This window comes from Malania oleifera, chromosome 9 (assembly GCF_029873635.1).
Source record: "Malania oleifera isolate guangnan ecotype guangnan chromosome 9, ASM2987363v1, whole genome shotgun sequence".
Classification (NCBI taxonomy): domain Eukaryota; kingdom Viridiplantae; phylum Streptophyta; class Magnoliopsida; order Santalales; family Ximeniaceae; genus Malania; species Malania oleifera.
The window spans coordinates 33,810,866-33,871,813 of record NC_080425.1 but is presented as its reverse complement, the minus strand read 5'-3'; the positions used below and the strand labels follow the sequence as shown (position 1 = coordinate 33,871,813).

General features: G+C 33.9%; 1 protein-coding gene across 1 annotated transcript; it reads right to left on the bottom strand.

Annotated features, from left to right (window-relative positions):
* Positions 1-4,581: 4,581 nt before the first annotated feature.
* On the bottom strand, positions 4,582-9,430 carry LOC131164525 (geraniol 8-hydroxylase-like). Its single transcript, XM_058121789.1, has 2 exons — positions 8,457-9,430; positions 4,582-5,422 (listed from the first exon to the last, which is right to left on the bottom strand). Exons 1-2 carry the CDS (start codon positions 9,363-9,365, stop codon positions 4,802-4,804), a joined length of 1,530 nt encoding a protein of 509 aa, XP_057977772.1. The 5' UTR covers positions 9,366-9,430; the 3' UTR covers positions 4,582-4,801.
* Positions 9,431-60,948: the final 51,518 nt, after the last annotated feature.

Sequence of the window (60,948 nt, the reverse complement as noted above, 5' to 3'; positions counted from 1 at the left end):
ATCACTGATACAAACGAAACATGAAGGAAATTTTTCTGCTACGAACATCTTTTATTGTTTTAACCATAACGTTTTCTATATGACTCCAAATTTAACGTTCTTGATATCAACAGAAAGCTAAGAGAAAATCCCAAAACTTTCATGTTGAACAATTTTTAAGATAAGAAGTTATGGATAGAGAAAAATGCTCATTTCTACTATCCGATCAGCTGGTTGGTTGATCGACCCCTTTGTAAAAATTAGTTTTTACTTTATTTTAACTTCAAAACAATTTTAAAACCTTTGCATAAGTTAGAAATTTTATGAAAAAGATTTTTCATGTTATTTGGAGGTTCTATGGTCAATCCAAGGTATTTGTTGAGCTTCAATTTAGATCATATGATATGCATGCACACATTAAACCTAAATAATTATTACAACTTAGAAAATAATAAATATTTGTGAATCTGCCACCTTAGCCTTCCCTTTAATTGATATTTTTACATATTTTTTTAGACTATAACCAATTTTCATTATTGAGAAAAGAATGTCAAACTCTTGTTGTTGCAACTCTTTATGTTTCACTAAGACCATGGATATTCTCTCTAGTGTGCTCTGGATTCAACTTTTCCATTGAATTCGGGTTTTCAAAATCAAATCCTAATTTTTTTGAGAAGTTTATAGGCTTTTGGGTCAAAACCTTCGTTTGTTCATTGGTTTGGAAGATGATCACATTTCAAAGAAATTTGAGATGAAGGAATAAAGCCTTATAAAAGTTTATTGACAATAGAACTAGACAACTTTGTCAAAGGTGTGACATATCCTTCTTTGAGTTTTTTAACATCCTCTAGGTTTAGTTTTTGAGGGGAAGTTTCCTTACTTGTTGTAGACTTAGAACACTTGGCAAATAGTGATTCTGTTTTCTTACACTGAGACAATGGAACGTAGCACAAAATTGGAGAGTAATTGGAAGATAGTAAAGATTTATTGTCGTCACTGCATTCATTATCTGTGGAACATTCTTAATCTCATTATAGTCAGGCAAGGAGGACTCAACCTGCTTTGCTCCCTATCTCACGCTGCTTGTAGAAGGAATATCAGAAAGAAGTGCTTCCTTTATTGCCTCACCTTCTTGATAAAACTTGGCATCAACAAAATGAGCCTCAGCTTCTAAGAAAGGCTTGCGATAAGCTTTTACTTTTCTTACTCCTCCTTGAAAATATTTAAAACATTAGTGAAGAGTCGAAGGTATAATGCTAATTTTCATTATTCCATGGTCTTCCTAACAACTTGTAAGTTGTTATGGCATCAATGACATGGAACATGACACTGGTTTGCAGGTCACTTGTAATAAGTTCCAAGTTAACCATACCAATTACACACTAACAGCCTTGATTAAATCCTTGAATTACTAGGTGACTTTATCACTCATCCATAGTAATTCCAAGTTCCTTCATTGTTACATTTGACATGATGTTAACTGTAGATCCACCATCAATAAGAATTTCGTTAACCTTCTGTTCTTGAATGTAACCGGAAACAAAAAATGATCGATTATGTGGTTTTGAATCCAATGTAAGATCTTTATTTGTAAAGGAGATTGTGGATCAAAAACTGGCACAAAGGGTGTCTTCTTCCCTCTCTTAAAGGTTTAAAGGTGTTTCACATTCAATGCCATCCACACCTTTAAGGATATGGATCGACTTTTCTTTCACACCCTTAGGAAGTTTAACAAGATCACCAACGCTAATGTGAGATGGCAAATTTTCGAGCAATTCAAGAGTTTGAAACTACATCATCAAATTCAATATCTATATTTCTGTCTCTATATAGTGAGTTTCATGAAAAGATCTTTGACTACAAAGAATTTTTTAAGAGGATGACCAAGAATCCAATGGTGCTTATAGTAATTCGGATCATCGGTCTTTCCCAATTTCTCAAATCTTTTTACAGTTCGAAAACTCAATTAATTTATTTTTTAGGAACTAGACAAATTTTTTTTGGAATATCTAAATGAGGGAATGAATACTGTTTCTTTCCTCTCTCCTTCAAACTAGGGCATCTCCTTTCACCATTTGGTCAATAGTTAGTTTTCTTTCTTCCTTCTTATTTTTTATAGTTGTCTTGATGGGGATAGTGTTCACAACCATTGAATCTTTGGTTGAACTTTTTGAAGGCTTAGTGTATTTCTTTATTTCCTTATCTTCGTTCCTATGATCAACCATGAGGGGATTTTGGTTACTATGCCTTGCAATACTTATCTCCATGTCATGTGCATGTTTAGCTAATTCTTCAAAGGTGTGTGGTTTGATCCCTTTGAGGATGTATAGAGATCCCTAATGCATGCCTTGGATACACATTTCTACAATAGAAATTTCTCAAATCTGCTCCTTGCAATTGAGACTTAAGGCACACCACCTTTTAATGTAATCCATGACAGTCTCATCTTTCCACTACTTGGTGTTTGTTAATTCCATCAAACTAACATTACGACAAGTGTTGTAGAAGCGATTTAATAATTCTTTCTCAAGTCGCTCCCAACTATCAATGGATTTAGATTCTAAATCTATGTACCAAGTAAATGCATTACCTTGCAAAGATATAACAAATTATTTGACAAGGAGATCACTACGAGTTTTGACATTCTCACAAGTTTTGATAAAATGAGCAACATGTTATTTTCAATTGTCTTTCCCATCAAACTGATTAAATTTTGGAGGTTGATATCTATATGGCATCCTCATGAGATAGATACGTTTGGTGTATGACTTTAAATAAATGAGAGAACTTTGGGATGGACCACCATATTGTGCCTGGACTGTATTTGTTGTCCTATCCTACAATTGTTGAACAAATAATGAAGCAACTGAGGTTGAGTGAGGAGAAAAACTAGCAATGTTAGGAGAAAAATTAGGAGGAAATTCTAGATAGATCTTGGCTAGATTCAACATTGTTTTGCACCTCCATCTTCTTCATACGCGAGACAATTTGAAGATCTTTGTCTTCAACTATTTTAGTGAGGAATAAGATCTTTTTCTCTATTTCTGCGATCTTTTCTTCCACAGTGGTAGTACCAGTCATCATAGTAGGCATGATGTTAACAAAAGAGGGGATATTTAGTTGTATAGGATAAATATCTTCCGCAAGATTTCCAAGAAATGATCTAGACTGTAAACTTTCAGAAGACTATTCTTTTGTCATATGGATCGATGTTTTGCTCCCACCCCTAGATTGTTTGGAGATCAAAGAAACCTCCAAGTTTGACATCTTTTCAACAAAGAGATCAAGAATCATTGTACATTTTGGCTTGATTTTCTTAGCTTGTTAAGAACCCTATAAGGCAAGGGCCCATGATCTGCTACAAGTGAGTGGTCCTGCAAAGGTAGAGTTGTTCGTGGTATTAGCATCATTAATTGTAGATCCAAATATGATGAAGGGTGTGGTAACATTCTTGTTGGCTTGATTCTTCATAGGCGTCATCATATTTGATGATGTGGAATTCAAAAGAGTAAGAAGTGTGAGGAAGAGTTTTCCCAACTAGCGTGCCAGAAATTTGTAACAACAAAATTCATGCCTTAAAAACTAAGACAAGAAAATTGGAACAAGTGTTAATTTTTATAATGAATAAAAACATAAGTACAATCTTTGTATATTTTACATTGAAGTAAATTGCGCTTTGATTCAATCTCCTTGAATGTGGGATCCACTAATTTGAGGTCTCTGTTTCCAAAGATAATGGTGTATTTGTCGAAAAATTAATTTTGATGATCTACAAATGATGGATTTGCTTAATATGAGATTAATTTGACCAAATCTATCATTTTGGATAGAATGGGTGATAAAACTTTCGAAGGATCAATTTAATGATTTATGAAAGGTGAATTGATTCAATCTTTGATATGTTTGGACGTGATTTGCTAATTTAAGAGTTTGAGATTACTGCCAAACAAGAAGATGGTAAATCTTCTTGTTTGGCAAAATATTACAACCTACGGAAGTTGGTTTTGCTTGATCTTGAATCAATTTACCAAGATATGTTGATTCGATGAAATTAACAATTTATTGGAGCATGGATATAAATGAATCTTCGTTAACGTAAGCTTAATCACGAGTCATAGATGTTTGAAAGAAAAATCGATCATCCAAAATCGTCCATAATTTGAGTATTCTTTAATTGTTAATTAAGGTTGCTGAAAAATGAAAATTATTTCTTGATTTTATACTTGTCTCTTCCTACTTTTTCAAGCCAAGTCTCTCTTTCTTCTTTTTATCTTTTCTTTCTCCCCTTTTTCATTCTTAGAACAGCCAATACAAGGCTTTTTATAGCACCAAGTAGGATTGGGTGAAATCCTCAAGCCCTTTATCACTTGACAAGTGCCCATATGCATATATGGGACATAAATTATAAGATACTAGTCGTACTTAATTGGATAAAAGAACCACCCAATCATCTTCATTTGGCCCCGTGAAAATAACTAGTTAAAAAGAAATATTATGCCTTTTTGAGCAATCAATTTATTTCTAAGCATTACAAATTTTAAATGCCTACAAACAACAGCACCACTGAATGCGTCCATTAAGATTCATCAAAGACATAGATAAGCATAAATTTTTTTTATTGGGTAAAAACAAGCATACGTACTTTTTTATTTGGTATACGACCATCTGCAACCCCCAAAAGATCAGCTGCTTTCAAAAACAACAGAAGAAAAGAAAAATGAAATGCATATCCAACATCTAGTGCCATAAATTAATATGATCATTGTAATTCCAAAAACAAAGATGACGTGTAACATATGCAGGGGTTAGATGAAGCAACTAATTAACAGTGGGATCCAACTCTGACAGAGGGAATAGCAGAGAGAGGAACAGCTTTCTTCAAGGTGATGCCAAACTGCTCCTGCATGTCCAAGCTCTCCGGCGTGGTTCCCTTGGGAAGTTCCCAATGGAAGGAGTGGATGAGCGAAGCCAACTCCAAGTTCACCATTCTTACACCCAGAGGGAGTCCAGGGCAGATCCTCCGCCCTGCCCCGAAGGGTATGTACTCGAAATCGTGACCCTTGTAATCCAGGCTGGAGTCCAAGAATCTCTCGGGGCAAAACGACGTCGGATCCTTCCAGCAGGAGGGGTCTCTGGCAATGGCCCACGCGTTCACCAGGACCTGGCTGCCCTTGGGAATGGTAAAGCCGCAGACTTCGACGTCGTTTCCGGCAATATAGGGCAGGAGAAGGGGGGCGGCGGGGTGGAGGCGCATCGTCTCCTTCACGACGGCTTGGAGATAGGGGAGGCGTTCGATGTCTGATTCCAGTACGGATCGGTCGGTGCCGATTGTGTCGATGAGTTCTTTCCGTGCATTTTGCAGCGTTTCCGGCTTGCGCAGGAGTTCGGCCATCGCCCACTCCGTGGTTATGGCAGATGTGTCGCTTCCGGCGATGAATAAATCCTACAACACAACAACAACAACATCATCATCATCATCATCATCATCATCACGGCGACAAATAAAGAGATGGACGGGAATTGAAGGGTTATTAGTGGGCTCAAAAATAAAATTTTTGAAAGTAATTTGTAAAGATGAGATCGACCCTACATCTCTCCATAGATGTTCCTTATATTTCATTCTCCCAAAAGATTAAAAATTTTTTTAAAGGTGCTAGTAATCAATTATTAAGTATTTGAAAAGATCTATCAATGAGTTAAGCGAAGACAATTTTTTATTTATTTATTAATTTTTAAAAGAACCAATTCATAAATCTAAAAATAAAATAAAACTATTTAGTTAAAGATTAGAAAAGTGAAAAAGAAAACAGATTATATAAATAAGTTTCTTTATATGGTCATTTTTCAGTTTTTATTTTCAATTTTTAACTATTTATGAAAAAAATTGAAATAGAATTCAAATTAAGATATATATATATATATATAAAATTATAAAAGCAATAATATAATATTTTCACAATTTTTCAATTGTTATGTAAAAAAAAGATTTTATTATAAAATAAATTTGAATAGTACAACAATTAATTAAAATAATTATAATAAATTATATTTTTATTTTTATAATATTTTTATTATATATTATTTGTAATTTTATTTTTTAATTATATATTTAAAATATCAATTGATTTAAAAATAATAAATAAATATTTTTTAATTAAAAATTTTAAGTTATATTAATTTTCATAAATATTAACCAAAACATATTGTGAAATTTTAATTTTTCAAATAGCCTTAAATTAACTGGAGAAAAGAAAAAAATAAAGTGAAGAGAAAAACTTAATGATGTGTTCAATATTTAGAAAATAATTCTCAATTTTCAGATTCTTCTTTTTGTAGATTATAAAAATATCACATTTTTTTTTTTTTAGTTCTTTAACATTAATATAAGAGTCAGAATTTTTTATTTTAAAATTTTCAACAAAATTATTAATAATCCAAAAAATAAGATAGTAATTTTAAATTTAAAATATTTTATTAAATATTTCAGATTTAGCTTCCATCCTAAACGTGGCTACACATGTAGATTTATTGTACTGGGGTTCATTTCTTGGATACCCTCTGCTTGATTAAAATATAACTTTCCGAGTTACAAGGTCAATCCATGTGCATGCAGGGGTGCCCTGCAATTGAGTCAGGCGCCTAGGGGCCCAATATTTTTGGGGCCCCTCAACTTTTTTAATATAATAATATTATTTTTGAATTTCAAAATTTTTTTAATTAAATAATATTAATATTATTTATTATGCTCTATTCCCATAAATAACTTCCCAACTAATTAATAAGTAATAAAATTATATTTTAAAATATAAAATAAATACAATTTAATTCTTTTTTTTCAAATCTTATATTTCTTAACTAATAATTTTATTGTATTTCAAATTATATCACTCCCATCTCTCTCTTTTAGTCTCTCTAAAAATTTTTTTTCATCTCACTCTCACGTTCTCGTCTCTTAATTTTTCTATAATTTTTGCTCAAACTATTGTATTCATCATCTTCGAGCCTTCGATTATATGTAATTTTCATCAATTCTAATTTTTATTTTAATATTTATATATTATTTTTTTATTATTTTCACTCTAATTTTTTTTTCTTAGATTTTAAAAGCTTTGAGATTATAACGTTGTATCTGACCAGAATCCAATATTTCTAAAGTCTTGCTCGCCATCGACTTACAATAATAATAATAATCAGACTATATTGTTTCAATCTACTATTTCTATAGATTTATTAAATTTATTTTTATTTATTTACATAATTTGTTAATTTATAGTTAGTGTTAATTTTAAAATTTAATTATATCAACGAGAAAATATAACTCCGAATATGAAAAACAAAGAAAGAAAAAAAAAAAAAATTAGTATCTCAAAAGGGAGCTCTTGATAAATTTATTTTTAATTCTAAGCAAAATATAAATAAACAAGATGAAAATCCTCCAAAAAACGAGCAATTCATTTCAGAGATGGAATTAGAATATAATAATAATAATAATAATAAAAATAACATTAATATACAGAAAATATTCACTAATGAAATTTCTTTTAAAAGACATTTTAATAATATAAAAAAAAATAATGATGATAATATTTATGATCCAAAATATTAGAAAAATATAGATACAAAATTAAGAAATTTACTAATTGAAAAAGTTTCTATTAGGAATAATGATTTGAAAAATATAGATACAAAATTAAGAAATTTACTAATTGAAAAAGTTTCTATTAGGAATAATGATTTAATTTTTCAAAAAAATAAAAATTTAAAATTTTTTTTAAATATATATTATATTCGAAAATTATCAAATAGAGAGAAAGATGATAGAAAATGACTTGTATATTCTAAAAATTTAGATAAAATATTTTTTTTTGTTGTAAGTTATTTGACCAAAAATTAAATAATCAATTACTAACTAATACTTAAAAATCCTAAATATAAAATTTTAATTAGTGATTTTGCATCTCAAAAAATTAAAATTTAATTTTAAATAAAAATAAAAATTAAACAAAATATTAAGGCTCCTTGAATAAATTATTGACTTAGGCCCATATTGTGAAAAGCAGACCCTTGTGCATGCACAGTCAAAGACGATAATACAATCCCTAAATATGATTATTTTACTTCTGTAATCTTTTGAAAAACTAGAAGAATAAAAAAGATCTTTTTAACAATCATCCATGCCCAATTTTTGTTTGTATTTATCAGTTTAATAAAAGTGGAGCGGCACGGAGAGGATTTAAAAAAAAAAAAGAAATCCCATTTATAGAAATATCTTTCATGAGCGCTTTGAAAAAATAGTTATCTTGAGTATTTTCATCCTTCTTGCACAAATATCTTTCTGTGCAAGTGTTTTCCCTACTCTATACTAATGAATAGCTGCTGCAAACAAAAAAAATATATATATACACATAAATATGAATGGAGGGATATTAATGCATATATATATATATATATATATATATGAAATTTTTGTGGCGTACCAGTATCAAAGGCTTGATGGTCCGAACGTTTAAATCAGAGCCCTGTTCTTGGCACTGATCCAGCAACACATCCAAGAAATCACCTTTCCTGTTCGCCCGATCGGCGTCTCTAGCCTTCACACGTTCCCCGATGATGCCATCAAAGATCTCATGCATCCGCCGGAAGGAAGGCTGTATCCTCTGCCTCATCCCCTGCACGTCCAACCACCGGAGCACCGGAAAATAGTCCGATAAGTTGGGCTGTCCCGATATCTCCATTATCCTCCACACCAACTCCTTGAACTCCCCCGCCGACTCGAACGCCGAGTCCACCACGTCTATCGAGAATATGGTTCTCGATATCAGGTTCAGGGACGTCGCGAACGCCAGCTGCCCCACGTCCACAGCCGCCCCCGCCGCCGCCGCCTTCCGGATGTGGGCCACCAGGTGCCCCACCTTCTCGTGGCGGAGGTGCTGCAGGAAGTCCAGTCGCTGGGGGCTGAACATCTGTGTGGTGCAGATGCGGCGGCGGTTGCGCCAGCGGTGGTCGCCAGGGACCCAGGCGAGGGTGCCCTCCACGTCGGGCTGGGAGGCAACGGCGTCGCGGACTGGGCGGTTGGAGAAGGCCTGGTCGTATTTGTGGAGGATTTGATGGGCAGTCTCGGGGGAGGAGGAGACGACGGTGGTGATGGAGCCAAGTTGGAGGGTGAAGAGATGGCCATGGAGCTTGGCCATCCTAGCTAGGGTTTGATGGGGTTGGGACCCCAGCTGGTGGAGGTTTCCGATTATGGGGAGGCCGGCGGGCCCCGGCGGCAGTTTTCCAGTACTGGCGGAGCAGGAGCGGCGGCGCTGGAGAAACGGCGCCTTTTTGAAGAACAGAAATAGAGACACGCAGAAGACAGAGATTTGGAGCAGTACTTGGAGATCCATTCTCTCGGTAGAGAGAGAGAGGAGGAGGAGGGAGCGTCGAGTTTGTAAAGGGCACGAGTTGAGGGAAGACTAGGGTATGAACTATATAGGCGAGAAGAAATTGAGGGGTGGGGGGCAAGGGTCACGTCAGCAGCCTGGCCTTCGTCCTGCGATACAGGTGAAATGTGGGACCCCCTCCTTGAAATGGCATTGGGGTCAGGGCGTCGCCATTATTTCATATCGGTCGAACTTTGAAAAATAATATGTCCTCACCCCCACGCACGCCAAGCCTCACACTCCCCCACCACCGCCACTTCTGCAGCGCCGACCGCCGTCGTTTGGGGAAATGAAGGCCTCTAAAGCTTTTTTAATTAATAAAATGAGATAACACGAATAAGAAAATATTAAGTGCACTAAAATATATACATTTAATTTAATATGATATTTTTACATATAAAATTTATTTAATTCAATAAAATATATTTAACAAAATTATGTTATGTCTCCTCTTGAGCCTATCTCATAATTTTATTTATACATCTTCTAAAGCTGTTTGGTTGTCTAAAAATGCGATTCTATGATACTGTTGCGATGCAATGTGTGTGTGTGTGTGTGTGTTTTTTTTCCCCTTTTAGTGGACTGCTAATTTTTTATTTTTTAATTTTGAACGTCAAACTTATCAAGTTCTCAATTTTAATTTTGATTTTGATCTTTTCTCCCGAGGGCCGATGTATTATTTGTTCTAATATGAGCAACTATATTCTTCGATTCATTTGTTTTAATTTAAACACCCTGAGTGATCCATATCATTAATTAGCTCATACTTGTTGCAAGTAAACTAGTGCCTGTAGTGAGCATTATGGATAGTATCGCAACTAGCTGTCGCAAAATTTCAGAGAAGGGTCCATAATAGCAAGAAATAGTAATGTTGAAATTCGATAGAGTTGTCACTAACTTATTATTTACCTAACTACGGTTAGATCAACTAGTTACTACTCATTAATTGGTTTTTAAACTAATCCAACCAAGGAATCAGTAGTCTCAATTTGTTTTTACCAGAGTTGAGATCGGGAGTTCAGTTATGCGAGGGGAAGGTACTAGTACCCCCTACACACCTGTTCTATAAACAGTGTCTAATTAATTATGCATTATCCTTAAATTGAAACTAATGGTCTTTAATTAACTCATTTAAAATAAATAAATAAATAAGAAAATATAATTTAAAAGAAAAATGAAAATTAAAGTACGATTTAAGAATATTTAATAAGACCTCCAAACGAGGGGATTTTTTTAGATAAACTCTCCCTCAAAACTAATATAGGCGAGTTCTGAAATAACTCTTTACTCTTTGTTAAATCATTGAGACGCCCACACACAAAAATAAAGTAAAATCATCAAATTTTAAGTAAAATAATCTTTAAAAAACATTCCCAAAATTTTGCAAAATTTTGTAGAAATTTTCTATAATTTTAAAGCATTTTTTCTGCAATTTTTAAAGACTTTTCCTTAATTTATTAATTTATTTTATTTATTTGAGCCAAAATATCTATTGTTCCTGATTTTTAAAATTTTTTTCCTAATTTTTTTCTAGTTTTATTATTATTATTATTATTATTATTATTATTAATTTCAATTTTAAAATTTTAAATTCAATTAAAAATTTTAACATAAAAAATTAAAATAAAATAATAATAAAAAAACAACAGTTCTGGAAAACGGACTAATTCAACCGGTTTGAACCGAATTCAGTGGGTCATGAATGTAGAGACCCGAAAAAAATAATAATAATAATAAAATAAGAAAAATAAAAAATTGGTTTGGTATAGGACCAAATTGTCGATGGTTTGAGGAGTTTCAAAAAAACCGTCGACGATTTTGAATTACTGAGGCTCAATAAAGGTAAAACGGTTGAAAAATGGTTTAGTTAAAAACCAAACCGTCGACGATTTTGGCTGGGCCTGCAGCCTATAAAAAGGGTTCTAGTTCACTTTTTTGTTAGAAAATTCTATCCTCTCACCTTCTCTCTCTCTCTCTCTCTCTCTCTCTCTCTCTCTCTCTCTCTCTCTCTCTCTCTCTCTCTCTCTCTCTCTTCAATTTCTCGTATGTTTTAAGCCCAAATCGATTGGTAAACACCATTTCAGGATCCCGACGTTGAATCTCTATAGTTTAACTGGAGCAAATTTGTAGTTTGGGGATCCTGGGCACCACTTCAAGGCTGAGGTAAGGAAAATAAATTATGTCAGTTGTTTTTAAAATTTAGCTGGTTAACGGGAGTGTGTGAGCTTAGGGATGTTAAAATAGCTATCATTCTGTGGTTGAGCCGATTAAACTAAAGTATTTGAATACAGGGTGTTGTGTGAACACTGCAGGCATCGTTTTAGGATCCCTACAGGCACATCTTCAGTAGACAGGTAAGAGGATAGATTATGTCAGGTATTTTTAAAAAATTTACCGATTAAATTATAGTATTTGATTATAGAAATTATATATATGATTTTATGGATATTTAGGCATATGAAAATGGTATTTATAAATTAAGGTATATTTTTGGGAAAACCAGGCATTTGAGTTGAGTAAACCTTAGAAAGTGATTTAATGTTATCTCTTAACAAAATATATTTTTCCTAGGTAGTTAGTATATTATAGAGGAATACTCAAATCGTGTGACATGAGTATAAACATTTTTACTGTATGTATATATATATAAGCATGTCAAATTATTTTATGATTGTACAACACAAGTAAGGTTTGATAATGACTTTTAGAAAAGTTATAAATATTACAGAAATTATGATATTGTTCAATATATTGTGACAATTTAGCCAGCATAATGCCGTGACAGTTCAACCGGCCGAGTGCCGTGATAGTTCAGGCGGCCTAGTGTTGTGACAGTTCAGCCGGCTTTATGCCGTGATCAATTTTGATATGACAGTTTATATAGAAATTATGAAATGACAGATTTTATGCAAGAATATGAAAATGAGATTATGATACAGTTATATTATATGAAATGTATCATATGGTAGCAAAACCCTAATTGATTAGTTTAGATTTAGAGTATGGTACCATAGCTATTATGTTAGATCAGTGTCATAGCTATTATGTTATATCAATGTCACCTCACTTCTCAGATAGAGTGTTGATGATTGGATAATCGATTATACTCAGAGAAAAGTAGAGTACCCCCCTGGCAGTCCGGACTAGGTTAGGTAGGCCAATCGTACTTATAGATGCGTTATGTTTGGCTTAACGTGGTAGGTTAGCCATTGCTAAGTCTCGCCTACGGGCTACACAATCCAATCATGTGGGGGTAATACATGATATCAGCTAACTATCCATTCAGGGGTAAACTTTCAGTATTATACAGTTATAACAGATGATTTACATGTATATTTATTATGATGAAGTAAGCTTATGTTGAAAAGTATGTATTTACCAGACTAATATAAGTATGAGTACAGAATTACATGATTTATTAGTTATAGTTAATTTTTTACAAGATATGTTTATGGTATACTAGAACTTATGTTGCCACACACTAATAATAATTTATCCTTTTTTACTGAGATGCGTCTCACCCAAGAATCTAAACATTTTAGGAAATACGAGGAATTAAAGATAGAGTGCTCTGGGGTGGGATCTAGATAATTTTGTTGAAAGCATGTGCCTGTGAGTACTGGTATATAGTGATGTTTGGTACACCCTGAGTAGTATTTATGTTTATGGGGAGATACTATGTGATGATTGATGATTTTAGATTTCTAGTATTGTATCTGAGATATTATGTGTTTTCGCTGTTTGGTTCATGGACTGGTTTATGGACAGATATTCTTGTTATCCCACTTCGGGTTCGGGTCAATACTGAAATTATGGTATCAGAGCATATTATTATAAATATAGCAGTATAAATTTTCGGGTCGTTACAACGTGTCCACCCATATTGGTGACATGTGGCAACTATTATTTATTATTTGTTTTATCTTTTTTTTAAAAAAAAAAAAATTCATTGTAACAGGCAAGGATTTTTATGGAAAATTAAAAGAAGCACCATGGAATCAACTAAGTAAGAAGTCAGTGAAAGAAAATAAAAGTCTTGAACCCAACAAAAAAGTTATGAACGATCGACCACTTAAAAGAGGATAGAAAAAAAATGGAGAATTGAGAATGTTAACACTCAACAACACTAAGCAACTAATGCATAATCAGTTAACAAAGCTTCAACAAGAATCAAGTGAAAGAAAATTCACAAAAAGATGTATAAAGCATTGATAAATACTTACACCCTGTAGTAGATGACAAAAGTAAACTTTCAATTCCAAAACTATGTGAATGAATATGAGGGAAGATACATGGTCATAAATTCATGGAATGTGATTAAATAAATACAAATAAAGGTAGCATTAGTTAACACCACATGCGAAAACAATGAAAGTGTAAAGAAAGGAATTAAACCCGGGAATGAGAAATAATAAAATATGCTAATATAAAGCCTAGGCCTAAACAATTCAATATTTTAATTCGTATATAATTATACAAACACAACCAAAAATACATGACACCATTGAAATAGGCAACAGAATTAAAACCCAAAAAATCACCTCTGCAAATTAACAGTAGAACAAACGTGACCCATTTTATTAACCAATCCCAAAACACTATTTCACATAACACCCATAAGCTAAAGGGAGACGAGCAAGGAGAGAAAGACACTTCAAGAGGAGTACGACACTTAAACACCCTTCCGGCGGCGACAACAACGGTGATGCTGCAGGTGGCACCTTTAATCTTCAAACTCCTTCAGCTTTTTTTTTTTCCTTTCTGTCATGTTTGAATTCCAAATTCTAACTTTTAGCAACCCTCAAGCTCTGGAATTCTCTCTATAGCTTCACAAATTCTTCAATTTCAACTTCTCAAGAACTCTTTGCTCTTCAATCTTAATTTCTCGTATGTTTGTCTCTCTATAAATGTATCCTTGTGTGAATTTTCACTGTGTGTCCTCCTTACTTCAGAAGCCTCTATTTATAGGCTTTGAGATTCAATCAACTTAATGCTGATTGAATCAATCATTTCCTAATTTCATCAATCAACATTAATCCTTTATTTTGCACATTTTTCACACACTTGTTTTGTTGATTTTTCTTTGCACGTTTAAATTGGAAGCTTGAAGATTGTTGGCCACACCTCTTTGTCTTTTTTTCTTTTGTTGTAAAATTTGTTTCCTTATATTTTTCAATTTTATGTATTTCCTATTTTTTGTATTTTTCATAAAATAATAAAATGTTATTTATTTTTTCTTGTATAAACTTGGACAATTTGGGGTGTCTACAACTGTCCTCTTTATAGATTTTTTACTTGAGATGACAAAAAACTAGTCATTTGTCATCTTTTAGTAACAAATTTATAAAGATACAAGACCCGAATTCTGGATTGGGTCTTATATAACAAAATTAAACTCCTACAAAAGAAAAATGTATAGATCTACAAAATATACAAAATTCTAGGTCAACTTAACAAACTTACAGAGTAAGGAGTAAATTGCCTAAGTTTATGAGAAGATTGCTCCCACATATGTGGAAATCATGCCATGAACCACAAGAGTAGCTCACAAATTTGAAAAAACACGATTGCTCAGATTTGGGAACTAATGCCACGTGCCTTTGAAACAATCAAAGTAACTTGGATGTGACTATCCATATTTGGGAACTAATGTTTTGTGCCTCCGAAATAGCCAGAACAACTTGAGACCACTTAGATTTGGGAACTATAAATGTCGAAAACCTCTAAGATAGCCAAAATAACTTGAATGTGACTAATCGAATTTGGGAACTCTAAATGCCCCAAACCTATGAGATGGCCAGAATAACTTGAATAGGACCACTCAGATTTGGGAACTATAAACACCGCAAACATCTAAGATAGCCAGAACAAATTGAATGTGACAACTCGAATTTGGGAACTTTAAACGTTGCAAACCTTTGAGATAGTCAAGATAACTTGAATGGGGCAACATAGATTTGGGAATTATAAATGCCGCAAACGTTTGAGATGGTCAGAACAACTTGAATAAGACCACTCATACATGGGAACTATAAACGCCACAAGCTTCTAAGATGGCCTGTGATGACCCAAATGGTCATTAAGTTAATATCAATATAGAAGTGTTTTTCTGTAGGATCCTTGATTCCATGTTTGATGCCTAAGAAAGACCTTGTCTTAGTGAGTGCTTAGAGACCATTGCGGCTCAGTCGCTCCCTGGAGGTCGATCTGGTCAAAATGGAATTTCATAAGATAAATAAGATAGACATTGTTTGTACACGTAAATAAGTACATATACATAAAATAGTGTTTTGACAGATATAATTTGTAGAAATACATAGTAAGATAATAATAATAATATAGGTATCATATGTGGGACCCACAAGACTATGTGGGGCCCACATGAGTCCCGGAGTTGTGTCAGGCTCATAAAACCGTATAAGGACTATTAGAGTTACATAAGACCCACTTGGGTCTTGAAGTTGTGTGGGGGAGCACAAGACTATGTGGGGCCCACATGAGTTTTTGAAATTCAAATTTAATTTTTTTTAAAAAATACTAAAATATAGCTTAAAAGTAATAATAATGATAATAATGATTTAAAAAAAATAAAAAAATAAAAAAATCAATTAACTAATTAATTAATTAATTAAGTAATTAAATTAAAAATTTATTTAATAGGAATGGTGGCAAATACTCCTACATAACCTCCATCCCCATCCCATACTCAACCTATACCAAGCCCATCCTATACCAATTCTTTAATTTAAAAAAAAATTATAATTTCACCCATCCCAACACTTTTACAAATTCAACTTCTTCTCCAAAATTTTCCTATAAATAGGAAGATCTCAACCTTCATTTTTCACAAAAAATTTTAAAGGAAGAAAAAGATTAGTGAGTGAAAGAATTAGTGGTGAAAAAAGAATTTTTGAGTAAGTTCTCACTCACCCACTTTTTCCGATCTCATTTTTTAGAGATAGTCATTGTGTTCGTAGTATAAGGTAAAAGAAGAGGTAAGTAAATTTGATTATGTTAGGATTTTTTATTTAAAATTTATACCCGAATTTATTTGTAAGTAAATTTCGATTATGTTAGTTAGTTTCATAAAATTCTTCTGAGTTTATTTTTATGCGTATTCAATTATACCAGTTTTGTTTTTAATATACTTGCATTTATTTTTGAGTTAAGAAATGTTCTAATTCACTCGGATAAATTTTCAGCATTTCTTTCTATTAAAAAAGAAAAAATTATATATATATATATATATATATATTTTTTAACACAAAAATTGTGTGGCATGAGTTTATTTTTACGTTACATTTTTTATGAGTAAAAGTGAGATTTTCATAAGATTATTTTAAATTGCATAAATTATAATAAGATGATTTTTAAAACTCCTTATGGTAAAGGAAGTTCAAAGTTACAAATGTTCGGTACCGCAGCTTAAAGTTTAAATGGATCAGAGTGCACCCACACTGTTTACAGAGTGGTTATTTATGTTAGTGAATTTCTCCTGAGTGCACACTTGGTTCTGGACCAGGACTTAACAAGGAAAATCTCACTTAATGTTTATATACGTTGATTTAGTTTGATCGGCCAGCCAACTAAATTCAGTCTTTGGACCGCACAACCCAGTCATTGGGGTAAATATGACTTACGACAAATAGGCCTAATGGTGATTTTTACAATATACGTTTATACATATTTAATTATGTGTACATAGTTATTAATGATTTGAAGGAAAAGTATAAGTTTATATGAAAATGATCATTCTTATGCCTAAATGACGATTTAAAGGAAACGTATAAGAAAAAGTATATGTATGTATATAATTAAATATTTTTTTATAGTTTTAAAGTTAAAAGTTTAATTTAACGGTCATAGTATATGGTTATTAAATTTTACTGTTATAGTTGATGGTAAAAGTTTTATGTAGAAATTTTTAAATTTACATTTATTTTAGAAGCAGTTTTAAAGTTATAGTATTAAATATTATTTTACGAAATTTTTAAAAACTCATTTTGGTCACACACTAATAATAATCTTATTTACTTACTGAGAGTTGTCTCATCCCAATCATATTTTTATATTTCAGATAACTCTGAAGGACATATCAGAAATCAGGCATAGCAAACATGCGGGTGGGAATAGAATAGAAAAAAATGAAGTTTGATTATAGATATTAGTATGATGCCAGATATTTTGGCTTATGTAATTTTTCTTCTTTTGAAATAAATGATTGTAATATGGATAATTAGCGCTTTGATTTAATAATAATTGAGTTTATTTACTTCTGCTGTAAATCAATGGTAAAAAGTAAATATCCTAGACTCTTCGAGGTTGGGGTATTACATTTGGTATTAGAGTAATAGATTATAGGTTCTGTAGACTTTAAGAAATAATTTTACCAGAGCATAGGATAAAGGTTCTGCATACTCTAATATATAGATTTTATCAGTGCTCAGACATAAAACATGATTTGGGTAGGATTGGGTAGTTTAGAATATTTATTTTAGTTTGTTATATTATTATACGTTAATAATAAATTTATGATTTTAAAATAACATTCGATCATTGTTTAAAAATGGATCGTAAAGATAATAGCATTGGAGGAAATGAGATTAACGTGAAGGCTCTCAAGGACAAGTAATAATCATAAATTCTCTAAGAAAAATGGTAGTATTATTGAAGACACATTAATTAATTTAAATATGTTATTTATGTTTATAGAAACACATACCCATATTGATGATTCATAATTAATTGTTAGATGCATTAATAATTTAAAATTAATATATATAATAATATAATAATATTTGAGATTTATGTATTTTTACTGTTATTATTTTCACTAAATATATAAGAAATAACACATTAGACCCTACTGAGTTTAGAAGTGCTACACATACAAATAGATATTAACAAACGGTCTATTATGAAATTTGAATTTATCCAAAATTTCTTTGCATGTATAAGTTTGATATGAATATGTATTTTTACATTACATATTCAGTTATCAACAAAACAGTCAAGCTTAATTTAGGAATATATATTTTAACAAAATCTTTAATTTTAATTTTGTATTAGTTTATAAGGAATTAAATATAATTTCAATATTACTTATTATATTTAAATTCAAAAAACTATATATATAATCGCTTAGCATGTGCAAATTAAATATGTATATCTATTTTTTTTTTCCATTGCATATTTAATTTCCATCAAATATCCAAGTTTGATTTAGGAGTACAAATTTTGACGAAATCTTTAATTTTGTATAAATTTATAAAAGTTAATACAACTTAAATTTTTCTATATTAAAAAAAAAGAACTCTATATAGTAAAAATTCTATTAATGAAAGTAATATAAAAATTAACTAATTTCCTTCAAATAACTAACCAATGTCAAATCATCAATTGGCCAAACATGCCCAACATATATTTGATCTAATAATAATAATAATAATAATGGAATATATATATATATATATATATATATATATATATATATATATATATATACATATATAAGGGGTACTCTTGCAGTTAAAAACAAAAAAAACAAAAGCCTTATGGGTGGAAATTATCGGCTATAGCACACTTACCCTCGAAGTAAGGTAAGGACATGAGACCACTTGGGTATAGTGGGGACTCGAACCCGCGATCACATGAATGCACAGCTGGTTCCTTACCACTAGGCCACCCACCCAAGTGGTGACCTAAGGATGAAATTAATTATAGTTAAAGCATTAATAAAGATAAAAAGAACCTTGAGTCTGCAAATTTTGCAATACGTGTCGCTCGCTCGATTTCCGCGACACATATCACTCTCTCTCGATTTTTGAAAAATGCTTCATTTGAGGCACGCGTCGCTCTCTCTCAATTTTTAAGACACACATCGCTCTCCCTCGATTTTTGCAAAATGCATTACTCGATATTCGTGACACGCGTCGCTCTCTCTCGATTTTCGCGACACATGTTGTTCTCACTCGATTTGTGCCAAACGCGTACTCGATATCCGTGAAACGCATCGCTCTCTCTTGATTCTTGTGGCACATGTCGCTCTCCCTCGATTAGTGCAAAAAGCGTGCTCGATATCCGTGACACGTGTCCCTCCCTCTCGATTCTCACGACATGTTGTTCTCCCTTGATTTGTGCAAAACACATTGCTCGATATCCGTAACATGTATCTCTCCCTTGATTCTCGCAGCACACGTCGCTCTCTCTCGATTTCCACAACACGCAGCCATTCCCTTAAAAAGGGTCTGCCCTTCTCGAACTCTAAGCATCATAGCTTTCTATCATCTTGAACAATCACATTTCGGTTTGCAGTGATTAGCTTTTCCCAACTTGTCTCTTAGTTGTCTCATTACTCGAAAATGTTGCCAAATCACCCAACTCCCCAAGTTGCTGAGAGCAATACTAGATCGTCGATCAAAAGATGGAAACCCAATAAGGCACAACTGGAGATTTTAGAGGAGGCCTTCCACAACAGTCAAGGGGAACTCCCTTCTATGGAGCGGACTATCTTGCTTGCAGCACAACTCCGACGGTATGGTCCAATCGAGTCGAGAAATATACACTTTTGGTTTGAGAACCGTAGGCGTAGGCGGGGATCGGTTGGAGAAGCCACTATCTCAACTACTGCCCCATTAATTCTCCATCTTACCTCCTCCGCCACTATCGCCCTGAGCAGTGCCCTTGCCATTCTTCCAACCACTTGTACCCTCATCCCTATCGATAATATTCCGTCTATGAAACTTACAACTAATATCACACTAATGAGCTATACCCCTTACAATGACAATATCGTAGTCACCACACTAAGGGTTTCAGATAATGTTGGCTTACTCCACCATTGCAAAGAGATCTAATACGCATTGAGACTCATATACGGGCCACCAATGACTTGTTATGATCATCCCCACCAAATGCAAAGGGAAGAGGGTAGCTCTTCCTCCCTCGCCGAATGAATTGGTGTTCTCTCCCTTTTTTCGACCTAAGCCGACGACATTACAAGAGGTCAACTCTACCAAGAAAGAATCTAGGCAGTTAGTAGTGACACCGCTAGCACTTCGATAGATGTTGACATTGATCTAAGGCTCTAAAGGTCAGATTTCGTTTCATTTTTATACATATATTTTAATTTATAGGACATGTATAATATATATATATATATATATATATATATAATTATCCTTTTCCACATCTTTTGAATTTCTTTTCCATTTCAACCCCTATTAGACCAACGATTCACACTTCAATTCTCAAAATAAAATACTTCACCAAATTGACCCTCAATCTATTCTAAGACTTAGTCAAATCGTTAATCAATTTACTCTTTCAAATAGAGCAACCAATTATACAATACTCATTTTAAATTAGCAAATTTCGAGGATAAAATTTTTATAAGGAGGGGAGAATGTGATGACCCAAAAATATATATACGATTAAAGCACAATAATAATAAAATAATAAAAATGATCATTAAGTTAATATCAATACAGAAGTGTTTTTCTATAGGATCCTTGATTCCATGTTTGATACCTAAGAAAGACCTTGTCTTAGCGAGTGTTCAGAGACCATTGCGGCTCAGTCGCTCCCTAGAGGTCGGCCTGGTCAAAATGGAATTTCATAGGATAAACAAGATAGACACTGTTTGTACACGTAAATAAGTACATATACATAAAATAGTGTTTTGACATACATAATTTGTAGAAATACATAGTAAGATAATAATAATATAGGTATCATATGTGGTCCCCACATGAGTCCCGAAGTCATGTGGGATTCACATGAGTCCCGGAGTTGTGTAGGGCTCATAAAACCGTATAAGAACTATTGGAGTTACATAGGACCCACTTGGGTCTCCAAGTTGTGTGAGGCCCACAAGACCATGTGGGGCCCACATGAGTTTTCAAAATTCAAATTTAATTCTTTTTAAAAAATAAAATAAATAAGTACTAAAACATAGCTTAAAAGTAATAATAATGATAATAATGATTTAAAAAAATAAAAAAATTGATTAATAATTAATTAAAAAATTATTTAATAGGAATGGTGGCAAGCACTCCCACATGGTCTCCATCCCCATCCTATACTCAACCCATGCCCATTCTTTAATTTTAAAAAAATTATAATTTCACCCCTCTCCCCACACTCTTACAAATTCCACTTCTTCCTTAAAATTTTCCTATAAATAGGAAGTTCTCAACCTTCATTTTTCACAAAAAATTTCAAACGAAGAGAAAAATTAGTGAGTGAAAGAATTAGTGGTGGAGAGCGAATTTTTAAGTAAGTTCTCACTCACCCACTCTTTCTGGTCTCATTTCCTAGAGACAGTCATTGTGTTCGTAGCGTAAGGTAAAAGAAGAGGTAAGTAAATTTGATTATATTAGGATTTTTATTTAAAATTTATATCCGAGTTTATTTGTAAGTAAATTTCGATTATGTTAGTTAGTTTCATAAAATTCTCTTGAGTTTATTTTTACGCGTATTAAATTATACCAGTTTTATTTTTAATATACTTGCATTTATTTTTGGGTTAAGAAATGTTCTAATCCACTCAGGTAAATTTTCAGTATTTCTTTTTATTAAAAAAAAATTGTATATATATATATTTTTTAACACAAAAATTGTGTGGCATGAGTTTATTTCTACATTACATTTTTTATGAGTAAAGATGAGATTTTCACGAGATTATTTTAAATTGCATAAATTATAATAAGATGGTTTTTAAAACCCCTTATGGCAAAGGAAGTTCAAAGTTATAGATGTTCGGTACCGCAACTCAAAGTATAAATGGATCAGAGTGCACCCATACTATTTACAGAGTGGTTATTTATGTTAGTGGATTTCTCCTGAGTGCACACCTGGTTCTGGACCGAGACTTAATAAGGAAAATCTTACTTAATGTTTACGTAAGTTGATTTAGTTTGGTCGGCCACCCAGCTAAGTCCAATCTTCGGACCGCACAACCCAGTCATGGGGGTAAACATGACTTACAACAAACATGCCTAAGGGTGGTTTTTACAATATACGTTTATACATATTTAATTACGTGTACATAGTTATTAATGATTTGAAGGAAAAGTATAAGTTTATATGAAAATGGCCATTCTTATGCCTAAATGACGATTTAAAGGAAACGTATAAGAAAAAATATATGTATGTATATAATTAAATATTCTTTTATAGTTTTAAAGTTAAAAGTTTAATTTAACGGTTATAGTATATGATTATTAAATTTTACTATTATAGTTGATGGGAAAAGTTTTATACAGAAATTTTTAGATTTACATTTATTTTGAAAGCAGTTTTAAAGTTACATATTAAATATTATTTTACGAAATTTTTAAAAGCTCATTTTTGCCACACACTAATAATAATTTTATTTACTTACTGAGTGTTGTCTCACCCTAATCATATTTTTACATTTTAGATAACTCTGAAGGACATATCGGAAATCAGGCATAGCAAGCATGCAGGTGGGAATAGAATAGAAAAAAATGAAGCTTGATTATAGATATTAGTATGATGCTAGATATTTAGGCTTATGTAATTTTTCTTCTGTTGAAATAAATGATTGTAATATAAATAATTAGCACTCTGGTTTAATAATAATTGAGTTCATTTACTTCCGCTGTAAATCAATGGTAAAAAGTAAATATCCCAGACCCTTCGGGGTTGGGGTATTACATGGCCAGAGCAACTTGATGAGACCACTCATATTTAGAAATTATAAAAGCTGCAAACATCTGAGATAACCAGAACTACTTGAATGTGACTACTCAAATTTGAAAACTCTAAACGCTGCAAACCTTCGAGATAGTCAAGATAACTGGAATGAAACCACTCAGATTTGGGAACTTTAAACGCTGCAAACCTCTGAGATGGCCAGAACAACTTGAATGAGACCACTTAGACTTGGGATCTATAAATGCTACAAGCTTTTGAGATGACCAGAGCAACTTGAATGCGACTACTCGAATTTGGGAACTCTAAATGCCGCAAACCTCCAAGATAGTCAAGATAACTTGAATGTGACTACTCAAATTAAGGAGACAATCAAAACAACTTGAGTGTGACTACTCAAATTAACGAGATAGTCAAGGCAACTTGAAAGTGATTACTTGGATTTGGGAACTAATGCCTCAAATATCAAAAGTAGACAAAATAACTTGGAAATGACTACTTGGATTCCTAGGAACTAATGCCTCATATGAAGTATACAAAAAAATTTAGAAGGAACTACCTGGATTTAGGGTGCCCCATGCCCTAAGTAGAACGCAAACCATTTCAATTTATGGAAAACAATGAATTGGATGGGTGAGAGTTAGAATGTACATGATGATGCATGATATGAGGACACATTCTAACACTACTTATGCTATGATTTTTACAAAATGCAAGTGAATGGCTCCCTATCACTTTTGATGTCATGCATGCAATGCATGAAGATGTTGAACCTCCTTCCTTCAGTACATTCGTGATTATTTAATCAACAAACTAGGTTCTGTCAACCAATCTTTGCCCTATCTCCGTTTCCAAAATCTGATGTGAGTGTCCCTGGACCTTGTCTCCCCGAAAATCAGCATGACATTTGCCCCAGGCTACTTGTGACTGGGCTTGTTTATCTTGAAATTGTTGAAATGCTTCACTAAATCCTTTCAGTAAGGATTCCTTAGGGATTGTACTCATGATGATTAAAATCATTTTAGAATTTAAATGAATAAATATGCAATCAGATAATATGTTGACCTTATAGGTCACACCTGATTTTGATAATGACAAATCCTCAAGTATTTGATGGCTATTTAGTTTATGTGCAGGTATATAATTAGCAAATCAAATTGATGGCATATGAAGTAGAGCTTGAAGACCCTAAAGACTATATTATATTGTATTTCAATTCATTTCTTATTTGGGTCTGTAATAGTACATAGGTAATGGTCTGTAATAATCAATGCATTACATGCATGATTAGATAGATAAGCTCAAAAAGACCTAGACTGACCTTAGGTCCCCCATGCATGCATAAAAGAGTGCCCTATTAAAATAAGTTAATCATCATGTGAATAAGGTCAGCATTTTAAAGAGAAAAGGACCGAAATGCCCAAATATGGCATGTTCGGTCGACTGAACTTAGTTACACTGAAATCTTCGGTCGACCGAAACCCCACTGGGTTAACAAGTTGACCCCTCAATCGATCGACCAGAAACCTATAGGCAATGCCCTGGTTGACCGAACCCCAACATGGGAAATTCCAATTGCCTGGTCGACTGAGCCTTTAAGTTCAAAATCTCTCGGTTAACCGAAGTTTGACCAGTTCGGTCAACCGAACTCACTTCGGTCGACCGAACCGCGGAGGCTTGGAAAATCGCCTTTGGACGGCCGACCATCTTCTCAGTTCAATTTTTTTCACGGTCGACTGAACTGAGACACTCGTTCAACCGAACCTTAAGTTCGATTGACCGATGCTCTCGGGTTGGCAAAATTTGCCAAGGTTAAAACACGGTTAAATTTTATTAACCTCACTTTAACCTTTTCTAAAATGACCAATATGTCCTAAACGGTTATAATCTTGGGGAATTCTATATATACCCTCTCATTTGCAAAAATTAGTAACTAATTAGCAATCTTAATTAGAAAAAGTCCTCTAAAACTCAAAAATTCCTACTCTTATTTTCAAGCATCCTACACTCATTCTTACTCACTCTTATTGCTAAAATCACTTTGTAAGTGTGCTTGAGTGTTCTTCTTATTAGGCTTATGCCCTCACTTGTTTGGTGTTGATTGAAGTTTATTTATCTTGAGAGTAAGCCCTAAGTGTTTCTAGGAGACTTTGTTAATAACTCTAAGGAATATTTCATTGAGCTTTTGGGTTTTGCATTATCATTGCAATACTCAAGGAGTTCACATTGTGTTTTGGTTGTGAAAAATATTCTACAAATCATTTTCAAAATATCTTTTGTGCTTATCTTTGAGAAATACATTTTGAAATATTTTCTTGAGTGCTAAAGATCTTTGTTGCTATATTTTTTATCGATATTATAATCTTGACACGAAGATCGAATAATTTTTTACAAACCATTTTTGAATATCTCTTGTGTTTTATCTTGAGAAAAAAAATATTTGTTGAGATATTTGAAGTGTGCTTGTGATCTTTGTTGTTGCATTGTGATTGAGACGATTATTTTTGACATAAAGATCCTATCATTTACACTCTCACGTACCGATTGCAATATTTGCATAAATCTTTGAGAGTAGACACTAAGATTACATTGAGCTTATCTTATCATATCATTCGGTAGTGTATTGATTAAATTGGTACATAATCTACTTAGATGAGAAGCATATTGATTATACGCAAATTTTATTATGATATCTGTTGTATTCTAGACATGACCTGAGGGGGCGGTAATCCAGTTTGGTAAGGATTGTATGTAAAGGTTGAAGTTAGCCCTGTGCTAATTGACCTAGTTGTTTAGGTACCACTCCACCCGTTAAGTGAGCTTATAATGGTAATCCTTGTGTTTGTTAACCAAGGCGAGGACGTAGGCAGTTTGTTGAACCTCGATAACATTTATGGGTGTCATCTCTATTTACTGCTTTATTGTGCATGTTTAGCTAAATTAATTGTGCAGTTTAATTTACGCTGTATATTGATATTGATTTACTTTGTCTGCACTAGATTGACCTTAGGCTTGCGTAATACTGCTGTTAGTGGATTGATTTAGGGGATAAAATTTGAAAATACCAATTCACCCCCTCTTGGGATTATGGTAAAGCTAACATAATATAATTTCATTAAGAATGCGAATGAAATGCTCAAACTTGTCCCTTTTTACCTGATTTTTGTGCTTATTTAACAGGAAATAACTTTACTAGTACTCTGACATTGGTATAACTTTGATACAAATTTAGAGAATCAAGTCAATGGGTTTTATTACTCCTAACTAACTTTTTATATCAACAAGCATAACCCATTTACTACACCCACTTCTGTACATTTTCACTGTAAATTTGATGCCAACCTCCAAAAGTATTATCTTGATTTGTGTTCCATAACCCATTCTAGTCCTTCCATCCTAAATTTTAATAAGTGTCTTACTGGGTATTTTAATAAATATTCCAATCTCAGGGTAGACTTTAAGACACAAGACGAAACGTAGGCTAAGGATATAAGTTTCTAGAAGAATAGGGAAACTAAGGCTCAAAAAGCCCTCCCCAAAATAACATTTATTCCCATAGTGGTGGAAAAGTTGACCAAACTTGTTCTTTGAACAAGCTGCATACATACCTTATTAGGATAAGTTCATAATGTAGTTCAAACTCTATTGAGTTTGAAAATTAATTTGAGGTATTAGCACATGCTAATTAGGCCAGGACTTTCATTTTAGACTATAATATAGGCTGGTGGTATGGGCTAAAGAAAGAAAAGATTTAATAAGGCTCAAAGGCATGAATTTCATTAGGGTAATCATTAGCCAAGTGTAGACTCCCCAATTTTAACCAGACAACTCCTAAGAAGACCCAGTATAATAGAAATTTACCTTAAGCCCTGAATAGAGACCCCGAGTTCCAAAATAAGCCCTTTGAGTCCTAAGTGTTTAATATAAGCTCCATTTCTAGAGTCCCGATTTATTTCAAAATAGTCCTTTATTTTTGAGTCTGAGTCCCTTTTTAATTTTCATCAAGTCTTGCAAAATAGAGTCCATGAAATCCTAAAAAACAAGTTGTTAGATTAGGTTTTTAATTTAGTTGCAAAATTAATCTCCTTTCTTAGTCTAGGGGTTATAAGGTAGACTGTGTATTTTCAAAAAACAAGTTCAGGTGTTGTTCATTTTTAGATTGAGTCCTTTCAATCTTAAAGTCAATTTCATTTTTAGAAAATAAGTCCCGTTGTTGGGATCTCCACTCAAGTCCTCGGCATGTCAAGAAAGAATTATGAGTTATCGCTAAACTTTTTAATTGAGATCCCGTAATTTCAAAATAAAAGTGGTGTTTTCCATTTTAATTTTTCATTTTAAAATTTGAATTCTTCTAACTTTTAGTTAAATTTCCTTTCACTATTGGAAATTGAGTTTTGATGAGAGTCCTAGATTTTAAATTAAGTCTTTAGAATTTGAGTCTTTTTAAAATTGAGTCTTTTAGAATCAGGTATTTGTGGAATTTTAAGGTCATTTTATTGCCAGGTATTTTTGGGAGAAAGACAAGTCAACTGTGATACAAAATTCTGGTGAAAACTGAAAATGAATATAAACTCATAATTTCATTCAGAAAAGGGTAGGCATGTGCCTAGGGACTATGAGGTGAATAACTGTGTTGCCAAAATACAAAAAACAAAATGTACAAAATACAAAAAACTAAAATATCAAAGAAAATATTTGTTGGAATTGGTGTGATCCCAAGAGGGGAGGTGAATTAGGTTTTAAAATATTTTGACTAATTTAAACATTTACACCGATTCACCACAGTTCATATCCCAATCAGTATAATAGCGTGTATGAAAAATGATGAAACTATACGTTCAAACATACACGTGTGACATATCTCATTTAACTCAAATGTGTGCATGCAAATAATTATAACAGTAAATAAACAAGCATACACATATGGAAATTAAGGTGCATAAAGTAAATGAGATAAAGAGAGAGAGAGAGACGATATTTGTTATCGAGGTTCGGCCAAACTAGCCTACGTCCCCGCCTTGGGCATACCCCCCAAGGATTCCACTAACCCTACTCACGTAAATGAGTGGAGCAAAATTCGTTATAACCTCTCCTTATGAGGCGAGGTAAATCTCAACTCAATTACAAGGCTGAGCCCAACTTGTCTCACTTATGGGGCTGAGACTCCCCTGTCCAATTTCCGGGTTGAACCGAACTAGTCTCACTTACGGGGCTGAGACTTCCTAATTCAATTCTAGGCTGAACCCAACCGATACAATAAAAACATTTTTGTACATATAATATACTTATGAAAATATAAGCAAAGATGTACACATTTAAGTTCTAACAAATGCACTCTCTAATGATATGAAATATGCTCAGCAGAATATGGGTGCTTAAATGGATTTAAACCATAATAAGATATTTTCTCCAAAAATATATTTTCATAAAAATAAGGAGAACCTAGGGTTTGTTTTCAAAGAAATTTTTGCACAAAAGAATATGTATGATCTTTAGTTTGAGAAATAGTGTGCAAAAATATTGGCAAGTTAAAAATGAGTTTCTCCAAAAAAAAAGTATTCATGAAGATGAAACAAGTGGAGAAACATCAAGCAAACTCTCTTAAGAATAATTGTCAAGAATAAATAAAAAGACGAGAGTGTGTGCTTATCAAAGAAAATAAAAGCCTAAATAAAATACTCTCTTGTAAAAATGATTTACAATAATAAATGAAAGAGAGTTTTAGAGAGTAAAAGATTTTCCCCAAGAAATAGTTTTTGCAATAAAAAATAAGTTGAGGGAACTTTGATTAACAAGAGGTTAAAAATATTTGAGAGAAAATATTTGCTAATCAAAGTTACTAATCTAAGTTATGAAAGGGGTATATATAGAGTCTGAGAAATTTTTGATCGTTAGGGACATGCTGGGTATTATTAAAAAATTTAATTAATTTTTAAACCCGTTTTAGCATTTAAAAATGCCGCAATTCGAGAGGTTCGGTTGCCCGAACACTCACAAAGAGTAAAAGTGAATTTTTGGGTTCGGTTGACCATGGGCAAAGACCGATTGGCCGAGTCAGGTGATTTTCCAAACCTTTGTGGTTTCGGTCGCCTGATGAATGTTTTGGTTTGCTGAACCTCATAATTCGGTCACCGGGATGATTTCGAATTATAAGTTTGGGCGGCCGGGGCAGATAGAAAAAGTCAGCTTTAAGGTTCGGTCGATTGTGGACAATTAGTTCAATTCCATTCGGTCGCCCGAGGCTTAGTCAACGTTTTGGCTTTTGACCAACAGAGTGTTCGGTCGACCGAGGTGTTTATAATTGAAATGGGTCAGTCGACTGGGGTTATTAAAGTACCCCAAAAATCCAACGTCGGTCGACTAAGTCTACCCTAAGGTCTGTCTATGGCCTATTTGAGCATTAAGTCATATCATGCCGGACGTATGCATTTATTACAGACCAAAATATAAAAACCTAAATGCAATTTACAATTGAAATGAACAAATGTCTTCTTTCTTCTTTGCTCTTCTGCATAGAATTCGCCTGAAATGCATAATCTTTAAGTCCATTAGGCTTCCATTTTCTTGTATCTTATGTCCATGTTGAAATGTAAACCTATTGACACACTAAGTGCATACATAAGATACAGATGCTTTGTCAGCATCAAAACAGTGATCGGATTCAAAAAGACAACAATACTAAAGTTCAAACGTGTACAAATAATGATTGTGGTACAAGAGAGCCTGGGGGTACATTAGCATACAAAAAATACAAAAAACCCAAAAAGAAAACAAAAAGAAGATCCCATGCCCTCCATTCCAGAGCTGCCACCTGGACCTCCTAGTTCACTTGTGCAGGAAAAGTGACAAATTTGGTTAGATGGAATCCAAAAATAAAAGAAAAAATGGAAATTCACAGGCACATGATAGAATTGGTTATTGAAATATTCCTTAATAGAGGGGAATTCCGTTGGAACAATCCACGCTGCAAGAAGAAGTGGCGCCAAAACCTTCCCTCAGCCTCCTCTATAAATAGGGAGTCTCACTGTAGCAAGGAACCCGGGGGGGGGGGGGGGGAAGCTGAAAGCATAGAGGCATTCTGCACAAATTAAGGAAAAAAGAGAGAATTAGAAGATAGAGGTTCACTGCAAGTTGAGAATTATTTAAGGAAACTATGCTAAATTTGTAAGAACTCGAACCGTGATATAGGAGAGGGGTAAATTGGTAATTAAGCAAGCTTTGTTGACGAAGCCAGAGTTCGTCGACAAAGTCTTTGTAGTTCTTAACGACGAAGTGCAGAGTCTCATCGATAAGGAGTGGCTGGGTCAAAGGGTTATAAATAAATATTTTCATTACTTCTCAACTAAGAAAACTCAAATTCAGTTATAAATAGATATTTTCATTACTTCTCTGCTAAGAAAACTCAACCTACTCTCTATCTCTCTAGATTTCTTCACCGTATGTAGTAGGAATCGTAGATCCGATGTTACCACAAGGATCAGGGAAGAATTCTCTACAAGTTCTATGGATCAGATCGTTGATTCAGGTATCTTCGGGTTTTGGCTCGAAATTGAAGTAAGACTCAGTTTTCAAATTTGATCCGGTAGTTGTGTAGAGAATAGGTTTGTGAGCATATTTTGTATTGTGGTATGTAGGTTTTGGAACTCGGTTCACTGTTTAGGGGCCTTGGAGTTCGAGATTTGTCATTTGAGGAAAGGTAACGGGATTTAGTTTATGTTAGTTATTTTTTAAATCGGACTCGGTAGAACTATGGTTCGCGGTCCTGTATGCATTTTGATTACTCATTTGGGGGGATCTGATGGGTAAAATTATGGATTTTTCATGTTACAGTCTTGGAAAAAAGGGGGTATTGGGTTGCATCCCTAGTTTTGTTGAAAACCGTATGTATATGGTGATTTATACTGTGTAAAAGAGATGACCGTGCCTTGACTTTATATTAAACTGTATATGTTTGGAAAACTTGATTTTCGGATTTCCAAATGGGTGTGGTTTGTTTGGTTATATGAGCATGCATGGTTGTGTTTTATTGAAATGCAATAGGAACTAGGTTCCAAGTTGTTCCAGGTACTGAAAGAGTGTTCGGCTCTATATCCATGGGCATATGAAATCGCTAGGCCATGTTTGCCAAGAGTGTTTGACTTTATATCCTAGGGCGTGAGCCTTACCGGCTGATCATCGAAGGGTGTGGATCCACCAGTTTGTACCGGTACGATGCCATGAGAGCCTGGGGTTCGCCATGTGTCGAGGACGTCGTGTATCGCGGGCTGGTTACGGGCCGACGCAGAATATTACGGGCCGGCTACGGGCCGAAGGGTGTGACATCACCGGGTTGATCATGTGTGTGTGTGTGTGTGTGTGTATGCATTGTACTGGAACCGTTTTGTGAAAATACTGGAATTGTATTTAACTGTGTATGTTTTGCTGTCATGATAACACTCAAATGTCACACACTGATATAACCTGTATTTGCCTTAGTGAGAGGTGTCTCACCCCTACTGTACATACATATTTTTCAGGTCCTTCGGGTAACCGGAACTAGCGTCTTATTGTTGGAAACGTAGTGGTCGGTGTACTGCGAGAAGTACTTGGGTAAGTACTAGGACTGTACTGTTGATGATTTTAGCCGACACCCAAGTTTGGGTTGTATTTTTTTGGAGTTGACTCCTTGTATAAACTCTGGTATGTTACAGTTTGTATATAGAAAAACTTATTTTCCGCTGTGTACCTATTGTGTATGTGGATATGTAGAGGGTGTCTGGTAACCCTATAGGGTTGGACCCTCATTCATTGTACTGTATCTTGATCTTGTATGATATAGGGACAAGTTAGGTTACTTTTTCACCCTTGGGTCCAATTATTGGGTTGAGGGCAAGACAAAATTGCAGATAACAGAGAAGTAGAAGCAAAAATAGGGAGGCAGAGAACCTGTAGCAGAGGTTCAGAACCTCTCATTCAGAGCCCAGGAAGCAGACACTCAGGAGTTCACCCATAATAGACATTTAGACAGACACGACGAAAGGAAGAGAAGACCGGAGGAGAAAATAAGGAAGGGTAAGACTCTAGATCTATAATCCCAAAATTGTTCAATCCATATCAAGATTGTACGTGTATGAGTAGGGATGCAAGTACTCCTGCCTAAGTTTCAGGTTCATCTGCAAACTTGAGTTAAAGCCCTGAACCCGAACCCGACTTCGGGTTCGAACCTAAGCTTTGCCCTGATCCAAAACTAGAACCCAATCTCCCAGACCCAAACTGAGATTTGGATCCCCTGGACCCTAAACCAAACCCTTGAGCCAAACCCCTGAAACCAGACCTTGAGCTCCGAACCGAAGCCTAAATTCTGTTTAAAACCAAACCCTCTAGCCTTGTTTTTAAAATAACCTAAGAAGTCCGTCTTGTGTTTTAAATCCACCTGAACCGAAGCTCACTCCAGTTTTAAAAACAACCCCCAAAGCCCATTTTAAATGTTCCAAACCTAGCCCGTTTTTTAAAAAAGAGCCACCAAGCCCAATGGTTTTCAAAACTGAACCTAGCCCCCTCCCCCCACCCCCCTACATTTTTTTTTTCAAAATAGCCACCAAGCCCAATTGTTTTTAAAACTGAGCCTAACCCGTTTTGAAAAAACCACCTAGCCCAATTGTTTGCCCATTTTAAAAAAAACCCATCAAGCCCAATTGTTTTTGCAACGACCCAAATTTTCTAACCATTTTTTTTTTTACTTTCAAGCTCTATATCATAACTCTAATACCCTGTATATATATATATATATATCTATCATCATCACGACCCATAATGGATGCTATGGTAACTTGTGCATTCTATGTATATTACCTATGCATTGGAAAAACATAAATATTCAAATCATATCCCAAAATACACAATACATGAGTACTACCGATCCACTTATAAATATATACGCACATGTACATCATTTCCCAAAAATCCCAAAATACTAAGCGCTCTACTACTCAGCCCAAGACTCACCCTAAAACTATGCCGACTCAGCCACCTCCTCTATCGCTGAGCCGACCCTGCACGTCTCCTCAAGTTACTTAAAATGTTCATAATGTTGGGGTGAGACACCTCTCAGTAAGGAGAAACATGTTATACCAGCGTGTGACATATGTATTTATATGCAAAACATATCTTTTATTAAAACTATAAATGAGATATCATGCAAAAGTTTCTGTACGATAACCCATTGCTATGTCATTTAAAATACAGTAATTCTGAGTTAACTATTCAAATATACTTCTATCTATAATATATAATCGCCGTTTTCTGTGTATACTGTATATGTATATAATTTTGAAAACTTCCTTGGATGGCTGTATGTTATGATTTAACCCCTCATGATAGGGTTGTGTAGCTTGTAGGCGGGACTAAACTCTAGTTGGCCCACCATTGCTAGTCTAACCATGTTTCTGTATATGTATGTAACACGAAAGGCCCGCTCCACCTGGTCCGGATGCCAGGGAGTCCTCTACTCTACTTGTGGCACAATCGACATTCAACGCCATACTCTATTTGAGACTATGGTTGCATTGTCTATATTGTATAGCTACGGTATTGTGCTATGTAAACTGCTCTATTCCATTATGATAAGATACTATATAATACTATTTCTTATAAAACATCTATCTGTTTTACCATGATTCTGTATAAACTGTATTTACCATAATGCTGTAATTTTCTGTATTAACCATGACGCTATAATATAATTGTATATCTATATCAACTGTAATTCTATATGTCATGGTTCTATGCTCTGTATATCATGGTTTATAAAACTTTGTATAATCATGGTTCTGTAAAACTCTGTATAATCATGGTTCTGTAAAATTTTGTATAACCCTGATTTTGTAAAACACTATATATACATGTTTCGGTAAAATACTATATTTCCATGATCTTGTAATCTAAATTTCATGGTACTGTATAAACTGTATGTCATAACTCTGTTTAAACATATAAACTATAATTCTGTAAAATATTGTATAACCATGACCCTAGGATCAAACTTGTGCATGGCCAGATTTGGACCGTTCGTCTAGTGTTAGTATTGAACGCCTCGGATGAAGACACATGGGCGATCCGTGTGCTCCCCACCACAACTATTGAATCATTGCAGCAAATCAATGGTCATCATCGCCCCGTGTCAGGAGCAATAACTATGGCCCGTCCTTCCACGTACGTGTACCTGTCCACTTCACCCGCCACGTGACACGTGGCCACACTGTCCCCCCACAGTTAATGTAAGCAAGTCGCTCCATCTACTGCCGTCTGATCTCTGCCATCAATGAGTGCTCAGGATGTTGCCACGTGCCCATCCTATCCCTTTGTAGTCAGCCTGTTGAACACAGCCACGTGGCGTGATGGTCTTGACCAAGACCTTAAACTCATTTCCCCCCCGGACCAGTCAATGTTTGACTGCTTCACCACCTGAACCGGTTTGCACTAATTTTCTCTTCTTTTTTTTTTATTTTATACTTAAATAATTCACCAAAAATTCGACAAGAATCACATGAAAATATAGAAAAATGCAGAAAAATCCACAAAAATATTTTTAAAGCTAAAAATTGTTTTGCATTTTAAAAATTTAAGAAAATTTAGAAAATTTACAAAAATTCTCAAGAATAAACTTGAAATTAAAACTTTGTTTTTGCACTTGAAAAAGTTTAGGAAAGTTCACCAAAATATTTTTGAGGCTAAAAAATTGTTCCTACACTTAGAAAAACACAAAAATTCATAAAACTCATGAGAAAAATCTAAAAATATTTGTTGGATTTGATTTTCATGATTTTGCTTTGATTTTCCTTTTTTTTTTAATTTCAAAATTCAAGAAAATTATACAAAATTTAGAAAAATGGGAGAAAAATCAAGAAAAAATATTTTTGAAGTTGAAGATCATTTTTAACTCTCTTTTAAAATCTGAAAACCTCTCAGAATATTATTTTTCACACTTCGAAAATTCTATAAAAATTTCAAAATCTCGGGAGCGTATTTTTGTAACTATTTTCTCGATTTTCATATCCTGATGATTTAAAAAGGAGGCATGAACTATTTGGAGTACAGTATGCCCCGGTTATGAAGTAATACTTACACTGATTTTATTTTGTGCATTTTTTTTGATTTTTGATAATACGTAATTTTCTAAGACTTATTAAATTATTTTGGGATAATTTTCGATTAGTTAGGCACCGTTCGTAAGAACGGGCGCGTAGGGGGTGCTAATACCTTCCCCTCGCGTAACCGAACTCTCGAACTCAACTTTGGTAATGTAGACCGATTCTACCCTTAATTGGGTAGTAATCAAGTATTCTATCCACTCTAAAAGGTTAGCGGTGACTCCATACACTTTGTTTTCCATGAAAATATAAATTTTAAATCACATCATTTTCGTCCCAAGTCGAGAACGTTGCAACACCAAGGATCACTTATGAAGCATTGGCCTTGTTTTTTATTTTTGTTTTTTTAAATTTCATTTTTTACTGCATGTTTTACTTTTCCTTTTGTGAAGGGATTTTGGTTTCCCCTTTTTATCTGGAATTCACTTGGGGCTTTATATTAATCCTCTTGAAATTGTCTCAGTGTGGGGTGTGATCCTTTAACAGGTTATTCAAGAACTAGAATTTTCAGGCTCAAAAGGGCTAGCAAGAGATTTTTTTATTTGATTTTCTTATGGGTTGCAGAAAGATGACTTTCCATCCTTTTTGTAGTAACCGTTGCCTCAAATGAATTATCAAACACTAGGAAATCCAAACCCAGGTTAGATTTTAGGTCAACTAACTTTAAGAAAATTTTGGTTTAAATTCAGGCTCAAATGGGTTATCAAATGGTAAATCAATGTGTCATTTGGTTCTTTTAGGAATGCTGATTGGCTAACGATGGTCACCCTTCATTTGATCAGAATGCAATCATTATACCCATAAGACACTAATCACAATTTAGAATAAAGAGTCAATAAACTTTGATCCTTGATTTCATAAGATAAGGGTGTGATAAGTCGTCTCTATTTACTTCCCCTGATAAAACCCCTCATATTTTGAAATCCATTTCCCATGGGGACTCTTATGGATTGTCAAAATCTTCTTCTAGACTAGTTCATCATTTGAGAACGCATTGTTGAAGTGGGGTTCTTGAGGGTTTTTTTTTTTTCATTTCATTTAATTTTTTTTTTCACTTTGTTTGTTTTTTTTTTTTTTTTTGTACCTCATTGAATAGATTCTCAAAACCAATTGTCGGTTTCAATTCCTTTGTACTGACAAAACTGTTTCCTGTACCATTGCACGAAACACAGACGAAAATAGACAAAATTTGGAAAAAGATGACAGACCAAGAATAATGTAATGAGATGAGAATGAAATGCATTTTATTTCATTTAAATTCAAAGTAATATGAAAAAAAAAAAGAATTCATGGGTGTTGTCTATTTTAAGAAGGATTTCGCCGATTCTATCATCACTGGGTACTCAAGCACATGTTTAGTTTTCCACCATCACTTCTGTATCATATTGACTCACCTCCGAAGTCGACGACCAGACAATCCTCCGACCTAGCATGGAACCCTTTTAAATGAGCATCCTTTTCTTTCTAGAATTACCTCCTCAATAAGGATGACCTTTTATTGCTTGCACCTCCCTGTCCTCGTTTTTGTCCATTTCTTCCTTTATGGTTCCTTGTCCAATACTTGAATTGCTCATATTTACCATCTTAAATTCCCCTTCAATTCTTTCTTCGGTGATTACCAAATCTACAAATTTCTAAGGAGTGCATGTGAAAAGATGGCCAAAATATGAATCCTTGAGAGTATTGACAAATAAAGAAACTGCTTCCCTATCTTCAATCGAAGGATGAATTTGTGCTACCATTTTTCTCCATCGATAAGCATATTCTTTAAATGATTCACTCATCTTCTTCTCCATATTCTACAAAGTCATCCTATCCGGAGCTATCTCAATCATATGCCTATACTAGGTAATGAAATCATGAGCTAGATCCTTTTAGGTGCGAATCTTTGCTCGGTAGCTAACCTAGTCAAATTGTCTTGAAAACAATGAATGGGAAGCTTGTCATTATTAGAATGCGTAGCCACTTTCTGACAACACATCCTTAAATGAGTTGATGGACACTTGGACCCACCAAACTTCTAGAAATCAGAGACTTTGAAATTTGGGGGTAAAATCACATTAGGCACCAAACACATATTAAAGGCATCCACTGAACCAAACATGTTTGTTTCCTCCACTATTGGCCTTGCAAGAATTAAAATCTTGTTTTAATGATAACAAATTAGAGGAACTTTTGTTTTGATGATAAAAAATTAGAGGAACTTAACATATTTGGTTAAGTGATGATATGACAGGACTCAAGAATGAGAATACAAGGTCAAGTGCTCACAAAGATCAATGCAAGCTAATATTGCAAAGAAAGATGATCAAATGAAGCTTAAAAGGCATGGATTCAAAGATGATCTATTAAATCTTGAAGATCATGAGAGCATGAATGAGAACTTGCTAAAGTATATTAAATCTTGAAGACAAGATGGAGACAAAGAAAAAATATCATGGAAGACTTCAAAGCTTAGAGTTGTAGGCTTTAAGGACAATATTGTAAGTAGTTCATGTTTGAATATCTTATGAAATATGTTGAAAGCTCTTCTAGGGTTATTCATTGACTTAGAGACCTTATTTCAAAACCAAGAAAATATTTTATAAAGAATTAAAGTAAGAGAGTAAAAAGGATTTTTGAAAACTAAATTGAAAAATTAGAATTTGGGCTACCTAGACGGCTAAGGTGTACCCTTAGAAGACTAAATTTTTACTTTAGTTTACTAAAGAATTTCTTCAGAAGAATGAAGAAATAGTTCAGTCTACTAAAGATTTTTTTTGAAGGAATACATAAGAGGCAGTGCACCCTTAGAAGATTGAACCCTCAGTTCAGTTGTCTGACCCTATGTCCAGTTCAAATTTTTCAGTGTGTTAAGGAATATCAGAAGACTGAACCCAATACTTCAATCGTTTGAACACTGGTAACGACTAAAAATTTTAATATTTTAAATTTCAAATAATAGTTTCTTGTGCCCCAAAATTTACGAAAACTTGGTGGATACTTCAAGTAATCTTGGGCAACACGAAATTGCTTTTCTAAGCCTATAAATACATGGTTTTGCAAATCAAATTAAAACAACAAAGAACCATGAATTGAAAAATCTGCTGAAAGCCATCTTGCTATCAAAGTTCTCTCTTGCTCAAATCTTTCATCAACTGATGTGCTGAGTTTCTGAAGTGCTGATCATCATACTACTGAGTTCTGAGTTGCTAATTCTCATCTAGAAGGAACTTGGTGATAAATTCTCTTGAACTTCAATCTTATTTCAGTTTGATATTTAAATTTTGAAGTATCGTAGTTGAAATTGTACTAATCTGCTTTATGTGAGAGTATTCTTGTACACAGAGATTATCTACTATTTCTTGTAGTTCTTTGACAATTCCAGGCTGTTGGATCGTTGATCGAGTGTGGGATATCACTAAGAGAGGCGTTGCTCTAGCCTATTGAAGGAGTGTTTGAGCATGGGGTATCACTTGTAAAGGTTTGTTCCGCCCGGAAAAGAATGGTATAGTGGAATCCTTTGGTGGTATTGACCAAAGGCGATGACATAGGCTGGGGATAAGCCGAACCTCGTAAGAAACTTGGTGTCATTCTCCTTCCTTACTTTTTTTACTTTTCAGCATATATACTTTGTTGTGTGTGAATGTAAAGTGCAGGTAGTTGAAGTTAAGAACTGAGAATAACAAGAAGACTCTCAATAAAAGAAAGTATGTTTTAATTAAACGTTTTCGGAAAACTAAAAAGGGAGTATGTTGTTTAATCGTTTGCGAAAATCTTTATTAAGAGAAGTGCAAACAATTTCATTTAAAACAAGGCTTGAAACATACTCATACATTCACAAGGTTGCAAAAGTTGAAAGTGCTGAAGAGCTACATACTTTATCTTAATTTTGTAACTCTGGTTGTTTATTTTAAAGTTGTTGATTGGTTCTTGGTTGATTGAGTTTTGATTACTTGTGTTGTGTTTTGGTTTGTGGATTGAATAAGTAAATAAGCCTATGCTGTGTGATTGTTAAATTAATAAGTGGTTTAAGAATTCTTGAAAAGAATTAAACAAAAATTTAAATAACCCAATTCACCCCCCCTCTTGGGACTACACATCAACTTTCAATTGGTATCAAAGCAGGGTTGTAGCAAATCCTAAGTAGTAACTACATAAAGATCTATATGGCACACCTAGGAGTAGCTCCCTTTGGAGAGGGTCAATCCTCAACTAGGCCTCCCATCTTTCGTGATTTAAATTATACATTTTGGGAACAAAGAATGAGGATATATATTCAACCCATGGATTGGAAAGCATGGAAGGTTGTCACACATGGTGATTACATTCCCACTAAAACCGTAGATGGCAAAGAAGTTCCTAAAGAAGAAAAAGACTTGACCGACATTAATTAAAAAATGATGCAAGTAAATTCTAGTGCCGTGAATGCACTATATTGTACTTTAGATGTTAATGAGTTTAATAGGGTCATGACATGTAAGTCAACCAAAGAAATTTGGGATAAATTGGAAGTAACCTATGAAGGAACTATAGATATTAGAGATAGTAGAATTGACACGCTCACAAGTGAGTACGAGGCTTTCAAAATGAAACCGGATGAAACCATAACAAATATGTATACTAGGTTCACACATATCATAAATTCCTTAAACGCTTTAGGAGAACATACTCCACTTATGAGATGATCCGGAAAATCCTTAGAGGACTTCCTCCAATATGGGAACCTAAAGCTATAGCAATTACGGAAGGAAGAAATCACAAAAATACATCTCTATATAAACTTATAGGTTCCCTTCTCATGTATGAAATGACTATGAATGAAAGAAGTGGAAAAACTAAAACCCAAGAATCAATTGCTTTTAAAGCATCAAACAAAAACTCTAGTGATGAAGATAAAGAAGAGATGGATGAAAAAGAAATAGCCTTCATATCCAAGAAACTTGAAAAGTCCTATAAAGGAAGAATAAATTTACAAGAAAAATTAGGAACTCAAAATTAGATGAAGAAGAAGAAAAGGAAATCAGTAAAAAGAAAGCAAAAGTTGAACCTCCAACATACTATAATTGTAAGAAAGTTGGACATATAAAATCAAATTGTCCACTACTTATGAAAATTCCAAAAAGAAAAGGAAAAAGGCAATGAAAGCCACTACTTGGGATAATTTGAGTACAAGTAGTTCAGATAATGAATCAAGTAACCAAGAGGTTACTTGCTATATGACATGGGACGATGAGGAAAGCTCCTCATCCAAATCAATTAATGATTCTTGCAATGATTCATCTGACGAATCCAATGATGAAAGTATGTCTTCTTATGAAGAACTTCAAAATGAATTATTTAAGGTGCATAAGATTTTAAGTAATGTGACTAAAAGGTATACATCATTGAAAAATAAGAATGAAGGTGCAATGATAGAGTTGGAATCTCTAAGACTTGCTGAAGAGAAAAAGATTTAAAAATCAATAGACTAGAAAGCAAGAATGAGAAAGTAACAAAAGAACTAGAAGTTCTAAAGTCCAAAACTTCTATGGATGATGAAAAAGACTTATATATTTCTGAACTAGAAAATGAAATTACCAAGATGGCTCAAAACCAAGAAATACAAGAAAAGGGTAAAAATTTACAAAATTTAGAAATTTATGATCTTAAGAGAAGAATTGAGGATCAAAACAAAATCATTCACAACTTCACTAAAGGAAAAGAAAATTTTGATAGAATGATTTGTGTACATAGAATGTCTTTGAATAAAGAAGACATAGGGTTTAATGGAGTTGAAAATAATAAGAAAAAGAAACTCTATATGGGGTACTTTACAAAAGCCTCCAAAGACTATGCTAGCACCTCCTCTAATGCTTATACTCACACTATATGTTTCCTATGTAAGAAGAAGAGACACATAAAGTTTGAATGTCCATTAAAGAGGAAAGATGTGAAAATTAAACAAGTTTGGAAAGTAAATGAAACATCTCTTGATAAACTATGTGAACCCAAGAAAGTATGAGTACCAAGATGAAAGACTAGTTTATAAACCATAGATTTTAGGTATTGCCTTTAGAAATAACAAAAAGCTTATGAAATAATTGACAAATCACAAAATGACATTGTTGACCAAAATCATAGGATGATGTGTACAAGGCTTAACTTAGAAAATATTAAGAGTTGTAAAGCAATATGTATTTTGGGAATTTATATGAAATCAAAAGAAAGAAAATCTGAAGCAAATTGAACTTATTTTTTAAGAAAAGATATTTGAGCAAAATGAGAGGTATTTAAGCAAAATGAGAGATATTTGAGAATAAGAGATACTTGAGCTACATGAGAACAATTTAAGCAAGATTTTAGCACAATGCACAAATGATAATAAAATTCTCCATGCCTACATGATATGCTGATATGTTGCATACTTACATGCTAAATGCTGATATTCTGATATGCATATGTGGTGAGATACTCATGATATGATAATATGAACAAAATATTGGGCTATGACTATGCTAAAATGATGACATGTATCATATCTTGATATTACCAAAGACATGATGACGACTTGACTCATACTGATGATTTATGACTTACTATACATTGCAAATCTGAATATGAAATTATTGAGCATGATTATGAAGCATGAATCTTGATTTGATATATGAGTATGAGATTAATCCTTGAACATATCAGTTTACATGCTAATTGATGGATCACATTATATATCTCTTGCATGATTGACTATTGGATAAACATATTATGATTGAAATATATGCTGCTTTATGGACCTTTGTATTGCAATCAAAATGTAAAATTTGTTTTGGTCCTTAGTACCTTTATTTCGGTTTATCTTCTTGTTGATATAAAGAGAGAGAGAGAGAGAGAGAGAGAGAGAGAGAGAGAGAGAGAGAGAGAGAGAGAGAGAGAGAGAGAGAGAGAGGGAGTTGAATTGAAAAATTGGTATCTATGAATAAAAATTGATATCTATAAGCAGCTCATGATATGATATTACTATTGGTATCTAATATTGGTATCCATGAGTATGTTAATTGATAATTGAACATGACAACATATTTGTATCCACGAGCATGTTATGATATTGATGATATTGATATGATATTGGTATTATTCTTGATATTGGTATCCATGAGCACTTACATGAAATAAATTAATATTCGAAGCATGGCATGATAAAATTTAAAAGCATAATTGGTATCTTCATGAATACAAAGTTTACAATTTTCAAATGAAAGTTTGAATTTATTGCATATGAAATACATTTCATTCAGGGGGAGTAAGACTTATAATGATATCATGATTTATGGAACTCATTGAAAATTATGATATGCAATCTCTTGGATTTTTTTCATGCTACCTTGAAACTTAATGTCTATTTTTTTATGCATGATAAATGCAAAACTTCTTTTTGAGACTTCACTAGATCTATACCTTTACTTATGATTGCTCATTACCTTAGGATTTCTACGTTTTTATTGATATCTTATTCTTTTTGATTGATGTCAAAAGGGGGAGAAATTTTGGGCAAAAATTGAGCATAATACTGCATACATAAGTTGATATACTGGTAGTTGATCTTGAATGATGTGATTTTGATATATGAGCAGGATAATGATATTGAAATTAATATTATATGAACTTGATCTTGATATTGCAAATATTGTTAAGTAGATGCTTATCGTAAGGGGGAGTTTTTTAAGACTTACTCAATTTTTTACTCCTTGTTTGTCATCATAAAAAATGAGGATATTGTTGGCCTTACAAGGCTTAAAATCTTGTTTTGATGATAACAAATCAGAGAAACTTTTTTTTTTTTTTTTAATGATAACAAATCAGAGGAACTTAACATATTTGGTTAAGTGATGATGTGACAAGACTCAAGAATGAGAATACAAGGTCAAGTGCTCATAAAGATCAATGCAAGCTACTATTCCAAAGAAAGATGATCAAATGAAGCTTAAAAGGCATAGATTCAAAGATGATCTATTAAAGCTTGAAGATCATAAGAGCATGAATGATAACATGAATGAGAACTTGCTGAAGTATATTAAAGCTTGAAGACAAGATAAAGACAAAGAAAAAATATCATGAAAGACTTCAAAGCTTAGAGTTGTAGGCTTTAAGGACAATATTGTAAGTACTTCATGTTTGAATATCTTATGAAATATGTTGAAAGCTCTTCTAGGGTTAATCATTGACTTAGAGACCTTATTTCAAAACCAAGAAAATTTTTTATAAAGAATTAAAGTAAGAGAGCAAAAAGGATTTTTGAAAACTAAAATGAAAAATCAGAATTTGGTCTACCTAGATGACTAAGGTGTACCCTCAGAAGACTGAAGAAATAGTTCAGTCAACTAAAGATTTTTTCTGAAGGAATATAGAAGAGGCAGTGCACCCTTCGAAGATTGAACCCTCAGTTCAGTTGTCTGAATTGGGACTTCAGAAGACTAAACCCTCAGTCAGTCGTCTGACCGTGTGTCCAGTTCAAATTTTTCAGTGTGTTAAGGAACATCAGAAGACTAAACCTGATACTTCAATCGTCTGAACACTATTAACGGCTAAAAATTTTAAATGTTTTAAATTTCAAATAATTGTTTCTTGTGCCCCAAAATTTATGAAAACTTGGGGGATACTCCAAGTAATCTTGGCCAACATGAAATTGCTTTTCTAAGCCTATAAATACATGGCTTTGCAAATCAAATTAAAACAACAAAGAACTAAGAATTGAAAAATTTGCTGAAAGCCATGTTGCTATCAAAGCTCTCTCTTGCTCAAACCTTTCATCAACCGATGTGCTGAGTTTCTGAAGTACTGATCATCATACTATTGAGTTCTGAGTTGCTAATTCTCATCTAGAAGGAACTTGGTGATAAATTCTCTTGATCTTCAATCTTATTTCAGTTTGATATTTAAATTTTGAAGTATCTAGTGTTTGAAATTGTACTAATCTGCTTTATGTGAGAGTATTCCTGTATGCAATGTTGACTTTATTGGTCACGCCCGGTTTTGATTATGACAAATACTCATTGTATCTAATAAGCGTTTGAGTTGTGTGCAGGAATCAAGAATGATAAGATCAAGATGTGCACAAAGCAAGAAAGGCTTGAAGACGACAATTTCATAACTCTTAATTGTAATAATTTTCAATGAAGTTGTTTGTAATAGTAATTAGGGTTTTCGGTTTGTAATAAGCTCACACACATCACATGCATGATTTAATTTGCAAGCTCAAACCGAACCATAGAAAGACCTTAGGGTGAACCATCGGTCGACCGACACCGGACTTTTTCGGTGTTTCCAAATTGGACCCAAGTGACCTTAGGATACTCACTTTTGCACTTGTATGTAATAGACACTTGAATAGGGTTTGAATGTTGCAAGAAGGGACCGAAATGCACACTTGGTGTAGTTTCGGTCGACCGGCCAACTCAGTTCAATTTGGCCCAGTCGACCGAAATCGGTCCGGGTCAACTGTTTGACCCAGGCCCGGTCGATCGAGCACTTACAGGTCATTTGACCTCGGTTGACCGAACCACTTGGGAGTCAACAGTTTGACCTTCCGGTCGACCGACCAACTTTGTACTCCAACTACCTGGTCGACCGAAGGGTCTTGGGAGAATTCCCAACGGTCTGGTCGACCGAGCCATGTAGTTCAAAATAGCCCCGGTCGACCGAACCTCGGAAATTTGGCAAATCGCCCTCTCCGGTCGACCGAGCCACTCAGTTCAAAATGCCCCTGGTCGACCGAGCCACTTGAGTCCTGGTCGACCGAACCATGTCTGGTCGATCGGACCTCTCGGGTTGGTCCTATTTTTACCGTGGTTAATAATTTTCTAAACAGGGTTAAAATGCCTTAAACATCATTAGACTTTTCTAATAATACCCTATAGGTCCCCAACGGCCATATTTTCTCCCTTGCCTATATATATGAGTTCATTTGAGAAAATTAAAAAAAAAGGGATTAGCCACTTTGATTAGGGAAAATTCTTTGAAAAATAAAAACCCTATAATACTCATATTCAATCCCCATTCACTCATGCTTACATTCTTCGATCTCTTAAATCCTCTGTAAGTCGATTGAGTGTTCTTATTTAGTAGGTTTGCTCTCCCATTCATATTTGATTGTTTTATTTTCATTGAGAGCTAAACCCAAGTATTCTTAGGAGACTTTGTTAATAAGTCTATCCTAAGAAGGCTTTGATAGATCTTCTAAGATTTGCACCTTCATTACAACATCTTAAGAAGATTGTATTTGTTTTTGGTTGCAAAACATTTTAAAATACTTTCAAATATCTAGTGTGCTTTGTCTTGATAAATCTTTAAAGATATATTTGTTGGTGTGAGAAAAATCTTTGTTGCAATATTCATTGATATATATCTATACTTGAATACAAAGATTAAATTCTTTTTGCAAACCAAACTCATATATTGCTAGAGCTTCATATACATGTATGTATTGAGAAAACTTATTGATTGAAATATATGAAGTTTGGATAATATCTTTGTTTGAGCACTTAGATTGAATATCTTGTGATACAAAGATCATTTAGATTTGCACTCTCACGCACTCATTACAACGATAGTAAATCTATTTGAGAGTTGACATCTTAGACCACATTGAGCTTACAAATTATTTCATATTTGTGGTGTATATCATTGCGCGAATTTGGGTACATATCTGCTTTACTTGAAAGCACAATCACTGTACCATTTCATTGTAATACACTTTGGTTGTATTTCCAGGCACGGGCCTGAAGAGGGAGACTAGCCCTGGAATAGTCCCGGATTGGCTTAGACTCGGTTAGGAAAGCTAGGTGCGTCATCCTGTTAAGGCGTGTAGGTTGAGGTCAGCCCCGCTAATTGACCTGGTTAAGGTTGAGGTCAGCCCTGTGTTAATTTGACCTGATTGTAAACGGTGCCGCTCCACCCTTAAGTGAGCTATTAGTGGAATCCTCTAGCTTGCGAGCTTGAGGCGGGGACGTAGGCACGGTTGGCCGAACCCCGATAACATATCGTGTGTTCATTTATATTTCCACACTTTATATTTACTGCACATGTATGTTATGGGTGAATGATGCGTATGACTTAAATTTCACATTATACTTATCTAAGCATTTGGAAATTGAATAGGCAGACCCTAGGTTGTGTATATACTGCTGTTTATCCAGTTCAACCTAGGTGATAAATTTTAAAATTCCAATTCACCCCCCCTCTTGGCAATACACCAATTCTAACATGCAAAGATTATCTTCTGCTTCTTGTAGTTCTTGGGCAATTCCAGGTTGTTGGATCATTGACTGAGTGTGGGGTATCACTTGGAGAGGCGTTGCTCTAGCCCATTGAAGGAGTGACTGAGTGTGGGGTATCACTTGGAGAGGTGCTGCTCTAGCCTACTGAAGGAGTGTTTGAGCATGGGGTATCATTTGTAAAGGTTTGTTCCGCCCGAAAAAGAATGGTATAGTTGAATCTTTTGGTGGTATTGGCCAAAGGTGAGGACGTAGGCTGGGGATAAGCTGAACCTCATAAAAAAATGTGGTGTCACTCTCCTTCCTTACTCTCATTACTTTTCAGCATATATACTTTGTTGTGTGTGAATGCAAAGTGCAGGTAGTTGAAGTTAAGAACTAAGAATAACAAGAAGATTCTTAATAAAAGAAAGTATGTTTTAATTAAACGTTTGTGGAAACCTAAAAAGGGAGTACGTTGTTTAATTGTTTGCGAAAATCTTTATTAAGAGAAGTGCAAACAATTTCATTTAAAACAAGGCTTGAAACATACTCTTACATTCACAAGGTTGCAAAAGCTGAAAGTGCTAAAGAGCTGCATACTTTATCTTAATTTGGTATCTTTGGTTGTTTATTTTAAAGTTGTTGATTGGTTCTTGGTTGATTGAGTTTTGATTACTTGTGTTGTGTTTTGGTTTGTGGATTTAATAAGTACAAAAGTCTATGCTGTGTGATTGTTAAATTAATACGTGGTTTAAAAATTCTTGAAAAGAATTAAATGAAAATTTTAATAACCCAATTCACCCCTTCTCTTGGGGCTACACCTCAACTTTCATTGACAACTCGCAAACGTTCTTCCAATACTTCATATTTATGCATCATTTCCGAACTAAGGGATGCTCTTTAGTTATTTCCTTGGCTATTCTTGTCATGCCCCGAAAATTCTGCTATATATATATATATAAAATATTATTAATAACTTTGATACCATAAAACATAAGTAAAATCACCCAAAGGGAAACTGGGGATATTCCTGTCCATACATTCATATGAACTATGCTGTAGAAACCATGATTTACTCAACCTTATATACAATACCAGAGTTCTACCATGGCCATATATACACATATACATCCCCAAAAAGGACCATAAAATCCTAGGGATTACACAAAATCCACCATGATCTCAACTCAACTACTTACCCTTTAGCCAGGGTAGCACTATCAGTTTCCTCTATCTCGGAGCTCGCTCCACTCGTCTATCTGGGTTTCTTGAAAAGTTTGTATTTCTGGGGTGAGACACCTCTCAGTAAGCGGGATAGACTAACATCAGTGCGTGGCAACATGAATATTATTGTGTTATAAACATATACTGTACATAATTAACTATATTTGACAAATCAAGTAAAACCGTTCTGTATAAGTATGGATAAATCATATTTTACCATAACACACAGTGTCATACTAGATTTATGTATACATATAAATCATCTGTTATATTTGTATAATACTGAAATCATACCCAAAATGAATAGGTAGCTGATATCATGTATTACCCCTATATGATTGGGTTGTGCGACTCGTAGGCAGGACCTAGCAGTGGTTAGCCTACCACGCTAAGTCAAAACTGACTCTTCGAAAAGTATGATTGGCCTACCCAACTTGGTCCGAACTGCCAAGGGGGCACACTACTACACTGGCTTAATCAACTATCTATACACCTACACTCTATCTGAGACGTGTGGTGGCACAATCTAAACTGATAGCTACGGTACCGTGCTATGAAACTAAACTAATCTATCGGAGTTCTGCTATCATATAGTATATTTCATATATATATATATATATATATATAATTGTAATATAACTGTTTCATGGTTTTGTGTAAAATCTGTCATAATAATATTTCTAAATAATATATTATATATATAAATCTGTTCACGACATTTGGGGCAGTTGAATAATCACGTCATCTAGGCTAGCTAAATAATCACAATATATTGAAAATATTATAATTTCTATAATATTTATAATCTTTTTAAAACTGCTGTCAAATCATGCTTGTTCTGTAAAATCATAAAATATGCTAACATGCAATTTTTGTTGTAAAGTTTATACTCATGCCACACGAGTGAGTGCTACTCTGTATTATACTAGCTGTTTGGGAAAAACATATTTTGTCGAAAATATTATTATTAAACCCATTTCTAGGGTTTTCTTAGTTCAAACATCAGTAATCCCAAAAACCACATTAAATCATATACATATATATATATATATATATATATATATTTCTGAATCAAATACTATATATAAAATGTTTAACTTTCAAAAAATACCTGACATAATCTATCCCCTTACTTGTTTCCTGAGAGGCCTGCTAAAACCCTAAATCCACGCCCGCGGCGTTCAGAACTCCAAACCCTAAAATCACATTATTCCTAGTTCAATCAACTCAACCCCAGTTTATTTATCATCTAATACATTTTCTAGGTCCATATACTCCAAATAATCATTTAAACCCTAAAATAACTTACTTACCCTGATTTTGGAGTGATGCCCAAGGACCCCAAATCAACAATCCGCTCCGATTAACTTGTAGAGAATCATCCCTAGATCCTCGTGGTGGTTCCTGATCGTCGAAACGGGCTAAAACGAAAACAAAATTGAAGAGAGAAGGGGGAGGAGCCGTAACCCAGATAGAGAGAGAGAGAGGGAAGAGAAAATAAATTCTCGCTGAAATATGATTTTAGCATATATATATATATAGACTGCAAGCCACGTGAACTCGTCGATGAGACATATGTACTCGTTGATGAGTCATAGAAGGGCGTTTGTCGTCGAAGTTAATGGGTTCGTCGATGAATCCTTAGTAGTATGAATTTCTTGCTCTGGTGTCTCCTCGTCGACGAGTGTAGGGCACTCATTGACGAGTCCTTGTTGATGCCCCTTTGAAAATTCATTTTTCCTTTTTTTTTTCTTTGTCTTTCTTCTCTTTTTCCTTTTCCTTTATCATTTTCATTGTTATTATTTTTCTAGGTCTCTACAATTCCCCTTCTTTCGATATTAGGATTTATGATTAGTGGTGTTTGTGCATTCACCCTCGGTTGAAGTCCCGGGACTTGTGCCATTGGGATAAACGGAAGCGAGCTTGGTCTCGAACCAGTTGGCAAATTCACCAGTTGTGATGACGGATGTTCACTAACAGGTGTAAATCATGGTGGAAATAGAAGATCTTCTTCAACCGTAGGTTGTGGAGATTGCACAGTTTTACCCTTACTCATAGTAGTGAGTATCTCCATTAACTTATTCATTTGATATTTAATCTCCCGAACATTTTGATGGATCTCCTCATGACTTTGCTCAAGTCCCGTTATGTGATTTTCCAATTGCTCAGCCATGCTTTTGTTTTTTCGTATAGCATTGTAAGGATGAAAATTTGACTTATGTGGCTCAATATTGAATCCAAGGTTATGTTATATTTTCTAGCTCCACCACTCTGATACACTATTTTTGCAGGAAACTCAAATATAAGTAAGGAACCATTGGTAATGACTATATATGCATGACTATGCATGAAATGCATGAATGCAATGCAACCTAGACAACCACTTTGCCAGAATTCTTCGAAAAACATTATCACCTAATAAAAAACTCCCAAATCAACCCAACTCTAGATATACAATCCTCACAGTTTAAGAATCAAGTTGTCTTCCTCAACTTGCAGACACATTTATTTTCCTTTGCTGACTTTTAAGAATTGTCCCATTTGCTGAGCAATCAATTGAGCTCTTGAAAAATATTTTCTCAACTAAGAATTCTTTCATCCAACATTACCTTTCCCTATAGTCATACTGTTTATTTGAACTTCCACACCTATTGAGGCAAGACCTGTCAACTAAATGTCTCCTCTAAAGAGTGGAAACCTTTTAAGGGCACAATGGTTGAAAGTTTAGGAAGATGCACCAACTCTACCAGATTACCCCTCAATTCTTTCAATTCAACTACTTTTCTGATGACTTTGATGAGCTCGAAGATACTACTGAACCTTTATTTCCTCTTCATTATATACCACTTCTGAGTTGTCCATAGGGTGATTTAGGGCTTTCTAGAATTTTGACTAAGTAGCACATATGCCTAAAATGGATGCAAAGTACGAGAAGCCACAAAAGGAATTCAAATAGATACAACAAAGACTGAAGTAAGACATATGAAGAAGGATGAAGCTCCCGTCTCAACCCTGGGTGGATGTATTACTTAGAAGTTTTGACCAAGGCTCTATCTTAAAGAAGGAAGTTAAAGTTAAAATATGTGTGGTTCAATCTCTATTCCCTATCAACAATAGGTTCCCAACATGTTCCCTATCCTTACCCATTGGGCTTGGACAAAGTACAAACTGAGCGGAGTGGTTCGCACCCCCTTAAAGACCTCGTCTCATGAGAGTTAATGGTACTACACCCCTATCTATTACTAAAAGGTAAAGCCCTCGTAGGAGGCTCGTGAAATTTTGTGTGCTCACATAATTTTTTAAAGCATGTCCTTTTAATCCCTACATATCATTAGATCCTACACATGCTTATCCATTCATTCCACAACATATATACAAGGGCTAAATGTACAGATAAAATATTCACAAGTATGCAACAATCATCCATATTTACAAGAAAAACATCATGGAGTAATTAAAAGACTATTAAGCTCATATGTAATATGATTCACAACTAATTGATGGCTCGAATCTTTAAGTCTCTAGCGGAGTCACCAAGCTATCGCAACTTCCCAAAGAAGGGTCTGGAATGGCGAGGAAGAGTGATATTGAAATTCGATGGAGTTGCCACTAACCTATTAGTTACTTACGTGCGGATAGATCACCTAATTACTACTCATTAATCAGTCTTTAGACTAATCATAGGTCAAGGAACCAGTAGTCTCAATCTGTTTTTACCAGAGTTGGGATCAAAAGTTTGATTATGTGAGGGAAAGAAAATTGTTGACTTTATGAGTCCAATCCCGTTTTGATAATGATAATCATATTGTTTCTTACTTGTGCACTAAGGTCTTGAGTAGGATTAACTCTTAGCACGCACGGATGGTAAGAATGCAAGGAAGCCATATGGATCACAAAGATCACATCACATGTTGGCATTTGAAGAGTCAAAAGAATGAAGACCATTTGTGTCAATTGTAATTGCATTCAATTTTTGCTTTTGGTCTGTAATTATAAGGTTTGTAATAATTGCATCTCATGCATGATAAGGGTTGTATGTTCAAGATACAAAAGACCATAGACTGACCACTAAGACCCCAAACCCTTAGTATAAAATGATATAACTTATTCACACATGGTTGAATAAATTCAAGGACAAAAATAGGGCAAAATATGCCCGGTCGACCAAACTTTTTAAGTTCAAATCACCTCGGCCAACCAACGTTATTTATTATATAATTTTTATAGGGGCTCGGGCGACCGTCCTATTTAATAACATATCTTCCTCGACCGCCCAAATAAAGATCCTAATCTGACTCGTCTGCCCCGGCAGACCAGCCCTCAAGGTTTAAAATTGATTGGCCGACTGAGATTGACCATTCGGGTAACTAAACATTAGACTAGGTGACCGAACCCATGAAGGTTTGGAAAATCGCCTTGGCTCAGCCAACCAACATAATGATCAGTCAACCAAATCCTCAAGATCTTTCAAATTTACTATGTCTGTTTGGGTGACCGGCCCATAGCTCTGGGCGACAGAACCTCTTGGGTTTGTGAGTTTTTACTGCAAAAAAATAGGGGTTAATGTTCAATTAATCTTTTTCAAAATACGAGCCATGTCCCCAACGGTAACAATTTTTGGGATACTTATAAATACCCCTTCACTTGCATTGATTAGTAAGCGATTAGCATTTTTTTAGCACAAAAACCTCTGAAAATTCTTAAGCTATATTTTTCATATCCTTTGAGAGAGAGATCTTTGATTCTCAATCTCCATTTGCAGATTATTGCACTTGGTAGATTGATTGGTTGTTATTATGAGCGTTCACATTTGTTTTCAAGAATCCTAACTCTCACATACTCATTTTGATTTTAAAATCTTTTGAGAGTTAACCTTAAAGTTCTTCCCATATTTTTATTGATACATATTCTTTTTCTTGAGAAAAACTTTCCATAGCTTGGGTGTGTTTGCATATTTATTGCAAGACTCAAAGGCTTCATTTGTGATTATTGAAAGATAATTTTTGGAAGCTAATCTTCACTGCCACCTATACTTCTTTGTTGAAATATATATTTGTGGTAGATATTTCAGTGTGCTTTGAAATCCTTGATAAATACATTAAGTGCATTAGACTCTAGAATCAAGGATTATACTTGTTTACATCTCTTTCATTCGCATATTATACTTGTTTTGAGAGATATATTTGAAATACTCTATTGAGCATTAAATCTTCATCATACTAGAGTGCATAGATTGAATTGTCATACATATATGCTTGTGTAAGAAGCATTATATTGTACAAAAAACTTGTATTAATTGTTGTATTCCAAGTGTGGATTTAGAGGGTGTTGATCTAGCTCGTAAGGATTGGTTGTGTTCCAGGTGTGGCTTGAGGTGGGTATTCTCCACCCCTTTAAAAAGAGGTTGTAAAGGTTGGGGTTAGCCCTGTCAATCTGACTTAGGATTTCCTTTGCCTAGTTTGGAAAGGGTGTTGTAAACGGTGTCGCTCCACTCGTGAAGTGAGATTTAGTGGAATCCTCTTACTTGTGAGCTTAAGGCGGGGACGTAGGCACATTTGTCGAACCTCGATAACATATCATGTGTTAATGTGCCTTTATTGTCTTTACATTCTGGTGCTTGCTTGTTCCTTCTATATCTGCTAAATTCATTACACGGATATTAAACTACGTTTTTGTGATCGCTTGTGTAATACTGGAACTGCCTTATCTGCTTAGCTTATCTGAACATCCTTGTATTGGTTGAATTGGAACTTTTTATAAAAGACCCTAGGTTGAGTTATACTACTACTGTTTTAATTAACCTAGATTTTTTTTAAAATCTTCAATTCACCCCCCTCTTGGCAATACACCAGTTCCAACAATTGGTATCAGAGCTGAGTTATAGTATATCCTAACAAGTAGCTACGTAAAGATCAAATGGCTTAGTCTGGTGTATCTCAATTTTGTAATGGTCGCTCAATTTTTGAGCCTCAATGTTTCAGAGTGTTAATTACATCACCTAGAAACAAATGATGACTATCTTTTTTTAAAACATTTGTTGATTGGAGGGCTTGGAGAGTGATCGAGCAATGTAATTATATCCCAATGAGAATTGTTCAAAATGAACAATTGCCCAAATTTTTAAATGAAATGAATGATGATGCTTTAAATTTTTTTGCAAATAAATTCAAGTGCCATGAAATTTATTGTGCTATGGATGATAATCTCCTACAAGATTTTATAGCATGTCAAATTGCATAAGAAATATGGAATTCTATTGAAAGGAAATATGGGGATATCAAAAAGGAGTAGTCTACCACTCTAGAAGCATCAAGCTCAAATGCTCAAGGAATGGACAGGTGCTTCATTGCTCTACCAACGAAGAGGTAAATTCCTCTCCCTCTCATTCATACTGTGCTGATTCATATAATGATTCATCTGCAAAATCTTGTGATATATATGATACTGAATCATATGATAGTTCTAATAGTGAATGCATGCCTACTTATGAGGAACTACAAAAGGAATATGTTAAAACTCATAAGTCTATTTTGAAATTTCTTAAACGATATTCTAATCTGAAAATGAAAAATGAGTTTTCATTAAAAGATTTAGAATCTAAAATTCTTGTTATAAAAGAAAAAGATTTAAAGATTATAAGATTAGGTAACAAGAATGCAATGTTGGAAAAAGAGCTGAAGGACTTAAGATCCCAAATGCCCTTTGAAAATGCAAAGGATCTTAAAATTTTTGAACTCGAAAGTAAAGCAAATAAAATGACCAAAGAATTTGTAAAATTACAGGATGTTTGCAAAGGATTAAAAAATTTAAAAATCCAAAATCTTGAAAAAAAATTAGAGGACCAAGTTGAGATCATCCACAAATTCACTAAGGGCCAAGAAAATTTTGAAATATTATAAGGCTCATAAAAGATGACCTTAAGCAAAGAGGGTATAGGTTATAATGGCATTAAAAATAGGAAAAGAAAGAACCTATACATGGAATACTTTGTAAGAGCATCTAAATATTATGCAAGTACCTCCTCCGGTCCATATGATTATACTACTTGCGTTTTGTGCAAAAGGAAGGGCCATATCAAATTTGATTGCCCATTCAAAAGAAAATGTATGAATCCTAAACAAGTGTGGAGAATCAAAGAAACGCTGAGTCCTAAACCTCCAAAGCTTAAAGAAATAAGGGTACCGAAGAAAATCCCAAAGACTCCACCTTTGGTCCTAGGCTTAAGAACTTTATCGTGCTCCTCACCTGCTTCAAAAGCAAAATAAGTTTATGGAAGGGATATTATTTGAATTTTATGGTCAAAACATAGAAAGCACAAATTTATCTCCATTTACTTAAATTAAATGCTTAATTTAGGCTTAGATATGAAAATAAAAAATTAAGCATATTTGTCCATTGCATTAGCTTGAGTTCAGGGAAAAGAATCCTACACTGTATACTACTTAACCCTAAAATGGAGCCTTAGTGGTTTAATCTATCCAAAAATCTTATTTAAGAAAAAATCACATTCTAATATTGCTAGCTTTCCACACAATTCGAATGAACAGCTTTAGAAGAAAGTGCTCAAATCTCAAAGCAATAGTGGGTTCTCTTCACAAGCTCTTGAATTTAAATCAAATTAATTAGAGCCTTTGAATGGTGTTGAATGGCTAAAATGATTGTACTAGGCTTCTATCTAAAAGAAGACACAAATTTCAAGAAAATCTATGCACGAGGAATTAAAATTGGAAGCCATTCGAATCTGTGGGTCTCATAAAATTCAAAGCTAAATTTAATCTTGAGAGCATAAGTTAATAATGATTTGGCTGCATAATTAAGGGGGAGCAGCAGTGTTTTAAAACTTATCTGATACACACTTTATTGTATTTTATTTTTGATTTATTTATTGGATGCTTTGTGAGAACTGCAAATCTCTATCCATTTATGCTGAAATATTTATTTTATATGATGGATGGTTATTCTGTCTATGAACTGTGCCTGTACCATACTAAATTGCACGCTTGAACTAAAATGCCATCTGCATAGCCGATGCAGATTTGTGAAATGCATGCTGTGGAAACAACCAAGATTTTTAGTGCGTGATTTTGCGGACAACATGATGGAAAAATGAACTATATATAGACGGGATGCTACCTGTTCCTTTTAACTTTTTCTATATTGATCTAAATCGCACACACATCATTTGGCTTAGGAAAATTTAGTCCATGGACACCTTCTTGGTTTGAGTAATGCCTAAAGTGGCTATCATTGGCTAAATGAAAATGCAGTATGCAGTGGCCTTGTGCTAAATGTCTATAATTTGCTATATGCTGAACTCCTGAGTGCTCAATGATAATGAAGGATGAATGCATGATGATTTATGAATTGAACCTCATCCTAAATTGAAAATGCCTTTATGTGTTCTTTAGAAAATACAAGGGAGCTGAGCTCCATCATTAGAGAATAAGAGCTTAAATATAACATTCTTGTATATTCATATGCATCAGATTATTATTGTTTTGTTTAGTCTTGAGGCTCGTATGAAAATCATGAACATTAATTCCATTTTATTTTATGAGATGACATGGATTGCTTTTGGAATCTATGAACCTTACATTTCTTAAATGTTGATTTTCTGATGCGTACAAGTTATATAAGGATAATCTCACTGGATGATAAATTTGGTTTATTCAAGATATCCAATAGAAATGTTTAAAGAATCAATATGCTTGCCTATATTTTTTTATTTAGTAATATCATCATTGATAGGTATAAACTTTTGTCTGCATCTAAGCTAGCTTTCAAATTGAAAGGGGGAGCTTCTGCTTTTAAAATTTTCTATCTCTTCAAGCTTACCCAAATTTTTGCTTAGATCTTTATTGAGTTTACTATGGCATGTATATTTAAGCATAATGACCATCTTGAAAATCTTGAATGGAAACATATTGCTAAACACAAATTCTTTTCCTTGAGACCCCGCCATATGATATGGCCTTAAAATTTCACATTTGGTGTCATATCATTGTGTTTTATAGTTATATATGTTCTGTGCAAATTTGCTCATCAGAAAAATCTTGCTTGCTTGATCTTTGTGCTTAAAGTGTCTTTTTCAGCAAGTATAATCCCCATTACTTGTTGATTATTTCCAAAGGGGGATTCCTTTTTAAAGTTTTATGGCAAGAAATGATCTCATGAATGATAAATTTTTATCTCTTGCTTCTAGTTTATAAGCTTCAAAATATTCATGATTTGTATTCAAAATTTTATCCTTTAGTTATGAAGTTCATAAATTGTAAGGGTTGATATTTTCACGAAACCTATTCAAGAGGACAGACTTATATGAATTAGACGTGAATTAGGCCTAATGCATGTAGAGAAGCTACCTAGTTATATGATGGAGTGCATGAACTGAGGGGAAGCAACTTAAATTAAAATACTACGACTTTGAAAACTTAGAATTCTCACAATTTTTTCTCCTGAGAAAGGTATTTGATGTCCATAATGAATTGCATATTTATACTTGTTTACGGATATTGGATGTATTGCAAGGATTTTCTTGGACTATACTAGATAGTATGCATGCTTGATTTGAATGATGTGCCATACTGTAAATTGCCTACTCAAATAAATTAGGTCTTTGATGCACATATGTTTAGGAAATGCTCTACTTTCAAACGGCATGCTGCCAAAATTTCATTAAATTCTTCCCAAAGTTTTGTGTTTAAAAAACTTTAGCCCTTTTGCTGATGCCAAAAAGGGGAGAAGAATGCAAAATTGGGTACTTTTTTTGAAATAATCTATCTTAGCATGATCTTTTTTCTCCATGTGCATGCTTAGTACCCGAACATATTTGTCAAAACTTGAATGTAATTTTATTTAAGATGTTTTCTATTATGAATATGCTTGAACTATAATGTTACATTTTATTTGAATGCATATTCTCAAGGGGAGTCTTTTTAGGCTTACCCATTTTTTCTTATTGTATTTGTCATCATCAAAAAGGGGGAGAATGTTAACTCTATGAGTTTGATCCCATTTTGAAAATGACAAATCACGTTGTTTCTTACCTGTGCACTAAGCTTTTGAATAGGATTAACTTTTAGCATGCATGGATGGTAAGAACGCAAGGAAGCATAGGATCACAAAGATCACATCACATGCTGGCATTTGGAGAGCAAAAAGAATGAAGACCATTTGTGTCAATTGTAATCGCATTCAATTTTTACCTTTGGTCTGTAATTGTAAGGTCTGTAATAATTGCATCTCATGCATGATAAGGGTTGCATGCTCAAAATACAAAAGACCATAGATTGACCACTAGGACCCTAAACCCTTAGTATAAAATGCTATAACTTATTCACACATGATTAAATAAGTTCAATGACAAAAACAAGGCAAAATATGCAACTTCAAAAGGCTCCGGTTGACCAAACTTTTTAAGTTTAAATCACCATGACAGACTAACATTATTTATTATATATCTTTTAAAGGGGCTCGGGCGACCGTCCTATTTATAACACATCATCCTCGGCTGCCCGAACGAAGATCCAAATCTGACTCGTCTACCTCGGCAGACCGGCCCTCAAGGTCCAAAATTGACTGGCTGACCGAGATTGACCATTGGGGTAAATAAACATTAGGCCAGGCCACCGAACCCCCGAAGGTTTGGAAAATCGCTTTGGCTCGATCAACTGACATAGTGATCAATCAACCAAATCCTCAAGATCTTTCAAATTTACTGTATCTGTTCGGGCGATCGACCCATAGCTTCGGGTGACTGAACCTCTCCGGTTCGGGAGTTTTTACCACACAAAATAATGGTTAATGTTTAATTAATGTTTTCCAAAATACCAGTCGTGTCCCCAATGGTAACAATTTTTGGGATACCTATAAATACCCCTTCACTTGCCTTGATTAGTAAGCGATTAGCATTTTTTATTAGCACCAAAGCCTTTGAAAATTCATGAGCTATATTTTTCATATCCTTTGAGAGAGAGCTTTGATTCTCAATCTCCACTTGTAGATTATTGCACTTGGTAGATTGATTGGTCGTTATTGTGAGCATTCACATTTGTTTTCAAAAATCCTAACTCTCACATACTCATTTTGATTTTAAAATCTTTTGAGAGTTAACCTTAAAATTCTTCCCATATTTTTATTGATACATATATTTTTTCTTGGGAAAAACTTTCCATAACTTGGGTGGTTTTGCATATTTATTGCAAGACTCGAAGGCTTCATTTGTGATTATTAAAAAAAAATTTTTGGAAGCTAATCTTCACTACCACCTATACTTCTTTGTTGAAATATATATATTTGCGGTAGATATTTCAATGTGCTTTGAAATCCTTGATAAATACATTAAGTGCATTACCCTTTAGAATCAAGGATCATACTTGTTTACATCGCTCACATTCGCATATTATACTTGTTTTGAGAGATATATTTGAAATACTCTATTGAGCACTAAATCTTCATCATACTAGAGTGCATAGATTGAATTATTGTACATATCTGTTTGTGTAAGAAGCATTTGTATTGTACGCAAAACTTATATTGATTGTTGTATCCAGGTGTGACTTGAGGGGGTGTTGATATAGCCCGTAAATATCGGTTGTGTTCCAGGCGTGGCTTGATGCGGGTATTCTCCCCCCTTTAAGGAGAGGTTGTAAAGTTTGGGGTTAGACCTATTAATCTGACCTGGGGTTTCCTTTGCTTAGTAAGGAAAGGGTGTTGTAAATGATGTCGCTCCACCCATGAAGTGAGCTTTAGTGGAATCCTCTTACTTGTGAGCTTGAGATGGGGACATAGGCACAGTTGTCGAACCTCGATAACATATCGTGTGTTATTGTGCCTTTATTGTCTTTCCATTCTGGTGCTTGCTTGTTCATTCAGTATCTTCTAAATTCATTACCCGAATATTTAAATATGTTTTTGTGATTGCTTGTGTAATACTAGAACTGCCTTATCTACTTAGCTTATCTGAACATCCTTGTATTGGTTGAATTGGAACTGTTTAGAAAAGACCCTAGGTTGAGTTATACTGCTGCTAGTTTAATTGACCTAGATTTTTTTTTTTGAAATCTCCAATTCACCCCCCTTTTGAGAATACACCAATTCCAATAGTACTAACACCCTCACACACACCCATTTAATGGACGGTAGCTAATTAATTATGAATTATCATTAAATTGAAACTAATGATCTTTAATTAACGCATTTAAAAATAAATAAAAATAAATAAAAATAAATAATAAATAAATAAATAAATAAAAATATAAGAGGAAAATGAAAATCAAAGTGTGATTTACGAATGTCTAAGAAGACCTCCAAATGAGTGGATCTTGTTAAATAAACCCCCCTCAGAACTAATATAAGTGAGGTCTAAAGTACCTCTTTACCCAATTTGCTAAATTATTGGAACGCAAACACACAAAAATTAAGTAAAATCATAAAATTTTAAGCAAAAGAATCTTTAAAAATATTCCCAGATTTTTCCAAAATTTTGTAGAAATTTTCTAAAAATTTTAAGCATTTTTCTAAAATTTTTTGGGATTTTTAAAGATTTTTCTTCAAAATTTTATTTTATTTTATTTTTAATTTTAGCCAAAATAGCTCAAATATTTTTACTGATTTTAAAAATATTTTTTCCTGATTTTTTTTCTAATTTTTTTTTTCAGTTTTTAAAATTTAAAATTCAAACAAAATTTTTTAAAAAATTAAAATAAAATAAACTAAAAAACAACGGTTTTGGAAAATAGACCCGCTCAACCGGTCTGAACCGAATTCAATGGGCCACATGTCCACCCACAGTAGTGACACGTGCATATGTTATTTATTATTTATTAAAAAATAATTCATTGTAGTAGGCAGAGATTTATATAAAAAAATAAATCCACAAGTCTGATCATATTGTGCCGAGCACCCCACTTGTGCCAAACACCAATATTACAACCATTGTTATTGTATATATAAGAAACTAAATCAATGCAGAAACCAATAATAAAACAGTAAAAAGAATAAGATAAGAAGTTAACGAGATTTGGTATAGAATTACCTACGTCCTTGGGCGCCGACGATCAATCCACTACTTCTTGACAAAGTACAACTTTAAGGTGTGTTTTACAAATAAAGAGTTGAACTCTTTATATAGTTTCAACCTCAAGTCCAAAAAACACTTCTCTCCAATGTGGGACAAATAATACAAAAAATTCAAAACAACTTTTTACACTAGAGTTTCACATCATCGGCGCCTTCCAAAAATATTCAGACTTGTAAGATATTGATCAAGTCCAAACAATGTTTGAACTTGATTGTTGTCACAATCTT

What these genes read in the sequence shown, in the direction of transcription:
- LOC131164525 (XM_058121789.1), bottom strand. Translation starts at nt 9,365, where the DNA reads ATGGATCTCCAAGTACTGCTCCAAATCTCTGTCTTCTGCGTGTCTCTA. An exon ending in CCATCAAGCCTTTGATACTG is followed by an intron (nt 5,423 to 8,456) that starts GTACGCCACAAA and finishes GTTGTGTTGTAG; the next exon opens with GATTTATTCATCGCCGGAAG.